The 72,089-nt window shown below is 29.5% G+C and overlaps 2 protein-coding genes and 2 long non-coding RNA genes across 8 annotated transcripts in view; 3 read left to right on the top strand and 1 right to left on the bottom strand.

Moving 5' to 3' along the window:
• The first annotated feature begins 8,182 nt into the window (after positions 1–8,182).
• On the top strand, positions 8,183–10,405 carry LOC129312846 (acyl carrier protein 2, mitochondrial). The gene is made up of 2 exons (XM_054955599.1): positions 8,183–8,492; positions 9,963–10,405. The coding sequence occupies exons 1-2, from the start codon at positions 8,286–8,288 to the stop codon at positions 10,137–10,139; spliced, it is 384 nt and encodes a 127-aa protein (XP_054811574.1). The 5' UTR covers positions 8,183–8,285; the 3' UTR covers positions 10,140–10,405.
• A 23,164-nt stretch (positions 10,406–33,569) lies between these two features.
• LOC129313419 (zinc finger CCCH domain-containing protein 53-like) lies at positions 33,570–38,468 on the top strand. 4 transcript variants are annotated; one of them, XM_054956503.1, is made up of 10 exons: positions 33,570–33,862; positions 34,302–35,459; positions 35,550–35,729; positions 35,814–35,999; positions 36,110–36,192; positions 36,271–36,525; positions 36,639–36,825; positions 37,011–37,229; positions 37,411–37,492; positions 37,650–38,468. In XM_054956503.1, the coding sequence occupies exons 2-9, from the start codon at positions 34,507–34,509 to the stop codon at positions 37,475–37,477; spliced, it is 2,130 nt and encodes a 709-aa protein (XP_054812478.1). In that variant the 5' UTR covers positions 33,570–33,862; positions 34,302–34,506; the 3' UTR covers positions 37,478–37,492; positions 37,650–38,468. The 4 variants fall into 4 exon arrangements, with proteins under 4 accessions (XP_054812478.1, XP_054812477.1, XP_054812475.1 ...); XM_054956502.1 differs by having other exon boundaries at positions 33,572–33,862; positions 35,814–35,993; positions 37,005–37,229; XM_054956500.1 differs by having other exon boundaries at positions 33,572–33,862; positions 37,005–37,229.
• Positions 38,469–46,738: 8,270 nt separating this feature from the next.
• Positions 46,739–50,555, bottom strand: LOC129312874 (uncharacterized). Its single transcript, XR_008593747.1, has 2 exons — positions 50,309–50,555; positions 46,739–47,061 (listed from the first exon to the last, which is right to left on the bottom strand). It is a non-coding gene; the product is annotated as an uncharacterized LOC129312874 (long non-coding RNA).
• A 19,659-nt stretch (positions 50,556–70,214) lies between these two features.
• Positions 70,215–72,089, top strand: part of LOC129313504 (uncharacterized) — a 5,498-nt gene continuing 3,623 nt past the window's right edge. For both annotated transcript variants that reach the window (XR_008593987.1, XR_008593988.1), the window contains exon 1: positions 70,215–71,875. This is a non-coding gene — a long non-coding RNA (uncharacterized LOC129313504). The remainder of the gene's footprint in view (positions 71,876–72,089) is intronic.

The following is a 72,089-nucleotide window of genomic DNA, read 5'->3' as shown; positions in this document are numbered from 1 at the left end:
AACTTTAACAAAACTCATTATTTATGTATAATTTGATTTTTATATCAAAATAGTATAAATAGCTTATTATTTTTACAGTAACAAATAATATAAACTTCTTTTAAATTCATGAAAACTACGTAGTTCTATCTTTTCATGAATTGTAAATATTTTTATTTTTTAAAATATGTGAATACTATTTATTTTTAAACTTCTAGAAAAAATATAAATAATAACTAAATTATGAAAATATTTCTTAAACCCAGAAAGCTATTAAAATATATAGAAAATTGCAATGTTTATAGGTTATAAATATTCCAATTTATTTATATTTCATACCACATTGCAAAGCAAGGCTTATAATGTAATTTTATGAAAATTACACATACCTCATTTTTAAGAGAGATCTGTCTGATTCAAATCTGTTTTGCTTTTCAATAATACTCATGGAGTTATTTAGTGTAACATTTTCTTACTTTATTGTCATTACTGTTGAACATGCATTGGCACATGGCCTATAAGTCTAGCCTTTCTTTAGCCTCTCCAACTGTCTTTTGAAGCATTTGATGGAATGAAAGGTTCAATGAATCAGGCAGCATAGCTCTCTTGCGAGGGACAAAGGTGGGGACCAAAAAGCATAAAAGGTCAAAAGATTTTTTCTGAAAGCAGCATTAAAGTTGTGTTTGAATGATGTGAATTTAAGTTGATAATTTAAAATTAAAATTTTATATTTTAAATTTGTATATATTAAATTTTTTATTTGAATGATATAAAAATTTAAAATTATAATATTAACATATTTTGTTTGGATCTTAAATAAAATTTTAATTTTTAAATTATATGTTTGAATTTAAAGGCATCTTAGACGATGTTAATGATCTGATCCTAATCAAAGTCAGTGATTAGGTCTCGATCGGGGGTGGCAACCCAGTCTTGTTGGCTTCAATAGTACAAACTTGGACAACATAAGTGATCTAGTCTCAATCAACAGGGGCATAGATTGGACCTAGATGACAACACTAAAACATTCCTTACTAACAAGAGCATTTGGCACTGAATGACAAAGGCAGACAGATCGAAGGGTATGATCGCAAACTAGTCTTAGATGATGGCAATGGAGGATCGATATAGGTTGGATGCAACAAACCAACACCAGACGATAGTAGCAGATTGACACCAAATGAAGGCAATGGATTGGCATTGAACAACGACAAACCGACATCGGGCGATGGAGGAAACTGATCTTGGTTGGCTCTGGTCATCTAGTGTAGGTTGAAGTCGGTCATCCTTTCCTAATCGATAACGGTAGTCCAATCATAACCATCACTAGCAATCTATTCTCATGCAAAGTCAACAGTCCAGTGCCTATCAACTCCAACCTTCAAGTCCTGATCAACATAGGCAGTATGATCCCAATAGATGTCAACTGGAGGCAGCGATGTTGAAGTCAAGAAGGTAGTAGTTGATGAACGAATGCAAAGTAAAAGAGAAATTTCTATTGAAATTTGAAATAATAGATGTTTAAAAATGACATAAAATTATAAAGGGATGATGTAAGATTTGGATTTAGGTCAAATCTAAATTCACACATTTTTAATTATTCAAATAATAGATTTGGCTCAAATCCAAATCTAAATTCATATACATTCAAATGTAACATAAAGTTAAAGGATCATTTTATTTAAGTAAACTCTCAACAATTTTTAAAAAGTAAAGTAAGCCCCTTCAATTCTTAACTAATATTATTTTTATATAATGTAATATGTTTCTAATTTTAAAATTAGGATACTAAGTTAGACAGTCAATAATACAAAATTACAAATTTAAGAGATAAAGTTGCTAATTTTTTGAAGTGTTCAAATAATAACATATTACTTTTCAAATTTAATCATTAAGATTTGTGTTCAATATTAAAATCAAGAAAGTGAACTACCGGTTCAAGATGATGAAAGTATAAATTTGTCTCCCAAATTTGATATTTTGATATTTTACAACTTTATCTCCCAAATTTATAATTTTTTCTTATTAAATTTGTAACTCATTTTTATAATTTTAATAGAAAACACAAATATTAATGATTGGCTTTGAAAAGAATTAAATCATTATTTGAATGCTTTAAAAAATTAGCAACTCTATCTCCTAAATTTGTAATTTTATTGCCTTAAATTTACAACTCACTTTTTCAATTTTAACAGGGAACATAAATTTTAATGATTAAATTTGAAAAATAACAAGACATTCTTTGAACATTTTAAAGAATTTACAACTTTGTCTCCCAAATTTGTAAATTTGTCTTAATAAATTTACAACTTATTTTTTCAATTTTAAAATTGGTAATTGCATTATATAAAAAGTACTTTACTAAAATAAAATGATCCCTTCAAAACTTAAATGTCATTCCCATATTTTTTGGTATTATGTTGAAATTAAGTATGGTACATAGCACAGTAACTTTAAATCCACAAATATATGAAATAATCATTTAAAATATATTTGAAGTTTGAACATAAAAACAATACACTGATGAAATTAATGAATAAAAGGTATGCGCCCTTGTATTACTAATGTTAGTGCTGTTGCTGCTGTGACCAAATTGGATGTTAAATTATAAGTCTAAAAGCATCAAAGATCTTAAACTTATTTTTTGTGTAATTTTTCTTTATAACTTTTGAAAACAATACAATTTGACCTTTATTATTAATAAAACTTAATTTTAATTATTAGTTGTTCAGAAAATGGTAAAAAAAAGATGTCAGAAAGGAGAAAAGACCTACAAACTATAGATAATAACCCAAAAAATTATGAAAAAAGATCAAAGAATTTTTTTCCTTTTTCTTGTAATTTTTATGTCATTTTTAATTAACTAACAATCAAAATTAATTTTTATTAATGACAAATGTTAGATTGCACTGGTTTTAAAAACTGAAGAAGAATAATATACAAAAATTGATTTTCTAGCCCTAGATGTTATCGGACCTATAGTTTAGGGGCAATTTACTCATTTATCCTTATTTCTAATTTGGTTCTCTTTATTCTCTATTGAAATTTGTTTTATGCTAATAAATAAATTATAAATATTAATTTAAATAATTATAAATATGAGAATTTCAATTATAAGTAATTAAAAGTGACCTATAAAACTTAAATGCTAGATTTACAATGAAAAATCACATATTTATAATTATTAAAATTAATATTTACAATTTTTTTAAGAAAAAAGTGAACCCAGTGCAGCATTTGAAAACTGAAAAGTATAATGCAAACAACTTCACGTGCTACTAAACATTACATATAGGATATATGTAATTCCAAAATAAAATAATTCACATGATGATGTTATTATTTTTAAAATAAACATGGACAAACATGTGTTACATATAAAGAACTATAATATAACTTGTAATGCTTGATTCGATTAATTAAAAGAGTTAAATTAATTTATTTTAAAATTTTGAATTTAAATCTTGAGATATAATATATATATATATATATAACTATAGTAAATAAATATATCAAAGACTTTTCGAAATATGTATGAGATTATCGTTAAAGGTTCAAATTAAATTTGGGTAGAAGTTGATAATATACTAAAGTTTTATAGAATATTGACAGATGGAATAACAAAAACTATAATATGTAAAAAGCCATTGTAATCATGCTAAGATTAAATGACATCTAAGTCCACTGGCCCCGAAGAAAAAAATGACATGTAAGCTTTTCTTTTCTTTCTTTTTTCTGTTTGATAAAAACCTGTAAGCTTTTCTGCGAGTATGAAATCAGACATCCGATTCTACCAACTTCAAGCGTAGCCTTTAATTAAGAGAACGGTAGTGTAACATCTTAATATAGCATAAGAATAAGTGTTAAGATTAACTTATTATTTGCATAGTACAGTGACAATGAAAATTTTAAATTTTTAAATTTGTTTTAATTATCATTCTATTATACTTGTTCTAATATCATCATTCCCTACTTATTATATTTTTTTTCTATTTAGTGTTTCACAAATAAAATTATACTTTTGGTCAAAAAACAAATAAAATTATATTAAATGAAGTGTATTTTTAAAAAATAAAATTTTAAAATTCATATAAATAATTTTATTAAAAAAATATCTTATAAATTAGAATGGGTAGAGTCACGTGCTCAATATATATAAGCTCTATTTAGTCCAAAATATAAACCTTTTCTTCTAACTAATCTTAATTTAAAATATAAATAACTTAGTTGTAGATTATTTTTTTTATTTTACCTATCGCATTTATGAACTTGGACTCGTAATTTTTTGACCTTCTCCTTACTCATCATTGGTAACTATTGGTATGCAAATTATTATTGAATACTACTTGTATTTTGAAAAAAAAATTATATACTTAACTTTATATACTTAATATATCTTTTTTCAATTAAATCAATACATATAACTTTTTTATAAATTAGTTAGTATATAATAAGTTTTTATTATTAATTTTATTAATATATTAAGATTCGCTTGTCATGATTTGATTGACTATAAGTATATTAAGTATATAAAAATAAATATATACTCTCTCTACTAAAAAATATAAAATATTTTTAATCAATTTCAACCGCTGATAAAGTAATTAATTGTCTTCAAATTAACATTATATATTTATATTTACTCTTATTTAATAGAAAAAATTAATTTTTAATCCTTTAACTTTTAATTTACTTGTAACTCAATCTCTCAACTATGATTTGCTGCAACTCAATCCCTTAACTATAACTCGCTGCGACTCAATCCCTCAACTTTTGATTCACCTATAACTCGGTCCTTATTTTTTATTTTTTTAAAAAAAAATTCTTATCAAATAAGAGGGATAAAAAATACTTATATATTATTTCAAAATATCCTCTTTTTGCTTATTGATGTGAGATATAATCTAACATGAAAAAAATAACAAAAGTTAAGGGACTAATTTGTAAGTGATTCAAAAGTTGAGAGGCTGAGTCATAAATGAGTTATAGTTGAGGGACTGAGTCATAGTGAGTCATAGTTGAGAGACCGAGTTATAAGTAATTTAAAAGTTGAAGGACTAAAAGATTAATTTTTCCTGTTTAATAAGATATTTTACTTTAAATTGAATATAAAATAATTTAATTATCAAGAATACTTTAAAAAATAATACTTTTATCTTAAAATATAAAAAATATTTTATAATTTTTAATAGAAAAGTAAGTCTTAGTCTAATTTGAATAGGAGGTTAAATACAGATGTATGTATGTATGTATGTATGTATATGTACGTGGTCTACACGCGCGCGAGCAGAGAGAGTGAGAGTGAGAGTGGAGTGGTCCCAACTCCGAAGTAGCAATGAAATACATGCAATGATTCGTTTAGTGAGACAGAGATGTGTCGTTTTCCTCTCTCGGGACCCACAAAGCCTGAGAGGCAAGGGACACTTCACGTGCTTCCCACCGTGCAAGGCATTCTGTTTCCCCGTCCTCCCTCTTCATGAAAAACACCAAAACAGTAACAAAAAAAAAAAACCCAAAAAAACAAAGAGGAAACAAATGTTTACTTATTCATTGAATTAATTTTACTTTCTTACGAGTTGAGATAATCCCAATTTTAATTTCTTACTTCAGGTCTAAGCAGCATGTGTCACGGGCTACTACCCTCTTTTCAAAAAATTAGCCCATTCATATGATTAGAACCTTTTCTAAGTCTTTGTAATATAGGCCGTAACAACTCTCTTACCAATTTATGACACCCTTGTTACTCGCAATTCACAAAAATGGCCTATCATTTGAGCAAACTTGGATTCAACTTTGATGCTACTTTATCATAAAGTTATTGCTCTTTTATCAAAAGGTTAGTTCTATGGAATGTGCAATACCCTCATTTATATGGTCAAGACTCTCCCAAATCATTTTGATATGAGATGTAACAATGAGCCTGCAACCAACCCCACAATTAGCCAAGATTATCTGCCTCAAAATATTGTAAGTAAAAAGTAAATCTCCCCCAATTAAATTGTTACATAAACATGAATTAAGATTCAAATCACCAATCACTTGCTAGAGTCGATAATTAAGGTCAATTCAAAAATAATTAGGGCTAAGCTTAGTAAAATAATACATTTTTATATTCAAATTAACCCAAATAAGCTTGAAAAAATTTGGGCTAAACCTTGTGATGATACTTTAATTTTTTTTAAAATGTGTGTGTGTGATATTAAATATTAATCAATCCTTTAAGTTTTAGTTCATTTTATATTAGGAAATTATATATTTGAGTACATTATTTTAGACATGTTCTTAAGAAAATTAAAAATATTAATATTGTTCTATTTTTTATTATTCTAATCCATAAAATATCTTGAAATTATATTTAAATGTATTTTAATCTTATTTTTAAACTTTAAGACTTAAAAGAACTTGAGTCTTCTAATTTTTTTAAGTATTCTAAAAAGTATATTTTATATTTTTATAATAATAAAAAAAGGAAAGGAAAAAAGTTCAATAATTGGAGCATTTGTACCATTCTAAATAAACCCGAAGCTCAAGGATGTTGAGGCAAACTTAGCTATATGAGCTTCTTAAGTTCAGGTTTATTAGAGCTAACCCGAATTATTTACTTTATTACTTATTTAAGTGACAAAATCTCTTACCATTCATAACAGTTGGAGTAGCATTTCTTCTTTAGTTAATATATGTTCTGATTATTTTTGGGTATAACAGTTTTAAATTTATTGTACATCTCTTGTCAACACTTTTATTTATTTATTTCAATGTGGTGGATTCATCATGCCTAGGTAAGTCGTTGATGCTCTTGCACTTTGACGTGTAACTTCAATTTCACCCTTTTCTCCCACATTGGTCACACACCAAGCTTGCCTTCTAACATAGATGCATTTGTCAAGCATCATTGAAAGTTTTGTGTAATATGGATGGAGAATGGAGATCACATCCATGTGTCGTAATGGTTCAGACAATCAAAACATCATCATTGTCAACCTCAAGTTTGAACCTAAAATGAATAATTTGACCTTTTCTATAGACATTGTTACTCAAAGTGGATTCCTCCTCGTTCTAGATGGTTTTAACTCCACCTTGATGGATCAATTAACCAATATGGCAATGCGACTTATGAATGGAAAAATTAGATTAAAAGATTCTACCAATATATGGGATGTTAACCTTTTATTATGGTGAAACTTTTACTACTTTTAAAAGTCTCAAACCTTATTATGAAGAAAATATTATCAAGTTTCGTAATTCTTTAAAAGCTATCTTATTTATTCGCAATGAGCATGATCATAAGCCATTTCCTATTAAGTTTGGTTAGGAATATCAAGAGCCTCATGATGTGTGAATGGACTATTACTTTTGATCATTTTTTTAAAGAGGCTAACTTTTGTGTTGATTAGCTCACTCAACATGACTACTATAATAATTTTACTATTACAATTTTTTACAATACACCCTTTACGTGGGGATCATCTTTCAAATGTAATGTAATTTTATTTTCACATATATGGTAACCTTATAATTCAAAAAAAAAAAAATCTATCGAGGTGGAGTCATAGATGAACCCCTGAACACCATTCACATGCATTAATCGTAGTTTATCTCAAAATCTTCTTGTTGTCCATAATTATCATCTAATGCCATTAATGCATGTCAGTAACATTTAGATTAGATGTCCAAATTAACCATGAGCACAAACGACCAAAAATTAAACTACAAGGATTTATACCTAAAAATAAACTACATGGATTGAAACCAATATTGACCAAAACTATAGGACTAAAAACTTATTTTTTTTTCCTTTATGAAAATATTAAGTGGTTCTCTGGTCAATGTATACAATCGTAGAGAACTCTTTTATAATACTAATTAAGAGATTTTTTTTAATTTAAAAAATGTTTATGTAAGTTGGATCATGGGACTCACCAAGACTAAGACACATCTCATGTTCACATTTAAAAAATATTTATAAAAGTATTTATAAATTATCTAACAATAGAGTCATTATATTGATAGCGAAATTTGATTTTACAGGTTATGGGTTAGCTCTTTATTAATTAGACCAGTATTTGTTAGCAAGAGAATTAATGTTTGAAAATGACACCCAGCAGCATTGGGCCTATTTATGAGGTTTTGTAAACTGTGATGACGAAAAGCGCTTAGGCCCGGCCCATAAGCAGCTCAGAACCGTTCTACAGCCGTGTAGGGTTTGAGGAGGGAGCCAGATTAGATTCGATTCTGCGAGAAGACGCTCGCTCGCTCGCTCACTAGCACGAAGTCGAGAGAGAGAAAGCTTCGAGCTTCGAGCTTCAATGGCCGCCAAGGGTGCTTTGCAGCCTCTATTGAAATATTTGAGGGTGCCGGTTCAGCCTCTGCGTCAAAATATCTTCTCGCTTTCGCCTCACGTGTTTCGACGCTTTTCCTCGGAGGACGTTATAGGTTCCTTTCTCGATAAGTCGGAGGTCGCCGATCGCGTCATCTCCGTCGTCAAAAACTTCCATAAAGTTGATCCTTCCAAGGTACACTGTTCTCGCGCTCATAGTTGGCTCATGTATGCTGTTCGGCACCACGGAAAATGGATGCCAGACTAATGCTTTTTTTTTTTTAAACAAAGATTTCGTGGATATTGGAACCTAGATTTTCTTGCTATTCATCAAAGCCATTCTGATGGATTATTTTTAAGACTTGTGGGAACCTTGATTTGCTTATGATTGATTCAAATCAGTGAAAGAAATCTGAGGCTACTCAAAAGTTGGTTGTAAAAGGGGGAAAGCGATTTAACCAAGTAGTTCTTGAAATTGAATTTCTAGCACGCTAGCACTAGTTGTTCGAAATTATTATAATAATGTTTGCCTTTCGAGTATGAAATCTCTCTTGTGTTAGATTATGCGTCTGCCTTAGTTGACCTAAATTTGCATTGGCGTGCCCTGTATGCTGGGAAATTTTATCTTGGAACTTAAGTCTCATACCTTGCAATTGGGTAACAATTCTTTCTATCTATGTGGCAATGTTGGCAAACAAACCTACCTATCTACCAGATGGTTTAATTATTTCATGCATGATATTTGAAAATATGACACTTATTGGATGGTACTGTTGGGCTTAAGTCTGACTCGTTGATATAATGAAGATGGAGGTAGAAGCTGGATTATCTCGTGTAATAGCTCCTAGAGTAACGGCTAAATTTTCACAGTTACACCTGTGAAAATTATTTCTTTCTTTTATTATATTTAATTCTGGCAGGAAACTTATTACCCAATAAGGTTAAGGTGATCAAACACTGGTATTTACGTAGTTTAGATTTTGGGATGATTTGCGGGCAACTTATTATTTGTCGAAATGGAGATTTTGAAGACTTACTTCTGAATGCAACTCTCAACTCCCATGACAATTTTGAGTTGGTTGCACCTACTTCTGATAGAAGGGTTATTTTTTATAAATCTTTGCAGCTTAGGGCGATAGATAATTCTATGAAGACAGAGTTGGTTAGAGTGAGAGTTTGCCTCTCGAGTTTTGAGATGTACAAATTTCTAGATCATGTATTTGAAGGATTTTAAATTGGTATGATATGTAATTGTGAATGATTGTCCTTTTTTTGATGAATTGTGGACTAACATATGCATTATTGGTCCTAATGAACGAAATCAATTTCATAATTAGTAGAGCCAAGGATTTGACTTGAGTTGCAATCAAATAGATATATTTTTTGGTATATTGTATGGAATTTGAGAAATGAACCATTTTGGTTTTACCAGTATAGCTTGCGAAGTGTGGTTTGCTACAAGTGTTTTTTTATTTTATTTTATCATATATTGATACATTGATGTTCTGTTTTGCCCATTATTCTTGTTTTATACCGCAATGGTGTGGCTCTGCTTTAGATGGATTGTTAATTGTTAATCCTTATGAAATGTTAAAAATATTGAGAGCTGTATTGTTCACAAGCTTTGAACAGTGTAGTTCATACAAGGCTTTGTGCATTTTGTCAGGTTAATCCAAATGCTCATTTCCAAAACGATCTTGGATTGGATAGTTTAGATGCTGTAGAGATTGTGATGGCTCTTGAAGAAGAGTTTGGTTTTGAGATTCCTGATAACGAAGCAGACAAGATCAACTCCATTAATCTTGCGGTGGACTTTATTGCGTCCCATCCTCAGGCAAAGTAAGGAAAAATCTATCAAGATTGGTATCTTAATTTTCGCTGTAGTCTCATGAGGAACTATCTAAGAACAATCAAACTTCAGGTCTTCACTTTCTTCCTTCCTCTGTTTCTAACGTGTATCTTGATTTTCATTTCGATTCCGTATAGAAATGTTATATGGGGACATGCCAATGTTAACGCTACTATATTTCTCAAACGGGGCTTCGTTTGAGAAATAATAAGGGCTCATTGGACTAGAAATGATTTGAAAATAAATTTTTTGGTTCTTAATCATGTTTGCATAGTTGAATAAAAGTGATGTAAAGATAGTATTTAGTGTGATTTTTTTTTTAAAAAAAGTATTATCGTTCAAACCAACATTGTGAAATGATTGTGAGGAGGACCAAGTAATCTTTATGCTTGGAGGAGTCTGAGGAAAATGGCATAGGAAAAAGAGGTGGAAAAGGGTTTATGCTTGAAATGGTTTCATAGTTTGTTAATCATGTTCATGAAGCTTTTATATAATCTAATTTGATGTATATAAGTGAAAAGACTAAAATGCCCTTGAATATAAGAATTATTACTGAACATAAAAATCCTAAGTGGCGATAATCATCAGAACGAGATTCGATACGGTATGAACAACTGAAAATGAAATAACAAAGCACATGGAAGGGACCGCTGCGGCTATGGACAATGGCTACAATCTCCCTTTGTGTTTAAGTTTCACATTATCAGTTATCACAATACATACCTAAAATTCAAAGGATGAAAAATAAAATGTTCTAAACCCTAATTTGTATAATGCAAATCGAAACTTCTATGATTACGTTAAAATGTTTTAAATGTGGGAGATGTATTTACATTTGGTGTCGGACATTTTTTTTTTTTGAATAGAATTGTTTCTGATAAGAAGATATTTATGAGCAAAAGTTGAATAATACAAATCCAAGCTTTAAAGACAACATATGAATTTCCAAAGTCAAAATTGCAAATACAAAATTAAATATTAAACAAAATATTTGACCGTTCAGAAGTAGGGTCAGGTCAACCAACTTAATAAAATTGACCAATGCTTTTTGATTGAGAATATAGGTTCTTGAGGTGATAGTTCTTCGAGTTTGCTAGTTTCTTTACCAGTGTTAACAGCTGCCAGGAATGATTTCTGAACTGACTGGACTATCAAGATGATAAAACTCAAATCACATGGCTTAGTCTACTGTGAGATTGGCATTTTCTTTGGCAATCAATTTTTAAACGACTTTACTATCAAGAAGCACGCTCAAGAGTCTAGTTTGTTTCACCTTTTCTTCGCCTTCGATCTGAATTATGGTGGGTTTGTAAAATATGCTCCGATTATGCTTTAACTAGTTCAAGCACGAGGATCGTTTAGAATATCCTATGCGACAAATGTAAAAGAGATGTGATTCAAGATCTCCGTGCCTTCTCGCTTGGTTTCATCCTCTAGATTTGCAAGTTGCTCATGATGACTTCTTTTTTGTTTTTAGTTTCTCACGTTAGTTTAATAATTTGCATTCTGTTATGTAATCGTTTCCTTGTACATATTTTGCCTTTCAAATAAAAAAAAAAAACCCAACTTAATAAAATTATGTTAAAAAAATAAAAAAGAGCTTTTAATTTAGGCTAAGCTTGGCTTGTTTTTTTTTTTTTTGGAAAGGCTTTCAAAACTCTAATTGAAAAAGTGCTTTTTCCTCATTTTTCTTTAATTTTCAAAATGTGGGGAAAAATAGGAGATTTGATATCAGTAAGTGGCTTAAGCCTATTAACTCAATATTTGAGAACTATCAAGATACATTTTTTTTAAAAATTCAAAACAATCATTACAATTAAATACTCCTCATATGTTATCTTTTTCAAAAGCTTGAAATTTTGTACTTTTGGAATATTACATGGCAAAATCTCTATTAAAGTAAATGATTGTTATCATGTCACTTAAGACACTCATTAAATAAGTAGATTTAGATCATTTACTGAATTTAAATCCCAAAAGGGTCCTGCATGGATTTGCGGCTTTAAATTAAACAAGATTCAATGATTCTTGTACAAAAAAAAAAAATAAAGATTCAAAGATACTAAACAACTATAATTTTGACTTGCAACCACCCCATTTGACATTTGTACTTCGTAAACTTTGTTCCATGATATCAAATAGGGCCCTAAATTTGACATTGTCAAGCTGGAAGGTGGCATTGTCAAGCCAGAGCATACGAACCAGTAAGCTTCTATATTCTTCATCTATCTCCCATCAGTCAATTTTGGAAAGAATGACAGATAAATTATAAGAAAATTAATTAATCCAAATTAAATTTTAAATATCAAATTTTAAAATTTTATGAGTTTGACTCTCAATTTTATAACTTTATTATGATAAATTTATAACTTATTTTTTAAATATTAACATGGTTGAAGAATAAATAAATTTACTTTTTTCCTTATTAAAATTTAGAACATAAATTGTAAATTTTATAGTCAAACTTGTAAATTTTTAGAGTTTGACATTTGAAACTTAATTTGAATTAATTGGTCTCTTTGAGACTTATTTGTCATTCTCTCATCATGGTTTATCTCTAACCATATTTTTTTAGGCTGGTATCATGGCTTCATACTATTCCAATCTCTTTTACATGACCTCTATTAGAAAGATTTGTTAGTCCTTAATATAAAATACTTTGTAGAATATTAAATACATTTTTTAATATTACTTCTATTTAAAATGATTAACTATGAAAAACAATGTAATACAAATTTAAAAATTTTTCATTTAAAAAGGAGTAGTGTTATATATTTATTTTATTTTTAAATAAAAATTAATGATTTAATTGCCTCTCCTTGATTCTGATGGGATACTTAAAAGTGTTTTGTAACAGGGATCGAAGGGAGTACTAGACTTCATGAAATATGTGTATATGTATATTTGACTTTGTGGAATACAACAAAGGCAATCACCGGATAACTTATAGGCTTCCAAAAACTTGCATTCAAAACTAATTAATAAAATGTTTTTAATCTTAAAAAGACGAAAATGACTATTGATCCAGTAAGAAGAAAACTAATTTTATAAACCTAAAAATATTATTAATGAACAAATTATTGATTTATGAATGACAATTTTTAATTTCTTAGTGTTATAAAGGTACAAGGAAATGTGAACAAAATAATAGAAGCAAGAGAGAAATGTAGCGATAAGAAATGGAGAGAATTCACATTGATGTAGATTTTGATGTGCTTACAATCCTCTGTGCTAAGCCTTCATCTATAAGGTTCAAACCTTATACCTAAGAATTACAATTTCATAAATAAAATTATTCTACAATATGGTATAACATGAAATTATTGGAGGTTATAGAAATAATAACATTAGACATTTGATAGAATTCTAAAGGCTATGGAGTTATGAACATCTTATCATATTATTTATAACATTATATTGAATGTCTATAAACAAAATATTGTGTCTCATTAGAGCTTTATATTGATATATAAAAAAATTTGCAGTTGATGTTAAAGATTGAGAAGACCTATACTAAAGATTTGGTATTTATTTTTCACATTCACTTTTGATAATATAATAATTTACTTTTGATATTCTATTTTTTAAAATTTGGAATATTAAAGTTAAAAAAAATTGAGTAATTGCATATCATTATCAAGGAAACGTTGGTCCTTTAGTGGAATTTTAAAATTTTTTGGCTCTAAACAAAATTTAAATTATATGCGGTGGCAAGTCTCATTCTTCCATAGAATAAGAAACACAAACCCTTACTGATAGTGTAACTTGAATACCCACATCCAACAAACAATTTGGCTAAAATATTAACAAGTCATTATTATGCTTCCATTTCCGGCTCTTTACCCAAAATAATAATAATAATAAGCTAAACAATTGACCAAGTCAGGCGAAATGAATGATTTGTGTAGCTTTCAAGGTAAAGAATTGAAAGCAAAAAAAAAAAACACACACACACACAAGGCAAAGAATTGAAAGATTCTCTTACAAATTAGACTGTGAGTCTCTAATTTGCACCAAATCTGAAGTTAGTAGTGTTGCTTATTTATTTACCATAAAGGATTAAAAATCAGACTAGTCATTAAATTAATCAAGATAGTAGTTCATGATAAGTGGTTTAATCATGGTTATTGAACCAAGTTTAAGATAACATAATTTAATTAAAATATACAAAAAAAATCATATATGGCCTTGAAATAGTAATATTTAAATAAAAAAGCACATTAATCTATAAGTAAATGGAACATTTATGTATAAACCACATATAATCCAACTTAATAGAGTTTTTTTTTTCTAACTTAAAACAATGTCATTTTGAGCTCAAGGGGGAAGGAAAAAAATAAAATTCAAAATGCTAAAAACTATTGACAGACCAATTAAGGGACCAGTTTATTGGTTTGACTAGCCAATTTAATTGGTTTTAAACTTTTAATATCATGGCTTATAGATAGCATATTTTTTTTAATAAAAAAAAAGATAGTATGACTTTTTTTATTGACTTTATATGCAAACAAGAATATAAGGTGAAAAGAACTTTTTTTTTTCATGGTTTTTAATAACATATTTTTTTCTGAATGCCTAAATTTAAAAGTTATTGATTTGATTGAAAGAGGTGGAATGTAATGTATGCAAATCCACTCTCACCTAAAAGAAGAAAAAGGTGATAACATGACTATGACTAGGGGCTTTCGGCTTATATACCATGATAAGAACAAAGTTCAACCAATAAATCCTAAAAATCTTTGACCAATAAATCTTGAAAATATAATCACTGTTATGGAATAAAACTGTCATTATATTTGAAGCTATTAATTGTATCGAGTCTTAAGAATATCTTATGGATGGAGAGAAATATATAAAACTTTTGTTGGGTCTTATTTATGGAAACTTATTATTGCATCTTTCTCTCTCCAATGACGCAAACTATATGGTTGAAAAGTATCTTAATTAAAAAAATTAAATTGTAATAAGTATCATGAAAAAATATTATACTTATATAAAAATATTTATTAAGTTCATTATTCAAGATTTTTTAATTTGTCATTTTAAAGATTGGGTACTTAGAGCTTATTTTCCCAATAGATAATTGGTGTGTGTTGTACTTGACAACTAGATAGGTTGTTAAACCTAAAGTCCTCATTCTGATTGATGGGGCAATTTGTTTAATAATAATAAAATAATTAAAAAGTTTAAGAGCTAATAAGTGTTTTTGTTTAATTTATTTAGAAGATAAGAGAGACAAAATGCTTATGATTTATTAATGTAAGTAGATAAGAAAGCTTACATATTTATTTATCAACTAAAAATAATAATGTTTTTGGTAAAATCTATTTTCTAAATTAAGTTGATGAATGAATGCTTTCAACAACAAATCTTATTTTGTTTAAATTTTTTAAATGAAAATACCCTGTGATGTAATGTAATGAGACCTATTTAATATTTTTTTAATACTTGTTAACATAGGATTTCAAACAAAATTATGTTGTTTGGCAACAAGAAAAAATCTGTGGTAACTCTATTTTAGGACTATCTCAATTAAGTTTTTACTTTTCCAATAAATAAGTTAATGCAATTAAAATTTTAAATATTAAAATTCTAGCATACCAAGCATTAATATTATTTTTGGAAACTATGACATGTTTAATATAACAAAGTAATTTGGGTTTAAATTGTGTCAAATTTAAATAAAGATAAACTATACCGGTGTCCTATTTTTATATTTATTTATGACATTTAAATTTAGGTTTTTTTTTTCAAAATATGAAATAGCTTTCATTCAACCTTAACTCATCCTTATTAGTCAACTATCAGTCTTTTCAGTTGCTGCAAATTTAATTTATGATTTATGATTGATGAAGAAATTATTACTTCCATATTTTGAAAATAATTGTTGGGCGTAATCAATCATTTGAAATGCCAAATGAGGACAAAACAGGTTCGGCAACGTTGTAAGCTTGCAACCTAATTATGAGGGACAATTACAGCTGTAATGTTTGATATACAATTTCTTGTAAATTACTCAAAATATTTATTATTTTCTCTATTTTAATTATTCAGTTTGACAGCCTATAATTTTTGGAAGACAGTTACTTTCTAAATGGATTTGAAAATTGAAATTAATGTTATTAATCGCCTAAATGCCTAAATTTCGGTGACTTCATTGGGTGTTGGGTAACTCTAAATTTTATAATTATCAGTTCATCACTACGTGAATTATATGTTCATTTTTTTTATCAAAGTGGATTATAGGTTAATTAATTTATTGGAGAATATAAATTAATTAAAAGTGCTTTAAAATCAGTATAAATTTATTAAATTTTAGAGTATCTGTTCAGCAAAAAAAAAAAAAAGGTGTCGCGAGGCGTGCCCAAAAAAATTGAAGAACTTGATTTCTAATTGAACGTGGAAAACTCGAGCTCCCTTACCATAGTTCACTTGAATATGAGAATACGAAGTGAAGAAAATTAATATAGCAACAGAAAAGCAGAGATACATTAATTAAAGAAAGATGTGGCAGGCTATACTGGCTGTACAATGAAAAAATAAATACTAAAAGTACATGATAAAAGGAAAAAATAAAACAAAATAGCAGACGCAGAGTCTGAAAATTTAACTGGTAATTTGTTAATGCTGATGATGATGATTGTTGAGAGTGGCTCTTTTATTTATAAATGATCATAGCTTGGTACCCAAGCCCCATGATTGCCACTTTCCTTAAATTTAGGAAACACTTCCTCCATTGTGATTGCCAAGCCTCATGATTTGTTAATGATGATGATGATTATTGAGAGAGATTCCTTTATTTATAGATGATTTTAATTTGGTGCCCAAGCCCCATGATTGTCACTTTCCTTAAATTTAGAAAGTACTTCCTTCATCGTAGTCACTCATCATGGTGGAGTGTGGATGGTCTTGACTTAATGGTTAAGGCTTCATAAATATTCTTTTTTAAAATTATTTTAAAGTCGATTAAGTTGAATTGAGCCTGGGCCTCCAAATTTACAATTTGGATGCAAACAATGCCCCTGTATACAAATTGGCTGAAGCCTTCATAGGCCAATTTTGTATGGATACTTCATTGGCCCCACTTCCAAGCATTGTGTGAGTAATATGTCTTAGAGGAATGGCTCGTTTCCATTCTAATTAATGGTTGATTTAATACTTTCTTGAATCACACTCTTATGGTTGAAGATTAAGGGCTATGTGGTCTAACTTAGGATCAAGTTTCTTAAAATTTGAAATCTCAAGAGCTAGTTTTGCAAAACCTAGTAGCTTCGGGGCTCGACCTTGGGACTTTTGCCCTTGTGGACAGAGCCCTTGGGGAGAGAGCTCCTGTGATGCTAGATGGCTCCAGCCCTTGTGGTGCTGGCCCATATGACTTCGGCCCTTGTCTTTCCTAGCAACTAAATGGGCTTACCATTGAGTTAGACCTACCTATTTGTCTTTTAAGGGATGTTATAGCAATCCTCATTGTTGATCTTCTGGTCAAAGGGCGTGTTAAGAGATTGCCCCCAAGTCTGTCTATTCTCTGAATGTGCAAGCCAACTAGAGCTTGCTCTTGCGATGGTCTAAATAGTATAACAAAGATGTTTCTTGGCTCGTCTTTCAGAGTTTGTAGCAAAGCTCTTTGCCTCTCGTTAAGCCTAGCATTTCAAAGTCTCCCAGGCTTTGGTTCGCTCTTATTGCTTTTTCAGATTCTCTCGAGTTTCTCTACCAGTGTTTGTGAGGTTGTTGATTGCTTATTGATACGATCTTATATTATGATTGAAGATAAAGCTGCAACATCATTAGATACAATAATACAAGGTTTACTTGAGTGAGAGGATTTAAGACTCTCGTCTCAAACTAGTGGATAAGGCATTTTGTGAGAAGATGTTGCCTGTAGCCCCACGATCACTGGAGTACAAGACGTCCGTACTTCACGTTCTGCTTGTGCAGCCACATTCTTTGAGTTATAAGACTCAGGTCCATTCTTTCCAATACCATATTGATACTTATGTGTCCTAGGCATTCAGTTCACACGTGTCCCACTGGATGTGCCAAAAATTGTTTGGCAAAAAGAAAAAAGGCATGTGTCGCAAGGTGTGTCATAGATATAAGGTCCGAAAGGATGGAAGAACCTGACTTCTAATCAAACATGGGAAACTCAAACTCTCTTACCACAGTTTACCTAAATGTAAGAATGCGAAATGAAAAAAATTAATGTAGATGCAGGAAAGCAGAGATACATTAACTAAAGAAAGAGATGGTAGGCTATGCTAGCTGTACAATGAAAAATAAATACTAAAACTACATAATAAAAGAGAAAATAAATTAACAGAGGCGGAGTTTGGGAATTTGACTAATAGTTTATTGATGCTGATGATGATTCTTATTGAGAGAAGGCTCCTCAATTTATAGATAATTTTGATTTTGTGCCCAAATCCCATGATCACGATTTTTTTTAAATTTAGGAAGTATTTCCTCCATTGTGGCCATTCATCATGAGTGAAGTGTGGATGGTTTTAACTTAATAGCTAAGACTTCACAAATATTATTTTTTATTATTTTAAAGCCGATGAAGTTAAGTTGAGCCTGAACCTCTAAATTTACAATTTAACTGCAAACAATATGTAAATATAATTTGTAGAACTGAGTTATTTCAATTTGAATTTGTAATTACATTTGCAAAAATAAATATCCATAATACACGCATAAAAGTGTAAAAGATAAAAGGAAAAAAAAGTGGAATTACTTTTACATAATATCAATTTTGAATTTCAAAAAGAAAATAAATTTTGAATGGGCCTATTGTCAATTTCAAATGTTAACAAAATATTTACAAATGACCTACAATAACATTCATGAGAAATTATAGATTTTAGCATTCATCTCACATCATGATTGAATCATCATGATAATAAAAATTAGAAAAATTGATTAAGTTGAGAAAAAGAAACCAGATTTTCTTGTACAAGGTCAACTGGTCAAGGGTTCGAGTATTATTGATAAAGAAAAATATCACAGCACATTGGGAGGTAACTTTTTACATGGGCCAGGTTATATTCAAATACAATGCATGATTAAGATTATTTTTATTTTTAAACTAGAGCATTTAATATTTTAAATTATTTATTACGGTAATGTTATTTTAAAATAATTAAATCATAGAAATGTTACTTTTGATGTTAAATCAATAAACGTTGACAATTTAACTTTGCTTGAATTAGACTCAAATTGTAGTAGTATTGTCTTTGAAATAATTAAATCATAATAATGTTGTTCCTGACATTAAGTTTGAGTCAACAAAGTTAACAGTCAACATTTGTCTATTTAACATCAAGGGCAATATTGTTACGATTTAATTATTTCAAGAGTGACATTACTACAAACAAAAAAATTAAGACATTAGATGCTCCTACAAAAATGATTCAAGGACAAAAATAAATTTTAACCTTATAATCTAATAATATTGTACAACAAGTATATTTTTTAAGAAAAATTGCATTCAAGTCCCACTCAATAAAATTAATTACTTTCAGGTTTATTGACAACTGAGCTTAAGAGAGTGATAACATATTTGTCACTCTGCTAAACTCAGTTGTCAATGGACCTGAGAGTAATTAATTGTGTTAAGAGAAACTTTAAAATAATTTTCCTATTTTTTTCACTATGTACATATGTTTTCCTGTAAGATGCAATCCTTTTCAAAATAGTGTTGAGTGTTAAATGCGTATTTCTCTTAGTAAGGATTCAAATATTAATTTATCATATTATAAAAAATTAACCATTTTTGCTAAACTCAATCCCTGCTTGTATACCATGTAACTTTTTTTTGGTAGAACTATACCAAGTAATTTTATTATGTTGACAAAAAAAGTAATTTTATTATGGGAGAAAATCATCCTACATTTTTTTTTTGAGTAATCTGAAGTGTGATGGCTTTTAAAATAAACATGTCATTCCACCAATTTATATTAATGTGAGTAGTATTATTTGTTTTCTTTCAAAAAAAAATTATAATCAATGTGAGTAATAGGGAAATAATATTATTCCTGAAACAAGAGTTGGATATCCGATTTTAATTTTTTATATCAAGTAAATATAATTGAACGTGGTTTATCTTTTGTCATCCCTAATCTCAAAAAAGCATGGCAATCCAAAATTTTTCATTTTTAATTGAAACAATTTTAAAAATAAAAAGATTTTCTAGACATGCCAACTGATTGTTCAATTTTGAAAGTCACTTTAGCCCCTGACTATTTCAAATCAAGCTAAGTAGAATCACATGCTCTTCTAGCAAAAGAGAAAGAAAAAATTGCCAATTGCCAATAAAGTATGATAGTGTCTCATAACTTTATAGGAAAAATAATAAATAAAAATAAAAATTGCAAATGGGTCCATCAATGAACTCAATCCAACGTGATTGAAAATAAAGCTAAGCTTTGAGCAGCTTTCTCATTTCACAATGTCTAAAAGCGTAATTATAACCTTTTTTTCCCCTCTCCATCCAATCCTCATTATTCACTTTTCATGATTTTCCCCTCATGTTTTTTTATTTTATATATAATATATGGGGCCAAATAAAAAAAATTAATTTCTTTTGGGAAAAAAGTAGTTCAACCTTTATTGTATTTACTTTCTCATTTTACATTTTATTTGGGAATTACTCCCTCTTGTCGTTTGTATAAGTTAAATTCTAAAAATAAAAATTGGTCTAAATTAGATGTCTAGTCACAATATTAAATGATATTCCAATTTTACTTGTATAATTGTAATAATTTTTGGTAACTTGAGCGAGCCATGACAATGTTTTCTTTAAATATTAATAAAAACACGATTGAAATTTTGGAATGTTTTTGAACAAATAAAAAAAATCTAACAACTTCTTTAATCAGCATAAAAAATGTCTAAAATATATAAACTTAAACTTGAAATTTGTAATTATCAAATATTTAAAATTCAATTATGTGATTAACAAATATTATATATATACTCCCTCCGTTCAAAAATATAAGGTATTATTAACCAAATCTCATCCCCCAATAAAATAGTTAATACTGTTCAACTAACCTATCATTTCATATTTATCCCTATTAAACACCCTATAATAAATATAAAATCATTATTAAAAGAGGCACTTTTGAAAAAAAAGGAATTGATTATACCTCAAAAGATTAAAAATACCTTATATTTTTTAACATCTAATTCCTCAAAAAATACCTTATATTTTTTAATGGAGGTAGTGTATATATATAGCATCTTAGAGACATTTGAATTAAGAGTATTTTAATATGAATTTTTATTTTTCTCAATTTATTCAACAGACACATTCAAACATTGTCATATTTCTTAAGGAATTATATGGTTCAGAAATCATGAACAATATAATTTATTTTACACATATTGAAAATACAGAAAGTTCACTTTATACACACACGCAAAGAAAGTTCACTTTAGTTAAACGTTTGCCTCACTTTTTCTCAATGGTTGCCAGTCACTTCCACAAGTGGGAAAGTGTTCATTCATTCATTCTCTTTTCTTTTTGGTCGATTTCAATGAGACATTAGCATGAAGCAAAAGTGATTGAATTGTCTGCTGTATTATACTCCCTCCATCCTGATATTTTATAAAAATTTATTTTATTTTTAAATATAAAGAATGTTATGATAATTTTAATAATTAGATGATTTTGCTTATGTTGTCTTAAAAAGAAAAAGAAATATTAATTGTATACTTTATGATATCACTAAGGGCAAAACTATAAAATTATGGTGATTTTATATATTTTCAACTAAATAATAAATTGTTATTGGTATGCAAAATTTATTTAAAAAATACTTTATATATAAGGATAAGAGAGTATATATACTCTTTCTATTTTTAATATAAGGAAAAATTTGAAAGTTTTTGTTCTTAATATAAGATAAAGTTAAAATGATTAATATTTTTTTCACTTTACTTCTTATTTATTTATTTATTATCATTTGAATCTCTAGACAATAATTTTTATGATTGTTAATTTCAAAGAAAAGTAGAATTAAAAAGTTAGATATTCTTAAATAATTTTTAAAAATCTAACTATCATTTTTTAATAAGCACAAAATTAATTTATTTTATTTTATATTCCCTCCATCTCAAATTATAAGACACTTTTAAATAAAATCTCACATATCAATAAAGTTCATTAAATGCATTTTACAACCTTACTTTTTCAAGATAAATATATAAAATTTCAAAAATATTCTTTATTTAATACTCAATTGATAAAAAATACTGAAGAGAGATGATATATAGAAAAGGTAATACTAAAAAAAGTAACATTAATAAAATTTTATTTTTATCAAAATATATTATATTTTAAAAAATTAAATCTTTTAAAAAAATATTTTATAAATTAAAATGAAGGAGTATTAAAATTTAAAAGGAATATATCACATGGAGAATGATGAGTTGGTGTTTGGAATTGGATAAAAGGTGAGAAAATAAAGGCAGGAGGGAGAAAAGGGGGGGGGGGAGAGAGAGGTTCAGTCATCATTTTATATGTAATGTGGGCATCAAGATAAGGACAAGTGAGAACTGAGAAAGCAAATTCCCATCAAGTTTCAAACTTGCATACAAATGAAACAAATTATAATCCAAGATTCAACCTTTTTGTTAGCAAGTTAAAAAAAAAAAACTAGATCTATTTTTACCCAAAAGGTGTATATATACCATTAGAAGCAAACAAAGATTACAAGCATCAACGCCTTGCAGATTAAATAAACATTAGAAAACCATAAAACCCAAACAACAACCAAGACCAAATTAAATAAACAAAAGCCACCACCTAGCACATTATATATATAGTCTTTTTGATCTGAATTATAAGACAAATTTAATCAACTTCATATTTATTAAGATATGATAGTTATATTTTTAATCTTATTAAAAATACATAACTTTTTTAATTTTGCCCTTCTTTACAATTAATATTATAATAAATTTTTATTTAACAATTTAAAATACTTACAAATAATATTCCCATAAACATAATTAGACCCTCAATAAATAAACAAGGGACAAAATTTTCTAAACAAAATTAATCACTTTAATTTTGTCTTATATTAAAGACTGCAAAAAAACTTTAAAATTTTTCCCTATAATTAAGATCTAAGTGAGCATTTGGTTGGAGGAGAGGGAATAACAAAATATTCCTTCTCCTCATCTCCTAATCTCACATGCAAATTGGGGGTTCAAAGGGATTATTAAACTCCTTTCCTTCCCATCCATTGAACTAAATACTATTCCCTCCGTTTTAAATTATAAGATATTTTTAAATAAAATTTTACATATTAATAAATTTTATAAAATACACTTAACAATTTTATATTTTTAAAATAAAAATATAAATTTTTAAAAATGCTCATTATTTAATATATTAAAAAGAAAAGGGATGAAAATTAATTATAGAGAGAAAAAGGATAATATTAAAATTGGTGCATTTAATGAAATCTTAATCTACCCAAAGTGTTTTATATTTTGGGATGAAAAAAACTACTTCAAAAATATTTTATAATTTGAGATGGAGAGATTACTTAAAAATATAGAGATTAAATGAAAGTTATTATGATTGAAGAAAATGAAAATAATGGGTGGTAGTCTCAAAACATACTTTGTCGTGCCTTGCCCATTTGACATCAATGTTTAGAAATTAAATGCAGCTACTAGAACCTCTCTTATGAAAAAAGGTCAATAAACTTATAAAAGTTGACAACTGCTTCTAGACCAACACAGATAATAATAATTTAAAATAAGTCATGGAGTCTCAATTTCAATCATCGCAGCCAAATCCATCCCTTTGTACACCTTGCCATTTCTAACTATTTACCATTCATTTGCCATCTTCGTTTCCTTGAGTTGCATCCTCCATTTTCTACAACATCGTCCTCATAAATACTGAAATCATTTTGTTCCTCCATAGCATTGTACGTGAACCATATCAACATTACAATTATAAGATATTGGTGTTTGATGATGGCCTCTAGCACGTTCTTTGCTGCTTCATATCTATCCTTGATTTGTAACTTTGGAAGCCAATAAAGCTCTACATTCTTGCGTTCTTATTGTGGCCTTGATTGTCCTAAGAGAATTTCCATCGACCTTCAAATCTAAGTGAATGCCCACAAGAGTTAGGTTTAGTAGAAGGGACCAATCCCTCACAACATAATGAATTAAATTTTACATATTTATTGGGAGAAATACTTACATTTAATACCCGAAAATGTTTCGAATAAGATTGATTTCAGTAAAAGAATACTTGTTGGAAACCAAAAAAAATAAAATCCAAGCAAATCAAGTTGACCTTCCTTAATGCGTCCGCATTCAGTACTTATCACTGTGATGAGCACTGAATGCTCATTAGGACTAGAAGCAATTCTGACTCTCTATTTTATTTCAAATTGATCTCTGTTATCCATTTAAATTAATTTTTAAGTATTTTTAATATTATATTTATTAAAATATAGTATATAAAAAATTTTAATATTAAATTTAGACTATTTAGAATACATTTAAATGGTTAATTTGTAAAATTTATAAATTTTTTAATATTAATTTAGATCATTTAAATTATTTTTAAACTGTCTAGAGTCTATCTAGATAGTCAAATTATAAAATTATAAATTTTTTTAACATTAAATTAGACTTTTAGATTAAAACTGTGCTGATCATATTGGTAATAATTAAAATTTTAAAATTTTTTATATTTTTTATATTAATAAATATAATATTAAAAATATTAAAAATTAATTTAAATGGATGACAAAAATCGATCTGAATTGAAATGTAAAGTCAAGATTGTTCTAACCTTGCCCATCAACTCGTGACAAGCACAGAATGCAAATCGTTCCTTTATATGCTATAAGAAAACTAGAATAAGTATCACATGCCTTGCATCAGATTTCAATTGAGACTTATAATTATAAATAATGCATTTTTTGAAAATGTTATATTAGTATTTAATTCAGATTATTTTATTAAATTTATAATTTGTTTTTAATGTTTTAAAGATTTATTAATAATTCTTTAGGAGGACTTAAATAATTTTTTAACTATTATTGTAATATTTTTGTCAATTTTTTTGTAGAACACATGATTGATCTTTTACATGATTAATTTTTAACCAGAAAGTGATCTTTTATCATTTTAATTAGCACAATGCATACCTTTAACTCCCTCCCTTAAAAAAAAAAACATAAAGCATTTTTAATGTTTCAAGCATAATTAATATATTTTTTTTAAAAAATATCCTTAATAAATAAATTATTTTATATTATTTTTAAGTGAAAATCCTATTAAATAAAGGTTAATATAAAAAGATGATATTAATTTAATATTAAATTAGATTAAAACTGTGCTGATCATATTGGTAAATTATAAATTGTTAATGAAAGATAAACGATAAATTTATAATAAAAATTTTAATGATATAATTTATATATTTTAATGATATAATTTATAAATAAAATAACCAATTCACTAAATAAAGGTTAATATGAAAAGATGATATTAATTTAAAAATAATTAATTAATTTACTGTTTAACATAGGAAATATTATTTTGTAACATCATAACAACAATCATCAATAAAATTGATCCAGTTATTCTATTATATCATTTATTAGTACTTTTTTTTTTTGAGTTATGAAGCTTATACAAAGCTTAATGATTCTGACACCCAATTCACTAAACTTTCTCATTAAAAAGACCATAACAATAGCCTCTCTTTCTCTCGAATAATTACATAGGATTTAATTTGCTGACAAAAAAGACATTTTTTTTTTTAATAATGTAACCCCACAGCAACAATGATAGACTGTAAAGAGACAGGAAAGTATTAATTTGTGGGGCATGGTGACTCAAACGTGATCTCAATGACCAATAGTGTGTCTAAGAAACGCAGAATGTATAAATGGGATTTCTTTTTAACCTGATTCAATTGACACAAAAATATTTAAATTTCATTAATTACGGGTGCAAGGTTGCGAATCTCTTTATTAATAAGATTAATAACCTTCTGCTTTTTTACTTTGAACTCATGGAACATCATTTTCTCGTAAAAGACAAAACATATATTTAAATACTCCCTCAATTCATTTATATTAAAAAAATTTAGAATTTTTTTTTTAAATATAAGAGATTGTTAGTATATTTTTTAATGAAAGACCATTATACTTTTATTAAATTAGAAAGAGAAAAAAATAAGTACTCTCATTAATTTATTTTAAAAAAATTTATTTTTTATTTACAATAATTAGGTGGCAAAATTAGAGTGTTGTTGTACTTTTAATTAGATAAGTAATTTTTATTGATTTGTATGATTATGTTAAAAATATCTTATATATAGAGACGGAAGGAGTAGTCCCTCCATTCTAAATTATAAGGCAATTTTAAAAGAGTTTTTTTATCCTGAAATATAAGACACTTTGGGTAGATTAATGTTTTATTAAATAAACCAATTTTAATATTACATTTTTCTCTTTATATTAATTTTTATCATTTCTCTTTTTAATATATTAAATGATGGGTATTTTTAAAATTTTATAGTTTTGTTTTGAAAATATAAGGTTGTTAAGTATATTTAATGAGGTTTATTAGTATGTAAAATTTTGTCAACAGGTATTTTATAATTTTAGACGGAGGGAATAATATTTAATCATAATCATGCTTTTGTCAGGAGAAATGACTTAAAAATATGTTGGTATTAATTAATCTCATAAAATTAAGGATAGATAAATACTCTCATTAATTTATTTAAAAAAATTATTTTTATTTACAATAATTAGGGGCAAAATTAGAATGTTGTTTTGCTTTTAATTAGATAAATAATTTTATTAATTTATATGATTTAGTTAAAAACATCTTATCTATAGAGATGGAAGGAATACTCCCTCCATCTTAAATTATAAGGCATTTTTTAAAGAATTTTTTCATCATAAACTATAAAACACTTTGGGTAGATTAATATTTTATTAAATGAATTAATTTTAATATTATGTTTCTCTCTTTATAATAATTTTTGTCCCTTTTTTTTAATATATTAAATGATGGATATTTTTGAAAGTTTATAGTTTTATTTTGAAAATATATAGTTGTTAAGTGTATTTAATAAGATTTATTGATATGTGAGATTTTATGTAAAATTATTTTATAATTTGAGACGGAGGGAATAATATTTAATCTTAATCATGCTTTTGTCAGGAGAAATGATTTAAATATGTTGGTATTAATTAATCTCATAAAATTAAGGATAGATAGTTAAATTTTTAGTTTTATTTGAAAATAAAATACATTTTCTGCTTATGAAAAATACATTTTCATATTTAATTATATTTGAAAATCATAAATTAAATCTAATTAAACTATAATGATGATTTAATCTTTCTAAAAAGTGTGTTATAATAAGAAGAGTAGGGAGGGCATTTGCAAGTATTTCTTCAGGTTGTTTTTACAAGACGTAGAGAGAAAAAAATTTAGTAAAACAAATATGAGAAAAGAATTTTTTTTGTTTTATTTATGAATCAGGTCATTGATTTTTTTAATACAAGTTTTTTTTATCCTTCATTAAATGATTATAAGAGAAAATATGTATATTTAATATGATTAAATTTAAGAATTTATTAAATTTTTTTGAAAGGATTAATAAATTTTAATTTTTTAAATTTTAATAAAATATGAAGAAAGTGATTTATAAATAAATAAAATCAGAGAAACAGTTTTGAATATTCCAACACATATGGCGTGTTTTTTCAAGTAACAATGGAAGACATTTTAGTCAACAGCGCAAAGTTTGAGGTTGCTGATATCTAAAACCTTAATGAGGAGATTACTTAAAGTTAATGAGGAGATTACTTCACCAATCCTTGTACTATAAAATAATTTTTTAGTACCATGTTAAAAAATACATTGTCTATTTTGTATTATAAGATGTTTTTAAATTATTTATATTTTAATAAATTAGTTGATGGCAATTTAAATTTTACATTATTTTCATATTTATATGTATCTATTATTAATAAGTTTTTTAATTAAAAATTTTATTAATTATACCCTTAATCAAGGATATTTTTGAAAAAAAAATCATATTGATTACACAAAATGACTTGTATTTGTTAGCATGATATTTTAGAGATTAAAGCATAGTTTGATCCTCTAATTTTATATAAAATTTTAATTTGATCCCTTAATTTTAAAAAGTATATTTTTAATTCTTTAACCTCAATAGTACTAGTTTCAAATGATTTTTTTTGCACCACTCATTATTATTTTAAAAAAATTAAATTCAATAAGACAATATTTGATAATGTTTTGTCAATATTTAAAAGTTTAATTTAAATTTTTTTGTGATAAAATTAACGTTGTTAAGATTAAAAAATTAAAAATATACTTTATAAAATTAAGGGACCGAAATGAAATATTGTGTAAAATTAAATGACTAAAATTACACTTTAGCCTATTTTAGAAAATTTATTTTATAACAATTAATGGACAATATATGAAACATTTGTGTTCTTTCAAAGCCTAAGTAATAAGGTTTTAATTTTCTTTAATTAGGGTTGTAATTACTAATTTTTTAATTAACACATCTTATTAAATAAGAGCAAACATATACTCCATTTGTTAAAAAAATATAAGATATTTTTAACTAAATCTCACCTAATAAAGTATTTATTTATTTTCAAATTAATTTTTATATTTACCCCTATTAAACACCCTAAAATAAATAAAATGATTCATTTAGTAGAGATACTTTTAAAAAAAAGCAATGATTACGTCTTGAAAGATTAAAAATAAAAATATCTTATATTTTTTAATATTTATTTTTTTAAAAAATGCTTTATGTTTTTAAACAGAAGGAGTAAATAATAATTTTAAAAGCCATTAACTAACTTATTGTATGTGTAAATTAGTTAAAAATGATTTGTAATTCTAAACTAGATAAAATATAAAATGTGAGATAAGTTTTCATTTATATATTGTCAACAATTAAAGAAAAAGGCCTTCGGGCTTTGTAAATACTAGTAAAATTTTAATATAAATTTTTATATTTTAAATTAAAATGAAAATTACATTTATAATTTATAAATAATAATGATAAACAAGTTTTGTCAGTTTCTAATTTTATATTGATATTTGATTGGTGATATTGATTGAGCATGATTCTTGATGTGTATGCTAAAATAATATTAATTTTTTCACTGTTGTGATTTTACTATAAACATAACTGTAGAGTGATTGCTAAAATAAAAACATAACTGTAGAGAGCGTTAGAGTCAGAGAAACGATTGAGAGAGCATTTGATTGCAAAAGCATTGACTGTCCTATAAAAGCACTTGATGACCCAATCAAGGCAACGCCATAAGCGCGTGAGTACTACTCTCGAATTAATGCTGATGATGGAATAGTCGAGAGGGCCCACAAGGCTCATCAGAGACTCCACTGGCGCGTGAACAGAAGACTCGTCCAGGAGCGTCGAACAAAACATCAAAGCGTGAGTGTGCTCTGCTCGGGAAAGAAAGGCACAGAAAATTGAAAATTGAAAAATAGTGTCAGAAGGTAGGGGCAAGTGAACGTGCACTCTTTCAGGCACAGATCTAAAATATGCTCTCATTATTATAATATATATATATATATATAAATTAAGGGAAACAATTGGAAACAGGTCCATGCATTTCACATCATATGAGAAATAGCAAGTGGGATTGTTAATAGTTTGCAGATAACAGGACTATTTTATTTTTTATTTTTTACTTTTGCCATTCTCAGTCTAATATTATAAATTAAAAATTTTTATTAATTATATTATTTAATTAAGATTATTTTTTGCAAAAATTTATTGAACAGGAGAGTATTATGGCTAATTGGTAGTATTATTTATGATTCTAACTAAAAAAAATACTATAATCAATCCTATTTATAAAATTTAATAAAATATTAGTGTCACACTTTTAAAGTGCTTTTTTATATTTCACTCCAGTTTAAATTTGAATTTTCTGATTAAGAGTAATTTTAAATGATATTCAACTTAGACTAATTTCTTAATTTTTTAAAAGTATTACTTTTCTTCTGTCTCAAATTATATGACAACTCTAGAGGTATTCTTTTCATCCTTGATAAAAAAACAATGTTTTATTAATAAATTTTTTCAATATTATCCACTAAATGGAGAAAAAATTGAGTGATTGTAATGTAATATTAAGTGTATAGATTTTAAGTTACATTAAATGAATAATATTTTTAAAAATTTATATTTTATTTTAAAAAATTAAATTTATAAAGTGTCATCACTAAAATGTATTGATATGTAAACTCTTATATCAATTTGTCGTATAATTTGAGATGGAGGAGAAGTTAACATGGCATAATAAAAAAAGACAGAATAAATTATTATTTGAGATTAACAAATGGATTTTTAAAAGAAATTTATGATCTCATATGTAAGTCACCGGCTGGCTTTTTAATGAACTTTTTCTTACGTTAACTCTGTTACAATCGATTAGAAGGAGATTTAGTATTTGATGGCGTGTGTGTGTTTGTGTGTGTTTTTTTTAATGCTCTTGAAGAAAAATAAAGTCGGAAAAACTTTTTCATTTACAAATAAATGTAATGAATTAACCATATTTTCTAAATTAATGCAAGAATTCCTGTTTTCTTAGTGTGTTTGGTTAACAAGCTTTTAATTTTGTGAAGTACTTTTGACAAATTTTAAATATAAAAGTTGTTTGGTTTATATAAAATTTTTCAAAACCCTTTGAAAATGTCCATGGAAAAAGTCATCAAAGGTCCATTTTCTTAAAGCTACTTTTGCTTAAGTTTATATTTGAAATTGAAGTTTGGGCATTAAGAGGGACTGATTATTTTTTGTTTTACTATTCCACCCTTATGATTATTTACCAAACATTATATTTTTCATAGATTGTTAGGCTTGTAGTTTTTCATAAACCATAAATTGCAGGGAGACTAGGGAAATCACACAGGAAGTGACCATAAGCATTAAACTAAAATTTTATTAGCTTAAGAAAAATAATTAGTACTACTACATATTTAATGTGTTAGACAAACAAATAAAGGAAAGTACTACCTCCGTTCTAAATTAGAGGTTACTTTTAAAGAAATTTATTCGTCTCAAAATATAAGACACTTTGAGTAAATTAATATTTCATTAAATGCGTCAATTTCAATATTAACTTTCATCTCTCTATAATTAATTTTTATCTTTTTTCTTTTCAATATATTAAATGATGGGTATTTTTAAAAGTTTATATTTTTATTTTGGAATGATAAGGTTGTTAAATGTATTTAATGAGGTTTATTGATATGTGAGATTTTATCTAAAACTATCTTATAATTTGGGATAGATAGAGTAACTTATGAGATTGGGGTAATGACTAATGAGCAAGGCTAATGAAGAGTCATTATTTATTACTTTTTTTATCTTAAATTATAAGATATTTTTAGATAAAATATCACATACTGATAAATCTCATTAAATATAAACAAAAATATAAAATTTCAAAAATATTCATAATTTAACACATTGTAAAAGAAATAAAAATTAATTATATATAGAAAGAAAGAGTAATATTAAAATTGGTACATTTAATAAAACTTTAATCTACTCAAAATGTTTTATATTTTGGGATGAAAAAATTTCTTTAAAAGTATCTTATAATTTAGGATAGAGAGAGTGTTAATTTATTATTTAACATGTGTGTAATAAAAATTACATATCATGAAATCAATGTCTTTTTTTTTTGTAATTATACATGTGAAAGTACTTTTTATTATACATTCTATCTAAATAATTTTTAATCTATCAAACTAACTTTTTTTAAAATCCTACCACAAATTTCATTGTAATATTTGACTTTTATGACTTCCAATAAATGGAAAACCAAATGGCCCTCCGTATGCTGTGCAAAAGTTTAATTCTTAGTTTTTGAAGACAAACAAATACAGTATTTTCCAACGAGTTACAAACCGTACCCTCCTTGTTAGTCTCAGATTTGGATCTCCTCATTTTCCTTTCGTTCATTTTCTTCTTTTCATCCTATGCTCACCCTTGGATTAAATTTTCTACATATGAGGTTTAATGTTTTTATTAAACTATTACAAACAAACAAATGAATAGATCTAAACTGTTAAAACATGCTTTAAGCATTTCACAACTGTAAACTAACTGCACGCTGTAATTAAAATAACTAAATGAATTTAATTAAATCTCAACTATTAAAGTTTTAATCAAGAGTGAGGATGAGATAAGGAGAACACAGAGAGAAATGATGAGAGGGTCCAAATCCTTCTCTCTTACTCTTTTATAAAATATTTTAATTGAATTGCACCCTTTAATTAATTAATTATCTTTAAAATTATATATTTTTTTTATTTTTATCATTACTTAATATGATGTCTTAATTATAAAATGTTATTAATTATATTTTGAAAAATTTAAAATATTTATAATTTTAAACTTGATACTTGAAAAATATGATTTATAATATTGACCACACGTAGTATGTAATATTTTTAATGGATTTAAATCATTTGAATATGAGATTGATAAAGTTTTATGAAGTATTTCCTTTTACTAAAGAGAGAGAATATTTTATATTTTATAAAATGATAAAATAAATAAAATACAAAAGAAGAGAATTTTATTTAAATTCATCAATCCTAATTTTACAGAGTTTAACTCTATCACTGTATCATATAAGTCATAATATGTAAGTACACACACTTTTTTGGGCCAAAGATATGTAAAGACATAAAAGGTTTGGTCAGTTCTAAACTATATATCAGGCCAAAAATAAGTTTTAAATAATATATTTTTTTAATTTTTTTATAAATTATTTTTATTAATCTTATCAATATCAATACTATAAAAGTATAAAAAATAAAAAAATAAAATTTTAAACATAACTCTCAACTAAAAATTAAGTCAATTATATAATGTTTTTTTTATTTTCATCTTTCTTAGTTTTAAAATTTTAATTTAAAATAATATAATTTTATTAACTAATGACTTATAAAATAAATTATATTATATTTCTAAAACGTGACTAATATAAAGGAGCAAGGAGCAGCTGGTATTTTATGCTCTGCGGACAGGTACGCATATTTTTCCAAAACTTCCACATAAATCTAATCTGATTCAGTGACGATTATATCTTCTTACAAATGCTTAGAAATCAAGAATTAACTTGCACTGACTAACTTGAACTGTAAAAAAACAAAAACATAACTTGAAAAAAATAACTTGACATCTTTCACGTCCGGTTTAGGCAAAAAATTTCTCAAAAGGACGTTAATGTCTACGGAAAACGTAGAAGTACAGCCCGATCACCCTACACCCTCAAACGCAAACACAGACAATAAATTTTTCTTGTTTTTAATTTTGAAAGAACATGGAAAGAAAGAGAGAGGGGCTGTAGAGAGAGAAGAAAATCTGAGGGGGCAGAGAGAGAAAAGTCCTTAAATTCACTGCCCGCACTTAGCCCAGAGCCCCATAAAATAGAGCAGAGGGTGCAGCGAGCGAGAGTAGTAGCAATTGCTGGTTCTTTCTTTCTCCTTCTCCTGCTTCTGCTCAGAAGCTATAAAGAAGAGAGTGCTTTGGCTATTGTAGTAAGTTTGACTGCTATTTTTCTGTTTTGAACAGAGAAATCCGAAGGCCACGAGGATGATGAGAAGATTATCGTTCATGGGTAAGTCCGTACTCTTCTGCTCATACTTGGGTTTCAATTTTAATTTGGAAAGGAGGATGGGAGATTTAGAAGCTGGAGGAAGGAAGAAGATAAAGTGGGAAGTGAAATCTTCTCTCTTTTTTTCCTTTTTTTAAAAGATTAAACTTTTTTTTCCCCCTGCTGTTTCTTTCTTTTGTTGTTTCTGCAACTTTTGCACTCATTACTTCTTTATAGAGGAATTCAACCACCATCTTATGTCTCTCTTATCACTCTCTCTCTCTTACGCTCTTGTAGTTGTTCTTCCTTCTTCCTTTGATCAAAGGGTAACCTCTGGGCATCCTCCATCAGTCTCCTTTTTAAACAACCCCACGAGAATACGCCTTTTAAGTCTAACACTTCACTTTCTTATTTCCCCTCTTTACCTTCTTTAACCTGCTTTTTTTGGGCTTTGGCTTTGCAGGAATATGAGAAAGCAAGACACTGTGCTACCACTCATCCTCTCAAGTTGGTAGGTAGGTCTCTTGTGTGTGTGGTTGAGAAAGAAACTTTACTTGTAGCAGCAGGACTGAGACATACATAGCCACTGGGGAGTATAGAGATAGAACAACAGATAGATACAGCACTCAACTCATCAAAACAGACAACCAAGTATTTGGTTTGCAGCCATGGATGGGTATGAAGCTACAAGAATTGTTTTCTCACGGATCCAAAACTTGGACCCTGAGAATGCTTCCAAAATCATGGGCCTGCTTCTGATTCAAGACCATGGGGAGAAAGAAATGATTAGATTAGCATTTGGTCCTGAAGCTCTGGTTCACTCTGTGATTGTCAAAGCTCGCAGGGACTTGGGATTATCCTCGTACTCTCCGTCTACACCTTCAACTCCTCCTCCATCTTCTTCTTCGTCGTCTTTCCTTTCAAGGCAAAATTCTACTCCTTCAAGGCTAAGCAACACCGGAGTCAACTTTCCTCCTCCTGCTCTTACAATCCCAAACCCCTCTTCTTCACCGGCTTGGGCTGATAACTTGATGAGCCCAAACAACAATTTGCTTGTTGGCTCTAATTCTCCGCATATCAACGTTCCATCGCCATCTTCTTCCTTACCCTTTTATGGGTCTGATCCAATTGACGAGTTTCAACTTCAGGACCAGCTTTCTTTCCTCAATGATGGCTCTCCTACCCTTGGCAGGAAGAACCCAGATTTGTTCTATCCTCAATCTGACTTATCTTCTAGTCCTACCGGCGGCGACACTACCGTTTTCCCCTCTTACGGGTGGGGCGGGTCAGTCCATCGCCGAAGCTGCTCTGTTAATGAAGCTTGTTTGGGGTCTGAGGATCCGAATTCTGGGTTGGGTTGGAAGCCTTGTCTTTACTTTGCTAGAGGGTATTGCAAAAACGGCACTAGCTGTAGGTTCCTTCATGGGGGAGGAATTGGAGATTCTGATGGTGTTTCAATGGTTGGGTCTCCCAGTAAGATTGAGATGTTGGACCAGAGCAGCCATGAGCTTCTCAGATCTAAAACTGCTCAGCAGCAAAGATATCTCATGCCTTCTTCTATGCCTTACTCTCCAAAGGGCATGAATTTTCTACTACAGCAGCAGCAAAATGATACCCAGAGGTACAAAAGTTGAGCTTCGTAATGTGTTTTCTTAAACATCAAAAGTTTCTTGAGTTATAACCATGTTTTTCTTAATGATGGGGTACACAGAGCTGCAGCCGCACTTATGATGAACGAGGATTTGCACAAGTTTGGGCGATCCAGGCTAGAAAGAAATGATTTTTCACTTAATGGAGGTTCTGGAATAGGAAACCCAGCTTCCAGGCAGATCTACTTGACCTTTCCAGCTGATAGTACTTTCAGAGAGGAAGATGTTTCAAATTACTTCAGGTTACTTCTTTTTCTGCTTTGGCCACAACATTCAATTTATTTCTGGGCATAAAATTTAACTCTTTCATTTTTTTGTTGTTGAAGCATTTATGGTCCTGTTCAAGATGTGAGGATTCCATACCAGCAGAAGCGTATGTTTGGATTCGTCACTTTCGTACATCCAGAGACTGTGAAGCTCATCCTGTCCAAGGGAAACCCCCATTTCGTCTGTGATGCTCGCGTGCTAGTCAAGCCTTACAAGGAAAAAGGCAAAGTCCCAGACAAGTACAGGCATTCTCTCCCTCTCTTCTTTTGCTCGTTCTTCTCATGATGTGATACATAGTATTATCAATCAATATACTTGAGCTTTTCTAAAATATCGTATTTCATTTCGTTTACAGGAAACAGGTTGAAAGGGGGGATTTCTCACCGTGTGGTACTCCTACTGGACTTGACGCTAGGGATCCATTTGATCTCCAACTTGGTAAGTTCCTTCTTTTTGCTTTCGACTGTCTCAGATTTTGAGCTAGCCATGAGATGCTAACTATTTCCTAAAACTTAGGAGGGAGAATGTACTATAATACTCAAGATATGCTGTGGAGGAGGAAGTTGGAGGAGCAAACTGATTTGCAGCAAGCTCTTGAGCTCCAGAGTAGGAGACTCATGGGTCTACAACTTCTTGACATCAAGAAGCAGCACCAGAGAGCATTTTCAACAGGAAGCCCAATTCCTCCCCCTACTCCCGCTCCCAACATAGTCAATCAGAATCTTGTTCTTCCTTCATTTCATGGTGGCAACTCTGAGGCATCACCAGAGGGTATCTATACTTAAGCCATTTTAATTACAGTCTCTTGCAATTGCTCTTAATTGTACTTGGTTCTTTCTGGGGATTGGAATGAACTGGTTGAGATTTATATTGCCTGATTCCAGATTGTGGTTTGAGCTCTGCTCCTGCAAGCACGGCACCTATCTCTGTTTCTCAGCAGCCACCAATGCAGCCAAAGGTGAATATTTCTGTTGGCAACGTGACAACCAATGGCGAAAATGGAGGTAGCAGTGGCAGTGATGGCAATGACAAGCTGAGCTCTAGTCATGAAGATTGTAATTTTCAAGAATGGTATGAAACTTTTCTCATTTAGAATAATAAAAGGCTGCCAGAATAGCTAACACCTTTGTTTCCATCAGATTCCTCTCTTAGTCCTTGCTAAGTGCGATCCTAGCATTTATTCCAATAATTCAATTTGCCAAATTTAATTGTCAAAAGTAATGTATTTGTCTATTTGGGTTCCTGAATAGTTGCAGTTTGGAGCATAACCTCCCAGATAGCCCTTTCGCTTCTCCCACAAAAGCTGCTGGAGATTACATGGCTACTTTCTCCAATGGAGGACCTAATGAGGCCATTGATTCAGATGGCTCAGCTGCATCTACCAACTCCGAATTTGGCGCTACAAATGCATTTCTTCCAGCGCCATCTTCTCTTGACGTGGGATCTTTCAAATCCTTTAATTGTCAGATTCCCAGGTACCATTATCTTTCTACTGGAATTGCTGTGAAGTTTTTAGATTGCATGGGCATTGAAATGTCCAAACAAGGTTCAAAGGGAACCTTGACATTAAAAAGCAAATTCAATCCCATTAACGCAATGAATTTCATTATTTAGGAATTTTTAGTTTTTACATTTGTGATGTGTGTTTTAATATAGGTTTTCTTCCGGTCATGGGAACATTGAAATGTTTGCCGGCAAGGGTGGTGGACCCATTGCCATTTAGCATCCTAAGCTTCAGGTAAATGACTTTGGATCTCTTATAATTCTGTGCTCTCTTTATTGCATCTTGTCTTTCAACTTGCATAGTGCATCTGTGTTTCTTTGTTTATTAAATTTTGGGGTCTGTCGGGTCTCATTTTGTCTGTTTTGTGCAAATACAAATACAAATTTTACAGGAAGAGAGAAGTAATGGACCAAAGAAGACCAGGAACAGCAAACAAATCTGTAGAGAATCATCACCACCAAGCCCATCAACATCATCATCAATACTATACTACTTACTACCATACAAAATGCATACGTAAAAAGCAGTTTAGTAAAGGATGTGGGGCACAGCCATTCCTTTTTCTTTTATTGTCATTATTGTACCATTGTCCATCTCTCTCATCTCTCATTTCTGTAGTAGCTGAAAGTGAATGAACCACAGGTAAAAGAAAAAATAACATAGAATCTGAGTCCATTGGTATTAGAAAAAAAGTCCCTGGTACTGTAATTTCTTCTCCCCCTTTCCTTTAATTACCAGGGGTTGGATGTATTCAAGTCTTAGTCCTATGATGTTTTAGAGCTTACAGGTATAATTAAGTCCTCGTGTTGCTGGAACAAGCTGAGAAAGCATGAAGTGAAAACAAGAAAAGTTAAAAGCTGAGTTATAACTACCGAGGCTGATTCAATCATTCAAATTCCATTATGGACAATTTGACTTTGGAGGCCAGAAGTGAAAAAGGGAAGGGATGATTGTTATTCCTAGCTGGCTAAAGCTTCAAAGTGGAGATTTCAGACGTCAACCTTTATTGTGTTGTAGTTTGTCTGTAATTCCTACTTAGTTTATATACACAGTCAACAAACCCCCTTTAGAGATTACCAGAAAGCAAAGACTTAAAGAGAAAGGTTTACAAGAAAAATCACAATGCAAAAAAGTAGAGATTTTAAGACAAAATGGTCTGTATCCTTGCCTACCCATCTCTTTTGTTATTATTTATAGATGAATTCTTGTCTCTTTGTTCCTGCAATTAAACTTTCATTTTCAAAATTTGTAACTTGGTGGGGGGTGGTGCGTCTTTATTTCCTGTGCCATTATTGGTGGGGGAAAAGGAGGGAGGTCCCACATGGATACACTCTCTCTCATGTATGGGTTTGTTGAAACTGCAAGTGAGGCCTACACATTTATAAGATGCCAGGGTGTGTATGGGTCCAACCCCACCACCATCCACCCATGTGAGAGCCTTTGCTGTATTTTCTTCTCTCAATCGATCTCTAGAGAGAGAAAGAAGCTTACATACATAGATTCATAGATTGGTATAAATTATAAGCCCTAATTTTCCTTTATCTTGCTGACAGCAAAGGACACGCACAGATCTAAAAGCAGAAACAGATGCCCACACGTATGACAAAATTGCACGGTTTCTGGAATCTTTTGGGGTCTGTGATAGTAACCAGAGTCTATGTGGTTACTTTTAACTGCCCCTAGGTGTTTGTGAAAACGCCCAGCTCAACTCTGTCTATGAAAATTAAAAAATCCCAAGTTGAAACCCCATCAATTTGAAAATAAACAAATCTTCATATTTAAAAAAAAAAAAAAACTTACAACGGAGAATTGTATAAAGTAAACTGATATTTTAAATGCCAGATCATGAAAAGTGGGCGAGAAGGTTGAAGAAGGAAAAACGGACCAGAATCGGAATGGCGCAGCTTATGGATAAGAATAAGCCAAATCTGAGGGCGAAGGCGTGGCGATGTTTCGAAGAAGCTGGGTTTGACACGGCGGCACGGTAGGGCCTGTGACTGAGACTGAGAACGATAGATCACTAGAGAGAGATAGAGCCATAGACGAGCTTCATCGATTTTTCGCATGTCTTTCAAAATTATATACAACACTTATTTTCCCAATCGTTCAACTAAATTTTAACCATCTATAATTGATACAAATTTCTTTCATCAGAAAAATATTTCCTTAATTGTTATTTTTTGTGTTGCGGTTAGGGAAGTAAAAGTTACTATGAAAAACTTTTGAATGTCTTGATATTTTTTTATTTAAATAAAATTATTTAGTACTACTAAGTACTCTCTTCCCATCTTATTTACAAGTCACAAGATTAAAAAAATAATTTTTTGGTTCTATTTAATTGTCATGCTATTAAATTTTTATTATAATTTTATTATTTACATTAAATATTGATGAGATAAAATATATTATTAAAGTGTGTTATATACATACATAAATATATATATATATATATATATTTGCAGCAAAGTTAGAAACTTCATAATATTTAAATAAAATTAATAAATTTTAAGATTTTTTTAATAAAATATGTTAGAAGTGATTTATGAATAAAATTAGATAATGTAATTGAGATTCATTTACTATCACATCTTAACATGGCATTGTCTATGAGGTTAGTATAAGAAATAAGTAGCTACCTCTCTAACATCAAAACTTCAGATTAAATAAATTAAAAATCTTTTAAATTATGTATTTTTTGTGCATTAAATTATTTTTATTAATGTCATTTTCTTGTTATATTTGAACTTCTATTATTATTATTATAAAAATAAAAAAAAGATGACAGAACATTACAAAAGCAAGAAAGGCACTAATTTGTGGAGGGAAAGGTGATGTTTGGTTGATTGGATAATGGATGTTAAGTGTGACAAGATTTTGTGTTTTGGGGACATATTTATTGTATCTATCAATGTTATAATCTTGTTCCCCAAAATTTGATTACGACATGTTTTTTCCACGTCACCCTTTTAAGGCTTTGGACTTTTTTGTGGCACAAGTGCATTGGACAACACAGAAGGTTAAAAAAAAAATTCTATTAATATTTATATTTTTTATAATTATTGTTTTGTAATATTTATTTTTTGGTAAATAAATAATAATCAATTTTTATTTCCATTTTTTATATATACTTTCTCGCTTCTCCATTACAAGAATTACACCTCCAATTAATTAATTAATTAATTAATTTTAAATTTATACATTCATTTCATATTTACCCTTATTTAATATGGTATTTTAATTAAAAATTTTTATTAATTCGTCCCTTAATTACTCGTATTTTTGAAAAAAAATCTTATTAATTACACTTGAAAACTCAAAATATCTTATTTTTTTAATGTGATATATTTAAAAAATGTCTTATAATATTGAACAGATGAAGTAGCAATTATTTGGTATGAAATACTGTTGGGATATATTTAAGCATTATTATATTAAATTAATTATAATTCTCTTAATGCAATTTTTTTCATCAACAAAATTTGTTTTTTTTTGGTAAGAGATCAATTTTTTTTTAACCTAACTCAATGCATTGAGTAATTTTGTTTGCAATTCTCTTAACATCATAGACAGAACAAGAATGTAGACGATCACATTGCAACATGCATAATTTTATATACATTGGCAAGTTAACTGGTTTAGCAAAGTACAAAAGACTTGATATTCTTTAAATAAGTTGGAAGATTTAAATATTATATATAAAAAAAAGACATTAGGAAAATTCCATCTTCTTTTCTTTTTATTTTTATAGTGCATTTGATATTTGATACTATCATATTAAATTTAAGTATTATCGTATTTCAAACAAGGGTAAATCTTCTAATTTTTTCCCCAATTAAAAAAACTTGAACTCAAGATAACATCTTAAAAATGTATTGTTCAATAAAATAGAATACTGTATAGTTGTTAAAAAAGTTCATAATTAGAACATGTTCTCATTGCTCAACATGAATGTGTTAACTATTACCACATGGACATGTCTTGAATTGAGGAGAAGAAGGGAGAATTATGATGAAGGACCGTATTCCCAAATTAATCATTAAGAAGGACCTCAAATTTACTACTAACATAGTGCAAATTTATCAGTCAAACTACGAGAACATCCATTCACATAGCACAAAATCAAAACTAAAAAGACATTTAACACTATTTACCACTCAAACAATACAAATTTACAAGTAAAACAATGAATATTTACTATTTAGGTCGATTCAATGTAATACCTAATCATGTATATCATTCGTACATTTTTGAAACCTTTTGTGGCATAAGTAAATTGATACTTAGCTTATCAATAGTAAATTGATAAATTGGAGTGACAAATTGGCCTGGTTTGTATTTTACTAATAAATTGATGTTGGAAAAATCACATCCAGTAATTATTCAAACAAATTATTTACAAATAAGGATCAATATAAAATTGATTATTGTTAAAATAAGAATGTGACTCATTTTTTTTAAATGAAATTTATTGTTAATCCTTATATGCAGATAATTTGCTCAAGTGGTCTTTGGATATACTTCTCCCATTAATAAATTAACTTGGTCTTCTGGGGTCTTATATTGTTTTTAACATTTGAAACTTTTTGCTGTTGTCAAATTCATGGTTTTAACTTTTAAGATTCTTTTAAACTGAATCAAATGATATTAACTGGATTGTTTTGGAAGCTTTGGGGTTGTGACGGTCTCTTTGGTTTTAGATCATGAATAATATTGGGCCATGTTAGTTGATATTCAATTTATTTTAAATAACACTGGGATTATTGTTCTTAACAGCTCATATTGCATTCTTATAAGCTCACTTCGAATGATTACTTGTTTCATCTTACAATGCTTGAAATAGGCATATTTAGAAGTCAGTGATTGCCATAGTAGCAAGTAGGTAAATGAATAAAAATCTGCTTAGTTATTATTAATTTAAAAACAGTTTTAGAATGAAAAAGTAGACTGATAGTAATAACTATATATGGGTAATAGTGGTACTTCATAATAAAAATTGGTCAAATTAACTGTAATTTTTAATAATCAAATGTAATATATTTTAAAAATAAGAAAAATAAAATGAAAACAACTTGAGTTTATTTTTAATTTTTTTGTTTTAAAAAACCAAAAATGAAAACAATTAAATTGAAAATACTAATCCAAATAAGTTTTTTATCTTTTTAATTTCAAAAACCAAAAACAGCTTTAAAAAAAAAAAAACAAGCAGGGCCTAATATTTCTCTTCTTGTGTTCTCCTGTTCCAAAGCTCGAGCAAGATTAGAAGTCAATGATTATATGAGCAAGTGATGTGAGGAAAACATTGTTACATGAAGATCCAATTTTAGTCTTGTCATAGCTTCCATTTGAGATATTTTATTATAGACATTGTGGAACATCATATTTGTATGGGAAAGTCAAATAACTCAATTTTTATCTTCAAGATTATGCTGATTCGTGTAGATTTAGCAGATATGATGATTGATATTTTAGGGGTTAAGTTTTGGTCTCTTACTAAATATGTTGTCCCTGATGCAGGTTTACAAGTTATATTCCATCTTCTATGTTGTGAATAGTACCATATGTTCTAAATTGAACAGAGCCAAATCGATGAGTGGGCTTGCATTTTTTGCGGTGTGGAGCTCAGTATTGAATCTTTCTTTCTTTTCTGTCATATCTTCTTGCTTTTTGAAGCCGCAAATTCAAGAAAATCATGTAAGATTTGACAATTAAGGAAGTTAATTGTTAGTGGCCAGCAGCTTTCTAAACAGTACCTGGGGTGGGGCTTGGAATTGATGAGGGAATGTTGATTTAAGCAAAGCTTATTTTTGTGCTAATGGGAAAGGGTCACTCTTCCTTATGAAATTTGATTCTCTCTCTGTTTCTTCCCTTTTAGGCAATTCTTGGAGTGATTCTGTTGAGTGTAGACAAGTCAAATGTGAAGAAGGATAGTAATATGTATAGTGATCTGTTTTCCACTTTGTTTCAGGTAGTTTGTTGAAAGCATTACATTTAATAGCCTTTGTTGAGTTGTAATGGATTTTTGAGTAATTAATTTTTTTTATATGAGATTTAAATATAATTCTCCTTAATTTGTTATGTGTGGAAGGGTAGAATGAGATAGAAGGTTTGTGTAGTATAAAGCAGCTGGTGTTGACTTGACTTTATTATTATGTACTCTTTCTAAATCATAATATATAACATCACTATTTGGTTCAAAATATATAATATGAGGTAATTTTTAAAATTATTTTTTCAACTATACTTTCACTTCATTTATTATTCTTTTTGAAAAAAATGATGTATAGAATTTTAATTATTATTATCAAAAGCACTTATATAAAATATTTAATGAGTTAAAATTAAAAAGATGTAAGTTTTTTTTTTTAAAAGATTAAGGTTTCAACTAACATTTTGTGAGAATCATAAATTAGTTACCAATACTATATATTTTGGTTGGAAGGAAGTAATTTTTATGGAGGCATCAATAAAAGTTGTTTTTTGAGTGATAAGTTACAGCAATAAACTACCCGAAAGTAGAAGCAATAGAAGAATACTACGAACATCAATTTGTTAGTTTTGTTAGTTCTTGACATGAATCACAAGAATTTTTGTTTTTTTTTTTGTTTTGATGTTCTTTTATCTTTCATATTTAACTTACCAATTTAATTTTTTTTCCTATTACTCATTTCAGTCTGATTATTATGATATATATATATATATAATGTTTTTTAAATTATAGGGAGAATATTAATGAATTATCCTTGAAAGAATTTAATATCTAATAACAGTTAATGAGTGGAATTCAAACTTTAACATGATTGAGCAATCATGATAGTTTGTTTTTTGGAGGAAAAAAAAATCCTCATATGGAATTGAAAACAAATATGAAATAATCAAAAAATAATAATAAATAGTTATTATGTGAAACTATCCTTTATTTTCATTTGTGTTTTAAATTATTGTGGTGTATCTAACTTGCTTTTAAATCCAACATCAACTACCTCTACTTTTTAAATCTCATGTGCCTCCTAACAACAATTTAATAAAGTGTTTCATTGAAGTTGGGTGGGTTTGTGCCTTTATCATGCTTTATTTGATGTCTTTTTTTTTTTTTTTACCAGCGCTTTTATTTGATGTCTAAACGATGCACAGCATGGGATTTAGTCATGATTAATTTTAAAGTTCTCTGATGAAGCACAAGGATTTGGCAAAATATGACTTCCTCCTATTATAATATTAATATGGGCAAAGCGATAAAAATTTTCAAGAAGTCACTGACTGACTGAGAGCATTTGATAGCCTAAAAAGAGAAAAAATATATGAATATTCATGAAGTTATTTTTTTAAATGTACTCGTGACCAAATCTTTAGAAGTCAATAATATTAACAATTAAGTTGTGGATATAAAATTTAACAATTTAGCCACAAATATATCAAAAAAATAATTTCATAAGCATTCGTACACTTTTTCTCATTTTTTCTCATGGAATGTTTTCGGCCGACGACTTCTTGAATGTTTTTTTCCTTTTGTCTATATTAATATTAGTTAAGAAGTTATTTGAAATGATTTCATTGACATGCATTTTCTAACCCATTAGACATAAAAAAAACAATAATTTTAATAATTAGATATATTATTAATTACATAAATAAAATAACATGAATCCTAATAAAAAAATCTATTATTTCTTAACAGTCTCAATTTTTTTTAAAAAAAGTTTAACATTCATTCATTTTTTATCTTAAAATTGAATATATATATATATATATATCTAAACAAAACTTTATTTTATCTAACAAGACAATATTATTATTTAAATTTAAATTTTATAAATGTTATTACTGGTATTACTTATAATTTTTTTAAATCAAATTCGTATTCCAGTCAAATTCCCATAAAAGAGTGTGCTGCAATAGTGGAGTGTATCATTATCAGAGCACGTGCTCAAAAAGAGACGATGATGTTAAGAAAACAAACATTAAAAAAAATTCAAGTACACTTTTGGCCTAAACATCTTACCTTTTGTAAATTCCGTTTAAAATACTGTTTATGTACAGTAAAAGCTTGGTTCTTTCTACAGTACAAAAATTATTTAATATTTTGTTATATTTTTTTTTATAACAATAACTTAAAAATCCACTATTGTGTATGACATTGAGGATATAATTTATAATTTTGTATATAGATTATGAAATACTCAGTCTACAATTTTGTAAGAACAGTAATTTTTTTGGGCAGAGTTTTCTTCCTAATCCCGTGCATCTTAATTTTTTCTTATGGCGATAAATAATAAAATATTTATTTTTTTAAATGATGGTAAATTACTGTTAAATTAGGCTTTCGTGTTTTGACTTAATTTTTAAAAGAATATGCTACTTTTTATATAAAGGCACCAAATTCATCCAAATGAATGTGCTAATTTTTATCTTAAATAATGTTCAACTTGACATAGACTAAGTTGGGTTGAGGTCAACTTTAAATAATTTTTCGGCCAAAACAAAAGCTTTAAATAATTTTTTATTTGTATTAAATCAAATTTAGATCTTGACATAAACCTAAAACCTGTGAAGATCTATTGGGCCCGGGCCACCTGTGAAGATAATAGGTGTTGTAAATTGTGACGCAAACATATTGTACCCATCTAAAGCACTTGTGGGCCTAACAACATGAGTTAGATGGATCATATTGAACACACAAAATTTTAATGGGAGATTCTACCCAAAAAAAAATTAATGGGAGAATAATGGGGGATTCTACCCAAAAAAAAAAAATTAATGGGAGAATAGGCAGCTAAAAAAACAAAATTAATGGAAGAATCACAGAACGTTACCTCAGATATATGCAAATCATAATTTAAGTACTGCAAAATATTGTAATTATTATTTAGTTTTTAGAGACTTGTCATTTTGATTTTTGATAAAATGATATATTCATCTTTATTAACCATTATGAGTTGGGAAATGACTATTTTGGTTGGATTATTAACTACAAAAAAAATCTAAAAATAACTAATTTCTTTTTACAATTTTGTTTATCAATCAAATGCAAATACAAATGCTAAAAATCAAATACTGTTTTGTGTTGGAAAATAACTTATTTAATTGAGTTATTGACTAATTCCTTTCAGCAAATTTTTGATTTATAAACATAATAGAAAATGACTAATTCTTTCTTCAAAATAACTATAATTATAGCTGATTGATAAGCAAAATTTCAGAAAGAAAGTAGTTATTTTCTTTTCCATTTTATTCAATAACCTAACCAAGATAATCATTTCCCAACATTTAATAGTTACTGAAAACAAATACGTCATTCTGTCAAAAATCAAAATATTAGACAAGTTCCTAAGGACTAAATAATAATTATCATATTTTACAGTACTTAATTGTTATTTCTATATTTTAAGGGCAACTTTTTTTTTTTTTCATTTTCCCAATTTTAAATTTGATTTTTTCATAAATAAATAAATAACAATTTGTTCAAATAAGAGATGAACACTCTTAAAAGACGAAACCCGCACAAAATTCATATCCATCTCACTGAAAAAAATACATGTTCCTCCCACTAGTTTCATACACATTATAGATCAATTTCTTCTCCTACAAAGGTTCAGAAAAGCCCAAGGGTGTAAATAACCACAAAGTAGCCCATGAACCAGAGTACGAAATACAGATTAACAAGCCCTTCCAAAGTTAACAGTACCACGTGTGTAGCTGACCCGAAAGTTAGTCACTCATCATTATGTGATCTTTAGTGAGCTGATGAAGGCTTGCTGGGCTTCTCGACAAATAGCTTGCTTATGTCTTCTGTAACAACGTTACTCCTGTAAAATACACAATCAGAGTTCCATGAGTATTCGTATCATTTCAACAGAGGATCCTCTAACAGACGCATTTAGGGATGAGAATATGTTATGTAGTCCCATATACAAGCTGTAATCTCAGCTTTAGGCTAAAACAAGAACAGAAAAACGTGAGAAGATGAACACCAAACAGTAGATTTATGATCATATCTATTACCACCCAATTTCAAACAGTGTCAGTAAACCATTATGAGGTTAGATAATTTGCTTTTGTTTCGTTTCGACATTCCAAGTTTGATCCAGACACACAAGCGTTGTAATGTCAAGAAATTTGACTGGCAAGAATCTATGAAACCCGTATTGAATCAAATAAAAATATGTCGGCAATTCAAAAGTCAGTAAGTTTAAAGTATAGTCATATTGAGAAAAACAGGGAGACGACAACACACCTCATCTGTCTCATAAATAAAGTTCAACATTTCAATACAATAAAATCAACAGAAGTATACAATAGAAGATACAAAAGCAGCAGAATACGCCTCCAGTATAAATTTCTGTGTAGCCAGGAGAACTATGGTATGGAATTTTGGAAAATTCTCCGCTCTGTATGGCAGTTAATGCTGCAGTTCATCTCCCATGAATACCCCCTCTTTCTTTCCTTAACTTCCAATACAACTAGGGGTTCCCAAATACGTGTTCCTTTTGGTGGAATTTCCACCCTGCTTGCATTTTTAAGTCTGAAGTAAGTATATAATTTGGTCCCGTAAAACTATACCTCCTTATGATTTAATACTTGTACTTATTTCTCCATACAAATTAGTCACTTCGTAACTAACTGCATGTGCAATTGAGCAAGCCCCTCACAGTTGAGTAAATAAACAATTTGATCCAACAGTGAGGGTAACATATAGCAAGTTACAGACTTTGAAGGACCGACTCATTTAGCCGATGAAATCTAAAGAATAAACTGTTGAGGTATCTCAGACTCATTTAGAGACCAAATGGTGTATTTACTCTATATTCTACTTCCAATAATGCTCCGATCTGATCTCACTGTTCTTCTCTGGCTAAGGATTTCATCAGATTTATCTACTTTCCTCGAAAGTTTCTCTGCGCCCATTTCTGAAGTTGGAAAGTAGGAAGGAGGGTAAGGTTTTGAGGAGGAGCTAAGCCTTTTCAGATAGCCTGTAAGCCATATGATGCAAGAATTTTTAGCGAGAGATCCTCATCTGCAAGCTTATTGATAAAAGTAGGTTTTCCTACTTCCTTTAACATTATTATTCAGAGGATATGTTCTATTCTGATTCACACAACGATTGGAGGCTTGTCTGAGACAATTTATATTTCTTTTCCCATTTTTGTTTACTTCTGTTTTCCTTTTCTTCTTTATCAATTAAAAATGATATTAACAGAAAGTCACACAAAATTAGCCAGTAGTCCAAAATACAGTATACTAAAAAATATAGCAAATTTATCATAATAAAACAAAATATAAATTGAGTAAATAACAGACTGCAGCAGTACTCTCAAGCCAACTTCAATTTAGGGGCATTGTCTAATGTCCTTAAATTTCTGTAAAAACAAAAAACTAGATTTTAAGAATGTATAGTGAGTGCGACATAGGCTTACAGAAGCTAATGGAAGAATTCCATAACATCAACATGTCAGTATTTCACAACTAACCTTCCTTTGAGCTGAGGTTTCTCAGAAGAGCAATGTTATCCTTAAACTACCCATCATAACAATGTTGCCCTCTAAAACTAATTAAAATTGGAGCAATGTTGCTCCCTGCTATTTAAACATTCATTAATTATAGATAATGGAATCTACTTTTCATGAGTTAAGGTGCAATTTTGTTCCTAAACTATTCTCAAATGAGCAATGTCTGCCCTAAACTAATTAAATCCGAACATTGTTGCCCCTGTCGTTTAAAATCATAAATGTTTGTTAATTAGAGAGAAATAATGAAAAGTACTTTTTATACTAATGTCATTTCATTTATATCCTTTCTAACATCCAGCATTTATGTGAAAGCATTTATCTTTGTCATAATATTCTCCACTAACATTCCAATGAGTCATGAACTATACATTGAAAAGAAGCTCAATTTTTGCACTAATTTTCTTCAGTGACAAATATGACAATAGTTGAAGTATAAATTCACATTGACAATATTACAAGAGGAGCTCTTAATCCAACAAAAAGCATATAAACAATTTTTTCAAGTAAAAAGTCGCTTTTTATCATCTTGAGTGGATCAGTCCACAAAATTAACTATCATAAATAAATCTACTCTCTTATGTGCATCATAAACAAAAAATTCTATACAAAGACCATCATACAGTGATTATCCAAAAACCAATTCAGCAACTAGAATACTACAGTTTAGTTGAAATCCTTACCTGATTTAATGTTAAATAGAAAGAGACAATGAAAAGTGGATCTTACTGGCTACAGTTAACGGATTTTTATGATTTTTAAACGGCGAGAGCAACATTGTTCCTCTAAAAATAGTTTAGGGGAAAATTACAACTTAACTCATAAAAAGTAGGCCCACTAGCTACAGTAATAAATGCTTAAATGACAGGGGCAACGTTGCTCTGATTTTATTAGTTTAGGAGTAATATTGCTATGATGAATAGTTTAAGGACAACATTGCTTCTCTAAGAATAGTTTAGAAGCAAAATTAGACCTTAACCCCAAATTCTAAAATTATAGACATGAAATTTCCAACAGTCGATCGGGAAAATTTCCAACCGAAAAGGAGACCAAACCTGCTGGATTCCCTTTAAAGAACATTAGAACTAGAACAATTTCAGTCATTTTGATTAGTTTTTCCGCGATTTAATTCATTGTTTAGGAGGGTGTAATCGGTGTCAAACAACCCTAACGGAAGGTGTGGTTGACACTTGGTAGGACTGAAAGGGCAACGTGTAAAATGGGCGAGTGAAGATTAGCAGAGTATTGGAACATTAAAAGTCTAGAAACATTCCTGATGTTAAATTCCTCCATTTTCACCTTCCCAAAAGCACACTGAGGTCTGAATTCCTACCAAGCACAATCCGGTATTCGTGAGTATCCGGATATCAATCAACCGTCTTTAAATAGAAATCCATGTACAATCATTTTTCTCATTTAAGCAATGAGCAAGTGGACACAGTAACCCGTTAATAACTTACAACCAATTTCTCAACAATCAATTTCTCAAAGGCAGTGATATCAGCATGCAAAGAAAATGAAACGGAGGTCAAAAGAAACTGAGAATTACTGCGTCCGAGGAGGTGGAGGTTCCGATGTCGAGGCTGAGGCCTGTGCTGGTGGCTTGTCCTGAGGAAGTTGGGGCTCTTCAACGAAATCGGGAGCTTCGTCCTCCGAAGAGGAAGCATAGTCCACCAGAGACATCCTGCGCGTCTTCTCTCAGAGTCTCTCCGTCTCGGATGAGAGAACTTCCGGTGGCCTCCAACTCCGCTAGCTTGTCTAGTTTACCCTCTGATTTGGTTCTTGCTTCTACAGGTAAATATATGCTCGCGATTTTATTTGTAAGAGAGGTGAGAAGAAATTTACATAAAAACTTATGGATTGAGAATGATTAATGATAAGTTCTATTTAAAAAATAAATAAATAAATTCATGTCCTTATTTTATCAATAATTTATTTTGTATTATTTTTAATTATAAATAAATTTTTTATTAGTTTTTTGAATGTAATTTTTTCAATTTTTTAGTCCTCAGTTAAATGTTGATAGAAAAGAATATATTAATGTATATATATTTAATAAAAAATGAGTTGAAAACTTATTAAATTTAGATCAAATTAATGAATTTTAAAAATTTTTTTGCTTGCAATAAATACATAGTAAGTGACATATAAAAAAGAGTAATCACATTAATTTCATCATTCCTGTATGCATGCCTAACTTGTCCTGGATATAGCATCACCAATAATAATTGGAAATAATTATTTTTACAAAATTTATTTGTTTAGATAAAATAATAGTTTTAGCTACAATTTTATATTCCAACCATTTGAGTTAGGATTGAGGAACAAGACAAGTTTTTGTAAAAAATTTCAAATAAGATTAAGGAAAAAAAATATTTTAAAAGTTTTCTGAAAGAAGTACTAATATCATTACTTTTTAATTAGAGAAATTTTGGCCCATAACTTTAAAGAAGGAAGTCATTTTGCCTTATCATTAGTGAAACCATTTATTAACCATTATTTTGACATTTTTTTTTGTTAAGTGACATTTAAAAAAAAAAATCCATCACACATTGCAATAGCATCTGCATTCCTTCCTCCCTAGAAACCAATTCCAAATCAACAATGAGGAATCAAAACAACAACGGTGACTCATTTTCATCCTCCATTTTCAACCACCATCTACCAAAACTAAAGAAGCACTTTATTCCATCACTTTCCCTTGCCATCACCAAGTTTTTGGGCTCACAGTGTTCAATTCGAGCTATATTGCTTCTCCATTGACGACTTATGTGTGAGAGCACGCTGGAAGCTCATGCCAAGATAGGTCAGCATGCTATGGCTTCTCTTCACTAGAATTGAAGGCAAGGAGGGTGGGTGGCCCCACCGCCATAGTGGGTGACAAAAAGGAGCATTCTGTGAAGTATCTGAAGTTGTGGCTAGTAGGGTTTTGATTCGAAACTCACAGGGGAACTTTGTTGCTGGTTTTATGGCTAAAGTAGATGATGACACTGTGTAACATTTTTTATCTGTGCGTATAGGTATAGGAAACAGCTTTTGAGTGTGAGACTTGTCCCCGTTTCCTATAGACTGTAGTTTAAGGTAATGGTTTTTTTTTTTATATATATTTTAGATCATAAATTATAAAACCGTTGCTTATAGTAAGACAATAGGCAACATTTTTAGAGTGTTGAAATAAACAATAGTTTTTACTTGTTACCTATTATATAAATATAGGCAACACTTAAGAATTGTTACGAAAATATTAAATAGACAAAATTTAATATTTCCTCCCTCACTTAAGATTTGAACCCTAATATAGCTCAACCACTCTTCCAACATGAGTTTTAGTTATTATAAAGTAAAATATTATATATATATATATATATATATGGGTAAAGGTGTAAATTTACTTTGAAACTTTTTCTCTGGGGGCGGTTGGTATTTTGAACTTTTTTTTGGGGCTATATTGTTCCGGAACTTTTCAAAATGGTGCAATATTACCCTGCCATTAGAGTTGATTATTTTGTCTGACTGAACTTGCCACATGGCTACCACGTGGCATTTTTAAAAATTAAAAAAATGATAAAAGTGCAAATTTATTCTAGAACTTTTCCTCCAAGAGCGCTTGGTATCTTTAACTTTTTTTTAGAGTAATGTTGCCCTGTTGTTAGAGTTGGCCATTTTGTCTGACTTACCACATGGCATTTTTTTAAACATTAAAAAATAAAAGAGCTATGTTTCGTCTTTATTAGCTTCTTCTTCTTCATCCACAAGATTAAAAATGCAAAATAACTCAAACACTAAGATGAAAATTCAAACTCAGATTTCGAACATCAAAAAACAATCAAACCCAAATTTTCAACATCGAAAACAATCAAAAGCAAGGGGCAGAGAGGAAGAAAATAAAGAACACAACTCAAGAACTCAACAATTCAAGAACAACCCAAATATCCAAAAAACAAGAACAAGAAATTAAAAACTCAGATTGATCAATGCCAAGTAGGGATAAGTAACAACTTAGTAGGCGACAGCTATGTGCTTCTCATTTAGCTTTTGTCTTGCAAATGCCGAGGTGGAGGAGGGAGGAATGAAGACAAGAAGAATGGTCGAATGTGAAGGAGGGAGAGCGATGTGTAATTGAGACACAAGAACAGAAGGAACGTCATTTTTTTAATTTTTTAAAAATGTCATGTGGCTACCATGTGGCAAGTGAAGTCAAACAAAATGATTAATTCTAATAGCAAGGCAACATTACACCTTTTTGGAGAGTTTCGAGGCAACATTGCTCCCTAAAAAAGTTGAGGATACTAGGCATCTTTGGAGGAAAAGTTCCAAGTAAATTTACACCTTTAGTATTTTTTATTTTTTTAAAAAAATAACATGTGACAAGTCCAGTCAGACAAAAAGAGTCAACTCTGATGGTAGGATAACATTGCACCATTTTAAAAAGTTTCAGGGCAACATCGGTTCAAAAAAATTCAAGATACTAAGCGCCCTTGAAAGAAAAGTTCTAAAGTCAATTTGCACCTTTACATTATATATATATATATATATATAGATAATTATTAAATTCTGGTAGGAAAACATAATTTTTAAATTAAATTTTAAATTTTCTAATTAATAAAAAAATTAAGAAAATAAAAATAAATAAACAAATAAAAAGAATGTAGATAAGTTATCAAAAAAATGAAAAGAATTTTTTATTAGTAGAAAAACAATGGACAATAGTTTTTAAATGTGACGAAAGAGAAGGCAACATTAATTTTTTGTTGCCTATTAAAATAAGGAACAATTTTAAAAGGTTGCAATAGAAGTTTCATTATAGGCAACCGTCTTTTATGTTGCCTATTTGAAAGTTTTATTGCTACACTTGAAAATTATTGCCTATTTTATTTTAGGAAATAGTTTTCAAATTGCTTAATATTAGCATCAATATCAATACACAAAAATTGTTATTATACCCACATTAAGCAACACTTTTAGAACTGTTACAATCAAAAAGTGTTGCCTTAAGGAAAAAACATTGTAGTGCAGTGATGAATAAACTCTATTGCTGTGCCTAGCTTTAATGGTTTCACTAGAGCACCCCCAGAGCTTGTTTGCGTCAGAATTTTGAAACTTAGACTGGACATCAATCGGAAGAGCAACGGGTTGCGATTTTCACGGTCTAACTAACTGATTAGACCGGCGGTCAAATCGATGATATAAAAATTAAATAAAAAATAATATTTATATGTGCAATTATATAAATAAAACATTAATTTGTCAATAGTGCTTAAGATCTCGACTCCAAAAGCTAGATGCTTAGACTATTGGAGCTAGAGGTAGAGGCATGTCAGTATAAGCTTGTGATCTCGAAGGAAAATGCTGGAGCTGGAGGCACGCCGTCATGTCATGACTCACAAACTTTTAGTCTCGATGCCAAAGGTGGAGGAAAAGTTAGAGATTGAATTTGGGCCATGAAGAAGAAATTAGATATTAGAGAAGAGAAGAAAAGAGACAATTAGTTATTAGAGAAGAGAAATTATAAATTTAAGCAACTTAGCTTAAAATTCTTTTTTTTTTTAGTTTTGAACCGGGTTGACCTGGCTCCAATTTCTGGATCAAAGACGGTTCTCTCAAAACCGTCTGATTCAATCTAGGTCAAATGTCAGATTGGTTCAATTGGTTGAACCAAATCATTTTGTTCAGCGGGTGGTGGTCAAACCGATCAAACCGTCTGATCTAGTCCAGTTTCAACAACATTGGTTTGTGTAATTCAAAAAGACTAGCCCAAGAAGAGCTCCACAGAAGCTACACGGTTAGGGTAATTTTATAGGTTTCCTTTGTTTATCCCAAAAAGAGGAGGAACGAGAAGGTTACACATGTAAAATTTTTAGTCAAAGGCATGGTTTAACGATTAATAGAAGTTTCATTATAGGCGACAGTCTTTTTATGTTGCCTATTTGAAAGTTTTTATTGCAGCACTTGAAAATTATTACCTATTTTATTTTAGGAAATAGTTTTCAAATTGCTTCTACTGGCATCAATATCAATACACAAAATTGTTGATTATACCCACATTAAGCAACACTTTTAGAACTGTTGCAATCAAAAAAGTGTTGCCTAAAGAAAAAACATTGTAGTGCAGTGACGAATAAACTCTGTTGCTGTAACCTAGCTTTAATGATTTCACCAGAGCACACCCAGAGCGTGTTTGTGTCAGTGTTTTGAAACCTGAACTGGACATCGAACCAGAAAAAGCAACAGGTCGCGGTTTTCAGGTCTAATTGGATAGACTAGCGATCAAACTGGTGATATAAAAATTAAATAAAAAAATATTTAGATGTGCAACTTATAAATAAAACAGTAATTTGTCAATTGTGCTTAGGATCTTGACTCCAAAAGCTAAATGTTAGACCGTTGGAGCTATAGGCAGAGGCATGTCAGTACAAGCTTGTGATCTCAAAGGAAAATGTTGAAGTTGGAAGCACGCCGTCATGTCATGACTCACAAGCTTCTGGTCTCGATGCTAAAGGTGAGATTTCTAGAGTTAGAGGAGAAGTTAGAGATTGAGTTTGGACCATGAAGAAAAAATTTGATATTAGAGAAGAGAAGAAAAGAGAGAATTAGTGATTAGAGAAGAGAAATTTTGAATTTAAGCAACTTAGCCTAATTTTTTTATTTAATTTTTTTGGCTTTGAACCGGGTTGACTCGGCTCTGGTTTTCGGATCAAAGCTGGTTCTCTCAAAATCATTCGATTCAATCTGGGTCAACCTAAGTCAAATGTCAAATTGGTTTAACTAGTTAAACCAAACCGTTTTGTTCAACGGATGGCGGTCGGACCGATCAGACCGTCCGGTCCAGTCCAATTTTAACAACACTGGTTTGTGTAATTCAAAAGACTAGCCCAAGAAGAGCTCCATGGAAGCTACACGGTTAGGGTAATTTTATGGGTTGCCTTTGTTTATCCAAAAAGAGGAGGAATGAGAAGGTACACATGTAAAATTATTAGTCAAAGGCAAGGTTTAACGATCAATAGTTAGTTCAGGTTAACAATGAGGAGAAATTGCTCATCTTTTGAAAGTTTTAGACCAAAATTGTTCTAACTAAAAGATAAGAGTATTCAATACTTATTTTAGAAGATTTATAGAACAATTTTATTCCTTAATCCTATAAAATACTAGTACTTACAACGGAGTTGCAAGAGTAATTAGTAACTATGTACAGTTAAATGCTATTCTTGTCTTTGAAGTATTTTGGAATAACAATCAAATATTATGAACTATTTATTAAAGCAATGTTATAGCTTGAGTATCAAAATCGTTGCAATACAGTTGCTTGATCTACTGACATTAACATTAATCATTAATTGCACATTAACAGTGGGTTAAAAAGCATATTTGCTTAGAAGTTATTCACATGATGCTAGCCACAAGAGGGGCAGTGGCTCCATGGCCATTAAGGAATTGCCCATGATGTGAAAATTCTAAATTTTTTAAAAAAGAAAAAAAATCAAGGATCCTAACTTTTGTAATTAACAAATATAATAGATAAACTATAAATGTTTAATTAAAATAAAATAAACAATAGAAACTTAGTTTAAAATTGAGGGAACTATAAATACTTGTAGATTATATTTTCCTATGTTTTATGAGATAAAGTTTTTAACAAATGTAGAAGAAACCCATTATTTTTCTCCATAAAAATATGATGATTCTACAACATACTACAAATAAATAATAAAAATTGAAAACAAAAATTAAACCCCTTCTATTTATAAAAATATACGAGTCCTTCCTAATATGAATAGTTAGTTATAAACACAAATATCCCTTCTATTTATAATATTTTATTTCCATCCACTCAAGATTGTTAAATCAAATATGTTAAACCAAAATATTTCTATTTAAATATAAATATTATTTAAAATTATTTAAATTACCCAAAATAATCATGCGCATATTTTTTAAATTTTTATTTTTATTTTAAAAATTTTAGATATGTAAAGTTATAAACCTATTCATTTCGTAATTTTTAAAAAATTTAAACACACAATTAAAAATTTCATAATTTAAATATTGACGTACTTAATTATTTAAAGCTTTTAAAATTGAGAGAGATGGAAGACAATGATATCATAAGGGCAAATTAATAATTTTAATATTTTTAACATAATTCCAAATAAAAAACTGAATATTTTAAAATTTTTAACAAAATACTCCTAATGGTGTTAAAAATTACAATAAAGTATAGGTTTTAAAAACAGAAATAAGCTATATGTAATTTTAGTAAAATGAAAGAGAAGTCACTATATTATACTTTTAAATTTAATAATGTAGAGTGCAAGAACTCCTTAGCAGGGATTTTTTGCACATATTTTCTAGAATATTTACAAAGCAGGATGTAAAAATATATATTTTGAAGAAAACACTCCCCTCACCATAAACACCACAAACATTGCTTTCTTTAATACCCCGGGCATATTCGATGATCTCACGCTACCATCTGGAATCAACCATTTGTCTAAGGAACGTGAAAAAGTTCAAGCAAGATGGCATAGCCTAGAATGAGGTTGGATTGGATTTAATATTAATGGCTCAGTGAAATCCAACGATGCTACTGCTTATGGAGAGCTCATCTAAGATGATCATGGAAATTCCCTCGACATAATTGTAGAGCTTTTGGAGATTTTGAAAGGTTTGAACCTCTATTGAAAGGACAATTACACCAAAGTCAACATTTACTTTGACTCTTTTTAAGTTTTAATGCTTATTTAATACAATTTATCTAACAAATATTCTCTTTTAGAAACTCTCAAGAAAATCAAGAATTGAGAAATTAGACAATCATTTTTAAACATGTGTTTAAAGAAACAAGGGAATATTTCAACTAAAGGCCAATTATGTGACTTGATTGTTAATGGGACTTATAAAAATCTAAAATTTTAGTTCATTCTAGGAGGATTGAAGTGAAAGTAATTTTAATAGTAAAGAGACTAAAGTATTTGTCATTTGTTAATTTTGTACAAGATGCAGAATCACTAGTTGTTAATTTTCTTACTTCACTTATTAATTTATCAATTTAAGTTGTAAATTACATGATTTGACCTATCAATAATCATACAAGACTTGAATATCAATTATTCAATTAATATATTAGACAAGCAGCAATATCAGTTGCTAATTGATTAACTTTACTTGTTAATATGACTTGATTAATTTTCATCAAGTTTTCATTTCCTACATGGTTTAAAACCTAAAGTTGATCAATTAGCAATTGATGTTACTGTTTGTCTGACAGACTAAATGAACAATTGATGTTCAAGGCTTGTATAATTATTAATAGATTTAGTCATTTAATTTATAACTCATATTGATAAATTAACAAGTGAAATAAGAAAAGGATAAAATGAAAAAAATGAAAAGTACTTTAGTATTTCGTTGTTAAACTTATTTTCACTTCAATCCTCTTAAACTAAATTGAAATTTCATATTTTTTTAGACCCGTTAATAATTAAGCTATATCTTTAGTCTTTAGTTGAAATTCTTTCAAGAACAAAATAGATTAGAGTAGTTGGCTTGCCAAGATTTGAATGATGATTTTGACATCATGACTTTTGAAGATCTATTTACAAGATGTTTAATCCTTGTAAATTTTAATATGACTCGACTGTTTTCCTTTCCTATGTGATTTTTCTATGGCCTTGAACAAAAAATAGTAATGTCCTATTTTTTTTTTATGGAATCACATTTGCCAATTACCACATATTTGCTAATTGTGAATTTAAACTTGTGTGTGAACTATAATTATGAATATGTGAAGCTGTAGCTATGAATATGTCAAGTTGTAATTGTGAATATGTAAACCTATGCTACTAGCAAATATGAACCTATTGTTGTGCATATGTAAATATTTGGTAGTAAAAATGCCAACATATACTTGAAAACCAAGTGCATTCTCATCTTTTCAGCTAAAATCTTATTTGCAAAGAGGACTCTTGGTTCTAGTCTTCTAGACAATTATTTCAAAATTGAAAGGGCTTGTAGTATAATTATTTTGCTTCAGAGATCTCTAAGTGTGATTCTCCCATGTTTGAATTTATGATCCATGGGCATATCCCCGTTCGATTGGGTGCCTAAGGCAAAATTTAAATGACAAGCCCGATTTCTTGTTTGGGCCCTTATTACCCGAGATCCCACGCGCCAACTAACCCAATTACATGGTAGGTCTTTCTTTCCACAAAAAGAAAAAGAGAAATTACATTATCTTTCGTTGGGTTTGTAAGATTTACATTATTTTGATTTGAAATTTGATGAGTAAAAGTAAAAAGTAAAACCCCATCCTAATTCAAAATAGAAAAGAAAGAAAAATGATAATTAAGGATTTTATAAGATTATTAATTTTAACTAAAGACTTTAAATTATTAAAATCTCAATAATGAATCATAATCTTTATTTGAAATTAAAAATATAAGTTTAACATCAAGAAAAGACATTGTTGAAACTACTAGTATAGGTTAGAATTATTGCTAATTTCAGTTGAAAAAAATAGAATTCACATTTAGGGATGAAATTAATGATAGTTCTTACCAATAATAATAATTTTAATAGTCTCTGCCTATAACATTCGAGATCTTGAATTTTTTCAAGTGAGATTATAATAGTTTCAACTCATAATATTAATTTTAGTAGTACCTTTTTTTTTTTTTAAGAGGTTTATCGATGTATTGACAAGAATATATAAAAATTTAAAAGTAATTGACTTCATATTTAAAAGTAACTTTGATGAATTTTAAAGTGATTATTGTATATTCACAAGTTTTTTTCAAAAGTTTCAAAAATAAATTTTAATTTCATACTGAAAAATAACTCATTTTAAAGTGTTGTTCTTGATTTTTTTCAATTAACATTAACAATAGTCCTAACTTATAATAGTAATTTCAATAATGTTTTTTTATTTTAAACTCATATCTTTAATTCCAAATAAGAATTAAGATTTATTATTGGGATTTCAATAATTCAAGATATTTACTTGTAATTAATGGTCTCACAAGGGTCTTTAATTGTTGTTTTTCCAAAAAAAAAAAATCAATTTTTGGCATAAAGGAAAACTCTACTAGTTTCCAGAAGAAAAACATTTAGCAAAGCATGCATCAAAAGCTAACAATCAAAACCGCACACTTATTGCTTTGTTTTTTGTTTTGTTTTGTTTTGTTTTTTTTTTTTTGGGGGCCAGAACAGCACTTACTCATATAATCATATTGATATTAGTACATTACCTTATGCTGGATTATTATCACAAAGAAAAACTCAATATTTCAATGTCCTCATGAATAAGAGCATTACTCTCTTCGTCTTAAATTATAAAATATTTTTAAATAAAATCTCACATACTAACAATTCTCATTAAATATACTTAACAACTTTATTTTTTTAAAATAAAAATATAAACTGTTAAAAATACCCTTTATTTAATAACCTTAAATTCACACCTAATTAATATTAAATAGAGAGAGAAAAGATAATATTAAAATAAGTATATTTAGTGAAACCTTAATTTTTTTAAAAAATATTTTATATTTTGGGACGACAAATCTCCCCTAAAAATATTTTATAATTTGGGACGAAGGGTACTAAGGAGTTGGATTTGTGAATTCAGTGGTGTAACAAAAACATTTTACTGCAATTAAAAATTATTTTTTACAGTAATTTTTGAATCTGTTTCGTTAAACGTGTTGTAAAACTAGCATATAAAGGCGTAAATAATAACAATAATTTATTCAATTTCTTTTTTGGCATGAATAATTTCTTCAATTTCAACACCAATGGCAAGTTACTTGACGGTTTATTCTTTATTTGATGAAGAAAGTCCTTTGCACATGCTATATATGTGCGCCTGTATTTATATAATTATAAAAATGTCATTGGTTATATTTTCTACACGATTTCCTTTACAATCAGTTAAAAAGGCATGTTCTTTTGATAAAAAATCAATTAAAAAATTAGTTTACATTAATATATAAGTTTGTTGGAATTCTATAGGAAATGGGGAATTGAAGATTTTTAACATTTAAGTCCTGACAAAGATTAAATAAAATAGAAGCAAAGTAGCTAATTAGCGTATAAAAATATCTTCCGCCAGCAGTATAAAAAGGTCAGTTTAAAAATGCTCTTTGGCACTAATGACTACTCAAATATAGCTTCACTTAGGTTGCATTTAAATAGGTGGATTTAGGTTAAGAATTTAAATTTAAAATCTCATATTTAAAATTCATAAATTCTAAATTTTGTATATTGGTGACATAAAAAATTTTAAGTTATAATATTAAAATACTTTATTTGGATTTCAAATAAAATTCTAAATTTTAAATTTTATGTTTGAATTTAAAAGCAACTTGGATGATGTCAGTGATTCGATCTTAGTCAAAGTCGGTATTTCAATCCAGATCAAGGGTGGAGACTTGGTCTCAATCTACTCTAGCTGTATAAACCCAAACAACGCTTAAGGATTAACATGAGATGATTATAGCAATCTGATTGCTGTAGATTAGACTTGGATGACGACATCAAAACATTTCCTATTAACAACGACATTTGGCACCGGACAACAAAGCAAATGGATCAAAGGCAATGATCATAAATTGATCCTAGACGATGGCTTTGGGGGTAGATCAACATAGATTAGATGCAACAAACTAGCACCATACAGTAGTAGCTAACCTACACCAAATAACTGCACTGGACTAGCATTGAATGATGATAATGATGGCAAACCAGCATTACGTGGTGGAGGGTGGTCTCGGTTGATGTTGTTGGTTTGGTCCCAATCATCACTGGTGGTTCGATCTCAATTGATGCTGGCCATCCGGTCTTAGTCCACTCTAGTTGTTTGATCCCAGTTAAAGTTGGTCATCTAGTCACAATCACAGCCAGTTATCTTCTTATGTTCCAGCAGGTTTGTGCAAAGAGTTTCTTCCAAGGCAATCTCCTTATGGATGTGCTTCCAATTTCATTTTTTGCATTCCAAAGAATCTAGTCCTACAGGGAAAGAGAGAAGAAAGTATTAAATTTATTAGGGCTTAACAATTTTCCCAAACCTATTTAGCTACCCTGCAATATCTTAAAATATGAATGGAAGAGTCAGGGGAGTTACAACCAAATGGGCAGGTGCATTGCTGATGGTCATTCCTATCAGAAGAATTGTACATGACTTTGAGACAATCCCAACTAGCTTTCCAGAGAAAAAAATTAATTTTCTCATATGTGGGCCATTTTCAAATTGTAGACCAGATATGTGAGTAGTTTTGATATTTATGGTCCTCCATAGCTTTATAGGCTGATTTGATAGAGAAATTGCCGTCAGAAGAAGGTCTCCAAATAAGTGTGTCCTCCCCACTAGACCGATTCGGAGGTTGGATATGGGCGATGCGTTTGACTACATCATGATAGAGATATCTGTTAATAATATCAAAATTTCATCCACCATTATTTTGCACAAATTTGATACTCTGGCGTGAAGGATAGACTCAACATCCTTAAAGGCATGATAAACTAAAGGTTCAAGAAGAGAAGTCTATTTATCATACTAAAAGGATATTTTATCTTCTTTACCAATTTTTCAACCAATGTGCGATAGAAAGACATCCTAAATTTTGCATATACTATTCCAATTATAGGAGCAAGAGTTCGATTTGATCACCATTAGAATAGTAGGTTTACTACAGTTGTATTCATTACGAATGATTCGTACCCAAAGACAATCGGGTTTAGTAATGAGACCCCAATACAACTTCATTATAAAAGTGATATTTTAATTCTTGAGTTTTTTGAGACCAATACCCCCTTCCTTTTTTCTAAAAGTAACACAATCCTAAGATAGAAGGTCGGGCTTTTTGTTCACATCAGTAGAGTCCCAAAGAAAGTTTCTAAAAATTTTATCCAATTCGGCCAAGACATTGTCAGGTAAGAGCATGGTCTGCATGGTATAGCTGGGAATAGCTACAAATATAGATTTTATGAGAACAAATTTCCCAGCTATGTTAAGGTAGCGATTCTTCCAATTACTTAGACGCGAATAAGTTTTATCAATAAGGGGCGCAAAGGTAAGCTTAGCAATTCTCTCAGGATAATAGGGATACCCAAATATTTTCCAAAGTTGCTAATTGGAGGGATTCCCAATTCATTACTGATTTGTAAAGCTCTGTTAATATTGACGTTTTTGGAGCAAGAGAGTTTAGATTTTCAGTGTTGATCTTCTGACCGGAAGCATTATAGAAGTCTGAAAGACATTACTGAACAATAAGAGCTTGCAAGAGAGATATTTCTGTAAAAATCAAAAGATCATCAGCAAAAAAGAGGTGAGAAATAAAAGGCCCGTTAGGTGTTAGCCTAATTGATTTTCAATTATTTTTATCAATACTACTAAGAATGCAATGACTTAGGCATTCAAAACAAAGAACAAAGAGATAAGGAGGAAGAGGATGCCCCTGACGGATGCCATGAGAAAGAGTGAATTCGTGAGATGGTTCACCATTCCAAAGGACCCTCAAGTGAGATATGGAGATAGCATTATGAATAAGTTTTCTATAGTGATTATTCATCCCAATGGATTTGAGAGTATCATCAATGAAGCTCCATGATAGTCTATCAAAAGCTTTTTCGAAATCAACTTTAATCACCATAAAGCCTTTCTTCCCAGTAGTGGATAATCTCTTGGGTGATGATAATATTATCACTGCTTTGTCGTCCTTGAATGAAGCTACTTTGAGTGTCACTAATTAGATGATTCATACATTCACGTAGACAGCTAGAGAGAATTTTGGTGATAATCTTGTAGCTAACATTGCAGAGAGAAATGGGACGAAAATCTTTCATACTAATGGGATATTCAATTTCAGGAATCAGAGTAATATAAGTGTCATTAATCTCCTTGATAGAATCTGGTTGTTTGAAAACTCCTTTAACAAGGTTTATTATGCTAACTTTAAGATCATCCCAATAAGAATGAATAAAGCCGGCATTGATACCATCAGGCCTAGGAGCTTTAAAGGGGGCAATAGTAAAGGCGACATTTTTAATTTCATCATCAGTCACTTCTCTATGCAAGATAAGGAGTTGGGAATCAAAAAGTGGGGGAAAGCTGTTGTTAGTGATGAGCTTGGGTCTATCCTCATTTTCCTCCCTAAAGAGATCTTCATAGAAGGAGGCAACCATGATTTTAATACAATACTTGAATTCTCGATGTAGATGCTACATAGTTGGTTCTCATCCTTCAGAGACTATGAGTGTAATAGGAGCATTCGTCGATAAAAGGATCACCCTAAGATGATCATCTTGTGGCTATTGAGAATGAATCAAATCAGATGGTTCTATTTATCAATCTTTTCGACCTCAGTTTCGTAGGAGCAAGTCATAAAGATTGAGAAAAATCGGTCATTCACGATTATTGATGAAGGATTCCTCGAAAAGTTAAGGATTAGTAATCCTTTTTAAAATGAAAAATCGAATGGATTCGGTCTTATACATATGCGAGGAAGGTAATCAAGAAAGAAAGAAGAACTCATCTTCTTTCTTTTATCACTTAGGAGGGGAATTTTGATCCTCGACCCAATTATTATCATTTGCTTTAAGAGATAAAATTTGGTTTCTTTTCCTTCTGATAATGGATGTGGTATGGAAGAATTTAGTGTTTGATCTCCCCAATTGAGCCATTTGCACCTAGACTTTTGGAACCATATCAGTTCCTCTTGTAAGAAAACTTTGTTATATTCTTCCCAGAGAGATTTTTCCAGTTTCCTTAGGAAATAATCATCTTTGTGATTCTTGTTTCTATCAATACCTTCCAATCTTCATAGAAGTTTTTTCTTTTTAGCAGAGATACTACCAATTCTCTCTTCGTTCCATTCGGTTGCTGTATTGGCGAAGTTTATGGTACCATTCTTCAATCATAGTTTAACCAAGCTTCTTGAACTATAAGATGGAAGGAATTTTCTAGCATCTAAGCAGCGTAGCAACAAAAAGGTGCGAAATTAATATTCTTTTTAGGCTCTTTGAGTAATTGGATTCTAATAGGGCGATGGTTAGAACCATAACGAAGCATATGAAATGAATTGGCTTGGGGAAACTTTAGCCTCCATTCAGTGTTGCAAAAAGCCCAATCAAGTCATTCCTTAACATTGCCTTTTTCCCAAGTAAATTTATTGCTAGAGAAGTTAAGTTCAAGTAGATTGGAAGAATTTAAGCATTGTCTGAATTGTTTCATAGATCTCCAATTGACACTTTCCCCGCCAATTTTATCATCACAAGAAAGGTAGGAATTAAAATCTCCAATGATGAGCCATGGATTAGAAATATTAATAGCAAGAGAACTGATAGATTGCTAAAGAAGTTCCCAGTGAAGAGGATTAGGATCTCCATAAACACCAAAAAGTAAATAAAATTGATTATTAGCTAAAATATTAACCCTGCAGTGTAACAATTGGATGTTAGAGTAAATATAATCAATGTTAACAGAATCATTATTCCAAAGAAGCTAGATACCTCCAGCATAACCAGTAGCTTCCACATGGATCTAATCAAAAAAACCCAGCTTCCTAACAATGGAATCAACTCTAGTTCCACTAGCTCTAGTCTCAAGTAAAATAATAATTTGAGTATTAAAAGATTTAGTAATTTCTTTAATGCACTTAGGAAAACTTTTAGTACAAGTACCTCTACAATTTCAGTAAATTAAATCCATAAATAAAAGGAATAGAAAAACCTGGAAGAAGCTTAAGCCTCTCAAAGTTCTGGCGAGTCCTCAATCTGATTATCGCTAAAATCATCATCTTTATAATTGTCATTATGGATTGGCTGATCATATTCTCATCAAGAAGATCATCATCTAGTATATCATCCTCTACGCCAGCTTGATCAAGATCATTAAAAGGATTATCCAGTTTTAGTACTTGATTGTGAATTTCCATTAGAGTATCCTCATTAAATTGAGTTTCTGGTACAAATGTAGGAGAGTAATTTAGATCAGGAGGTTTCCTATTATCAATCTGAGGGGTGGAAGAGATATGGAGAATTTCTAGAGCTGGATTTTCTCTTCTAGAATTCTAATTGATCCAGATATTAGGATTAAGAGAATAAATTTTTCCTGATATAGGTTTCTCAACATTATTAGCAGGCCTAATATCTGTGCTATTTTTAGTCCTCATCCTACTACCTGAGTTTAAATCTTTTTTAGTCCATTTAATAACATATGTGAACTCATTTAGAAGCCCTGTTATTTGTGTTATTGGGCTGAATTCTGTTTGCTTCGTTTTTGTCTAAATTTACCTCACTCGGCCCATCCATTTGAAGGTCAGCCCAATACCGCTGGACACACACGTGACTTCATTATTCCTTGACTGAGCCCTAGCTTTTTCGTCTAGTTGCTCAATATCCTTCGGCCAAGCACGTTTAGCCCCTGCAACGTCCTTTCTCTGCCACTCTTTTCTGACAGTTTTAATAGGAGCAACTATAGGTGGAACTTTAGGGTGGATTTTCTTTGCCTTGCGTCGTCGGGATCACGATCTAGAGTTGTAAGGATGTCAAATCTCAACTTAGAAGAGAAGCCCAAATCTTAGTTGTGATGTTGAGGCCGAGGGTCCGCTGGGTATCTAGGAAATCGAGAATTTTTTAGATGCTTGTACTTCATCCATTCTCCATACTCCTCTTCCAGTAAGTTAAGGTTTTTTTCCGACGAATTCGGTGCTTTTCTTCCTTGATTATTTCCAGTTGCTCTATTATTTTGCTGTTGGGAGTTGTTTTCCTGTCGTGCTCATGTTTCCCCTATCCTGCGTCTTTCTCCTGATTAGCATTCTTAGAATTCTGAGGGCAGCTATTTCTATTATGCCCATAGCAACTGCAGCTGAAGCAAATCGAGTCTAAGCTTTCGTATTCAACATTGTATAGTTCATCTTGGATTAGGAGTCTGGGCACCAATTTTTTTTGAAGATCTATTTCAACACTTATGCACATAAATTTTCCTCTTTCAGTTTTCCCCTGTTCATCCTTGGTAATTGATTTTGATAGTGAGTTTGAGTCCACCTTCAGCATCTTCCCAATGCAATTTCCCAATCTCCATAGGATTTCTTTATTGTAATATTGTATCGGAATGTTTATGAGCCTAACCTATAAAGCAATTTTCCCTAGAATATTATCATTTAGGTTGAAATCAGGTGACCACCGTTGCACTAATATGCAGTGATCGAATATTGTCTAGGGGCCTTTATTAAGAATTCTATCATATGCTAAATGATCCTTTTGTTCTAACAATGTGATAACAATTGACTAGATCTATTAGCTCAAAATCTTTTAAATGCCACATTCTAGCTAACCTGGACTTGAGGGACTTAGGATTGAGGTACAAACCCAGTGTGTTGATGATTATGGCATCTATCCATGGAAAGCATATATTTTTCCATTCTTCTTTAGAAATATGAATGGTTGAATATTGCTCCATAAGTCTTTTAGTTCTATCTGAAGGTGACCAGTCACGATCCAATTCTTTAGCAAGATCCTCATTCTTGTGGCTTGCATTTCCCTCAATGTTGTTTCATAACACCCATTGTAGCCAATTAAGGATTCTTTATATGATAAGGGAGCTTTGTTACTCTAGAATGATGCTGGCCTGTTGTTGATTGGATTAGTAGCATTTTCATTGGTGTGCCATGTATCCATTGGATGATTAGGAGTATTCTCATTTGCAGTAGGTCTGATAACATTTGAATGTTGTAGCGTTTCTGAGCTTTTTTCATGCATCACCTCATCTGGCTTTAAAATATTTCTTAGTAATAAGTCCATCTCCTCCTTAGATGTAGGGGGATTTGTCATTTCCTTATGAGATATGGATGCTGTGAAGGTGAAGTTAGGATCGAATGGCTTTTCAGAGATCATAGGATAGCTCAAGAAGAAGAACACAAGTTAAGAAATTAAGAAAGAAGTTGAACCTTCTCTCCACGAACTAGAGAGAAGGTGGAGCTTCTCTCTCTAGCGTTCAAATAATGAAAAAATATATGATCAAGAGAGTACAATATTGTAACATTCCAATTTTAATGTCATAATTAATTAAACCTAATTAAAGTAATTAAGTAAGTTGAAGTGATGTGTGGTTAGTAAAGTCTAATAATGATATTTGATTATATTCTCCATTTTTTATTTCAATTCAAATCTTTCAACCTATGTATTACTCCTTTCGGACCACAACATAGTGTATTTTTTATATCCTCACTTAATCCAAAATATAGTATATTTTGTAGGTTTTATGTATGTCTTTTAATTATATCATTACTTTATTTTATTCTACACAAGTAATTAAAGAGAGTATTTTGAAAAAAATCAAATGTTATATTTATTTCATTCAAGGATATGATTTGAAAGATGCAAAAAAATTTTAAAAATTAAAATTTTAACTAACTTTTTTTAATAAGCATAAATTAATTAATAATAACTCTAAATTTATTATTAATAAAATAAAATTAACCTTCAACTTATTTTTCACTTGGCACCCACATATTCTTAAATGAAGTCTCAATATTTCAATAACCACTTGTTTTATTTTTTTTTAAATGTTAAGGCAAAATAAATGAAAGAAGTTACTCCATATATTTTCAATTTTTTATTTTTCAATGGTTTCAGGGACTCACATTAGTAAGGATAGGAAGAAAAAGTGAGTTGTAGTGTTATATTGTTTGAGAAATGTTATTTTTTAAAATTAAAAATTGAAATTGGTTAAAATAAATTTTAGCAATTTTTAATAAATTAAAATTGAAATTGGTTGAAATATTTTTTAACAATTTGAGTATTCAAGCTGTTTCAAAATAAATCCAAAAACCCAAGATGTTTGGGTTAACTTTGGTTATATAGGTCTTTTATATATTTTGCTATTTCACATTCAAACCATATAAGTTTATCTTAAATTGAACTCGACTTGATCTAATAAATTTGTTTGTCCAAATTATTGGCTACATATATTTGCCAATAATTTTATGACCTCCTCGCATGAGGCTCATCTCTACAGATAAGAGGATAAAGTAGTTGCTTCAAAGGTTAGCTTGGTGCTATATATAACAATAGAATAATATGTATTTCAAAATTATATGTTTTTTTTTTAAGAAATGTCTAGAGCATTTGAATTAAAACTTTTAACTACAACTCATCTCCTTAAAGGGTTGGAGGTTTTATTTAAAATGAATGGGATTTAGATTAAATAGGCATGCATGTGGGTGTAGGGTGTAAGTTAAGGTGTTGTGTGCTGTGTGCTAGGTGAGTGGCTGAGCATTGCATGCGTAAAAAAATAAAAATCTTTTAGGGAAGGGTTAGGTAGGTTAAGACCTAATAAGAAAGTTACAATCCATCCCATTCTATCATAATTCTAATTTTTACACAAGCATAAGCATAATAACTAAGAAAAATAATAATAAAATTCTTTAAAATTATGTAAATAATAACTTAATTTCTCAAAATGCCATAATATTAATAAAATTTTTAAGAATCTCTTTGTCGATAACTTTTTTAAAAAAAGATTATTTTATTCTTATTAATAAATTGTGATTTTTTATTTAATTTTTATAATTTTTTAAAGAAAATTTGTGATTCTTTAGACAAAAGTTGTGAATGTAGTTTGTTATTTTGAGAACTTATTTTTTAATAAACAAAATTGCACTTGACAAATTATAATTTTTTTATTTAACTCTTGTAATTTACAAAATAAAAGTTATAATTAGGGCTTTTTTTAATAATAAAAATTATATTTAACAAGTTATAATTTTTTGTTCAATTTTTGTGAATTACAGAACAAAAATTGTAATTTCTTAAGCAAAAGTAGTAATTGGGTTTTATTATTTTCAGTAAAGATAAAAAATGGTCTTTTGTTTAAAAAAGTTATTGACAAAGAGACCTCTAGAGATTTTATTAATATTATGATATTTTACGAGATTAAATTATTATTTATACAATTTAAAAAATTTTATTATCATTTTTCTTTAATAACTATGTGTATTTAACTTTTTTAAAATCTAAAATATACAACTTTTTTTAATTTTGAAGTAGTTGCGCATGATTCTTTTATCTTTAAAATTTTAAAATTAATTTCTCTAACTTTTTATTCTTTTTTACCACATTCTTCCCTATTGTTATTTTTTAGATAAATATTTTTTTTTAATATGACATGTCTAACTTCTATAAGATAGCTAAAAAACTACAATAGATAAGTATGTGATAAAAAATGAAAAAAAATAAAAATATTAATTTTAAACATTTAAAATAAAGGAATTTTGTGTGACTTTTTTAAAATTTAGTACAGTTTTGTATATTTTAGTTTTTAGTTTTTTAGTTTTTTTTTAAATTATCGCGATCATGATATAATAACGTTTTATTCTGTGATTTTTTGTTTTTTTTCAAGTATCATTTTCTTTCTTTCATGTATAGTGTACCGAATCATGCGGCAATCGAGTCACAAAAGTCCCAACTTGATTTGCATGCAGTTCATCACAACAACCGAATAACAAAATGCAATGACCTACGAAGCTAGATTCCTCAGTTGCAAACGAATCATGTTCTTCAGGCCCAGTATGCCGTAAAAGAAGAAGCGAATATGGCAAGTGAATGAGTGATAATACAAGCAAAGAGAGGGAGGGGCGATCTTAGAAGGTTCTGGCTTCGCTGAGTGCGGTGGCTCTCCGGCCTGTCTCAGGCGATGGGTGCTGCTGGCTGGTCGTCGTCGACGAGGAGGAGGGATTTTTAGTTTGTGAATTTAGGAATGGGAGTCTGAGGCGTGGCATCAAGGATCAGGGCTCAAGGGAAATGGTGGTTGAAAGTAATTCCCCGGCAATACTCTCTCAGTCAGACACGTCGTCGTCTATTGTTCTTACAATTTCTACCGCAAGCAAATCAGACCCGAAAATTCCCTTTCAAGCTTCACATTCCACAAAATTCACAAAGACCAAGGAATGGAAATGGAGGATTTGGACGTCTTGTGATAATGAATATACTCGGGGGTTGAGTGCACGATCGCTTCTTTCCTTCTCTGCATCTCTTTAGCTACATTTTGTATGATGCAGGAAAACTCACTTAGAGCGACTATTTTTCCCCCTTATTTAAGATGTGGTTATTGCAGGATCTGATATAATTATAGTAATTCTATGCAGTTGCTGCAAACATGGAGGAAGCATACTGCTCCAGTCCAGTATTTTGTGAAAAAAAATACTCTGTTTTGGCTATCAATTATTGGATGAAATTATTTTTTTTCTAAGAGCTTAAATGATCAATTATCTTCTGTTGTAGATCATTTGGCGCGCCTGATGATTGGATCTTCCAAACTTGGCTTCCCCCCCTTTTTTTTTAATGCTTTCGACTTATTTTCTTTCAATTGTCATATTTTTCCTTTTTCTCCTATACCACACTGTAATCAATAGTTGTTTGAGACTAATTTATTTTTCTTACCGGAAAACATGATGGAATCCTGAATTCTGGAGTGGCCATAAAATCAGAGTGCAGCTCCCAAAAATATCTTGCTTTTGTAGTTGATATATATTTTGAAGGAGGATCCATGATTCAAAATCCTATACAAAGCTTGTTTCCAGCATTACACTCGTCTATAACCAAATGATGGGTGGCCGCATGAGTCTGTGCAAAAGGAGCAACACGATTCCATGCTTCCATTTCACCAACACTAGATTTTTAAATTCTCATTAACTTGGATTGCTCATACATGCTTTGTTAGTCTTGCCTCACTTTGCCACGACCGTGAGGCGATGGTGATTTCTTATCAGAATAGACCAGCCGTTATGTCAAAACTCTAGAGTTCCAATGCACACTTTATCCGAGAGAAGCATTTGTTAGCACCTTACGGCATTGCATTTTTGGTTCATTTGATGGTATCATGCATCATGCTTCATTCACCTATGCATCAGTTTGACTTCACTTTATTAGTTACTTTCTTTTTTTGATTCTATGATTTTTAGGACCGAAGGCTGAAGGTTAAAACCTCTTGACATGGGTGGATTGCAAGCTAGCTTCTTCAATTTTTCGAATCCCTCGTACATCAGCAGATGATTTCTCAATGGCTCTTCTGAACAAGGATATAAAAGCATGCAATAAAGATGCTGAGAACTATTTTGTTTCAGTAAGTACACTCTTTTTTAGTTCTGCATCCTGTCTACTTTCTTACATTTAAGATTTTTTTTTAGTCTCTAATTAAATTTGGTTATTCTTCTTTCAATTGATAAGCTTGGACTGCATTGCTCATTATTAACTTATGGCACCTGAGTGTTGGAAATGGTTGTCTTTTCTAGGATAAAAGTGTTCGTATTAATATATTTAGAGATTGAGATGTTTTC

This window comes from Prosopis cineraria, unplaced genomic scaffold, assembly GCF_029017545.1.
Source record: "Prosopis cineraria cultivar Desert tree isolate PC_DT_omini unplaced genomic scaffold, ASM2901754v1 PC6, whole genome shotgun sequence".
NCBI lineage: Eukaryota > Viridiplantae > Streptophyta > Magnoliopsida > Fabales > Fabaceae > Prosopis > Prosopis cineraria.
This window is presented reverse-complemented; position numbering and strand designations above follow the sequence as displayed.

What these genes read in the sequence shown, in the direction of transcription:
- LOC129312846 (XM_054955599.1), top strand. Translation starts at nt 8,286, where the DNA reads ATGGCCGCCAAGGGTGCTTTGCAGCCTCTATTGAAATATTTGAGGGTG. An exon ending in ATAAAGTTGATCCTTCCAAG is followed by an intron (nt 8,493 to 9,962) that starts GTACACTGTTCT and finishes GCATTTTGTCAG; the next exon opens with GTTAATCCAAATGCTCATTT.
- LOC129313419 (XM_054956500.1), top strand. Translation starts at nt 34,507, where the DNA reads ATGGATGGGTATGAAGCTACAAGAATTGTTTTCTCACGGATCCAAAAC. An exon ending in CAGCAAAATGATACCCAGAG is followed by an intron (nt 35,460 to 35,549) that starts GTACAAAAGTTG and finishes TGGGGTACACAG; the next exon opens with AGCTGCAGCCGCACTTATGA. An exon ending in GATGTTTCAAATTACTTCAG is followed by an intron (nt 35,730 to 35,813) that starts GTTACTTCTTTT and finishes TTGTTGTTGAAG; the next exon opens with CATTTATGGTCCTGTTCAAG.